The sequence below is a fragment of the Dipteris shenzhenensis genome, chromosome 2 (assembly GCF_047967505.1).
Source record: "Dipteris shenzhenensis isolate YYH24624 ecotype China chromosome 2, Dip_SZ_1.0, whole genome shotgun sequence".
Classification (NCBI taxonomy): Eukaryota; Viridiplantae; Streptophyta; class Polypodiopsida; order Gleicheniales; family Dipteridaceae; genus Dipteris; species Dipteris shenzhenensis.
The window spans coordinates 25,470,301-25,542,389 of record NC_141597.1 but is presented as its reverse complement, the minus strand read 5'-3'; the positions used below and the strand labels follow the sequence as shown (position 1 = coordinate 25,542,389).

The following is a 72,089-nucleotide window of genomic DNA, read 5'->3' as shown; positions in this document are numbered from 1 at the left end:
AACAATGCAACGTCTGTGCTCAATAGATAACACATCTCGTATGCAAGAGAGAAAAGCAGATAGTATGGAGAATCAAAAATTTGATTACTGTAAAACTGATACAATAGATGGCGCTGCCTCCCAGCCATGCGCTCCTGTGTGAGAAGCTTTGATGGTGTGCTAGAAACAGTAGAGGACGGAGGCCAGATGCTAAGGAATCAGGGTTGCTGTAGCCAGTGATGAATATGGGCTTCACGGGCTTACTCTTATATAGCCACCAGTCGTAGTCAGTTAGACCCAATTGGGAGACCGACCTAGTCGGCCCAAAATGGCCGACTGGAGGTTGGTCCCGAAATAGGCCACCGACCACACATTAGAACCGTTCGTCCCAGAGCCATCCGACCATGGTAGTTGGCTCAAGTGAGGGCCACTGCAGCAGTTGGTTGAGGCCTATTTAGCAATCATCATGGTAGTTGGGATTTGGCTAAACCATTGAATAGTTCGCCTCCATACTAACTGTAAGAAAACTTTGCTGCAAGCATCAAAGGCTAAACATGAGTCTTTTTTGTAAAAACAAATTGACGTCTTGAAATTTGATTAATTAAATGTGGCTCATGATTATTTGGATGCCACCATTAGACTTACATGCGATTAAGTGGAGGCATCATCTAATTATCAATCATGGTGGTCCATGATGCCAGGCATGTTGGCTCCTTCGTGATTATTTGGATGGGTAGCATGCGATTAATTGGTAGCTTGAATTCGATTAATTAAATTTGGCTAATGATTATTTGGATGGCACTACTGGGCATGCATGCGATTAAGTACTAGTTAATTACTAATCACTGACATGGTGGCTCCTTCATGATTATTTGGATAAGCTTGCATGAAATTTTATGTCCCCATTGAGAAGTGGTATTTTTTTTAATTTTTAGTGCAGGTATTACCAATCACCATGGTGGCATGTGATTAAATAGCAACTCATGATTCTGTAACTAGACAGGCTTGCATGCCTATCTAGATTTTACTCTAGCCTTCTAAATTTAGATTTATTTCAAAATCGTGGCCTTATTTTGAAGACCAAATTTTTTTAAGGCCTTCTGATAAAGCTTCGGATGGCAAAGAAGGCCATTAAGGCTGCAGAGTATAGCACTGCATGTGGCAGCTAAGCATGTGATTAATTGGCAGCTTGAATTTTGATTAATTGAAGATGGCTCATGATTATTTGGATGGCACCATCTGGCTTGCATACGTACAATTAATCTTCCAGTCACTGTGATGGCCCATGAGTGATTAATTGGTGGCTCAATTTTTGATTGATTGAAGGTGGCTCATTATTATTTAGACGATTAAGTAGAGTGCCACTGTTACTATTTAACCGTGGCCCCAAACATCGATAATGCTATTTGGCTACTTTTGTCCATTCTCCTCACTTCCAACTCTCATCCGCTCCCCTTCTGTACTTTTTTATATTTTGCTCTAGCTTTCATCCACTCCATTGCTCGTCCACTCCGTTGCTCATCCGGCATACTCATCTCTTTTCACCTGTTCATCATCACCATGCCTCCTACCGACCCCAATTTTAGCCCCCCTCATATCAACATGATCCCCATCTTGTCTGCTTTCTCCTAAAGGCAATCTTGTTGCACTCGATAGGAATTGAGATGGCTTTACGTATGCACAGTCTTTGGACGCTCCATCTACTCCTTGAAAATCTCCACGTCGCCACCTTGGATGGCATGCACATAGCTAGCCTCTATTTATTTGTGTTCAATGGATAGCCTAGAGACATTGATGAAGGGCTAAGGACTTTTATGAAGGGATAAGGATTTTGATGCTTGCAATTGTGCATGGTCTTCGGCCTCTCCATCGGCTCCCTAAAAATATCCATGTCGCCTCCATCAGATCCCAAAAAAATATGGATGTAGCAAGCTATTCTCTATGAATACGATAATGCATTGTTGTCTATATTAGCAAGCCTCAATGAGACTCTCACTAACGACTGAGTTGTACTATATCGTCTTTGGATGTAATATCTTTTGTTCAAATTTTGCTCAATGAGGCTCTCAGCAATGGCTGAGTGTAGTGGGTCTCGGCGGTGACTCACATGTCATGGGGATGTTGAAGATATGCCGATAGAGTCTCCCCTCCTAGCTACTCCTTTTGGGAGCAATGCATAGCACGAGTCATATGCAAGTGTCATGCAAGCGGCCTTTGGATTGTTGCAATGTGGTTCCACGTGTGAGAGAGAGGGAAGGGGAAAGGGAAGAGGGGAGTGGAGAGGGAGGAGGGAGGGAGAAGAAGAGAGGAAGAGGGGAAGGGGAGAAGGGAGTGAAGGGGGATAGAGTGGCAACTACAAGGACACTATGAAGGAAACAAGAGAACACCCAAAACACTCTCTTGGAAGAGAAGAGGGAGCTTGTATTCAACTTGTGCAAACATCAATGAAGACTAGAGTCAAACATTTGGCCTTTTATACAAGTCACTTTTTGAAGGGAGGGCCAACCCTTTTCCTTTTTAGCATTCTCCCTCTCTTTACAACCAAGGGCTCTTGGGCCCATAGGGTGCCAAGGCATATTGCTATTTTACCATCTCTCCCTACTAGCAGAAATAGCGCTTGTGTTAACCATATTAGAGCGCTTGGGACAAGCCTGGAATTAGGAGGTGGTCCAATTCCCAAATAGCGCTTGTGTTAGCCTCGCGCCTCCTAGGCTTAGGTGATTTTGGGTTTAAACTCCCTGAGCACCCTCACACCTTAAACCATTTGTGGTTCAAATCCCATGCCTTAGGCTCAAAACTTGGAGTGGTGAGGCTTAACTTTCGTGAGACACCCCATGACAAGCCTGCACATTGCCTGGAATCCTTTGGCTCGCAATATTTGGGGATCAAACTCCTTGAGTTTGAGCTGTACTCCTTTCATGGCTATTTTCATTGGCGTGGCTATTTCCATGAACGTAGACCTAAAGTGTGCACATTGCTTGCACTCTTTGGTCTTGGTGTGAGCTAGAACATACAACCTGTGCCTGGAATCCTTGAATCCTTGGTCCTAGAATTGAATCAAACCGACGTCGGGATTGAAGACAATCTGGTTGTTCAAATTGTGGATGCGGTCGTCAATGGGGCAATTGTGGGTTGGAAGATTGCGGAGGAGTAAGAGGAGGCAGTTGAAATGTATTGTGGTGACAACGGCAAGATCTGGCACTGAGCCATATGTGTCGTTGAATGACTCGAGGCAGAAGCAAAATCCCTCGAGTCATCTCTTTGGGGAAGTTATACTTGGAAAATTGTACAACACATTTGGGTCCTTCTACTGGAGGTCACGAAATGCGGCCCAAGTCCATCGTCATTCATGGGCATGTAGAGTGGGTAGACTCGATGATCCATGGGTGCACTGTGGTAGTAGCGCCAAAATTTCTCTAGCTTTAAGAAGGGTAGCTGCCATTGTGGCTGCAAACCAGCATCGGCATCAGTTGTGGGGATTGGGGCATCGAGGGCATGGCTGTATCCTCCTCTCATGCGCTTTGGTGGGTGGCGCCAGTCGTTGAAGGACTGCGTGATGAATTGTGTGAGGGGCAGCAGCTCAAGAATTTCATAGACGTGGAGGTGTGAGCCCTCAAACTAGCGCTTCTAATGGTGCATGAGAGCGCTATCTAGTATCTCCGGAAAGGACTGTAAGTCCAAGTGCCAGTGGACATCTTCACAGGGGGAAACTAGCGGGGATGGCAGAGCATCATCATCTGCAGGTGGCATGGGCTCCGACCCCTATGTGCTGAGAGGCGTTGATGCATCAGCTCCTTGCACAAAGTTGGCTGCTTTGAGCAACATGTTGAAGGCTTCGTCACAAGAGGGTCGACCAAAGTGTTGGAGGAGATGGACGAGGAGGGTCCGTGCTATGCAGTGGTGGTGTTAGAGGCATTAGACGAGTAGTCGGGCAGTAAGTCCGAGGGAGGGGGAGGTGGGTTGCTTGTTGGGTGGGTAGGGCGAGATCTAGAGGAGGCGGTAGTGGAATTTTTGCCAGGGGGTGGTGGTATTAAAGAGGGTGATTGCTTCATTTCCCTCTTCCTCAGTGACTTCCTCTAGGTAGGCTACGTGAATTGTTTCAAAATTTCTCACCAAGGACTCAAGTGAGTCTTGGAGAGCCTATAGCACCCTATTGAAGAGGATTATTATTCCGAGGCGGTGGTAGGTTGTGGACTGGTAGGCCGCAAGGTGCCCTTGAGATTGGGCGGCTAAGGCTCGGCCATAGGTCTGCATCCAATTGATGTCTGTATGTAGACTTGTGGGAGTGTAGACCCATGGCATGAGTTCCTCGGGCTTTGCGAGTTGCATTATTTCATCATCCATAGGGTAATTAAGGGACTCAATGTGATGATGCTGCATTAGGCTTGAAAATTGAGGAGGATGGGATGGGCGGATAGTGTTTGGAGATTGGAGGGTCAGAGAAGAGATAGAGAAGTGGGTTGGAGATCAAGAGAGAAGTATGGCATGGCTAAGATGGGGTAGTAGTGGTCGGGGTTATGCCGAAGGAAAGTCTAGAGGGTGTTAGGTGGAAGTGGAGTAGTGAGGTCTAGGTGGAAGATGAGATTTTGTGCATCAAAGTGCATTTGGAGGGTTTGGGAGATGGTGCATGGTTCAAGTCTGTATGTCACTAATTGTACGGAGACCTCCTTGTACATCCAAAACCGTGTTGCTCCCGGTCTTCCAATCCTAACTCCTCTGTTTGGCCGGTGGCACGCTGGCGTTCATTTTCTTCTTGGAGGGAGACCGTTAGGTTCCTCTCTTGTGCCAAGAGATCCTGTAAAGATCAGATCTGTTGTTTGTGGGATTCTTGTGATCGGGCATACCACTCTACATGTGCCTATTGTTCCAGTGTTGTGTGTAGGTTCGACTCTGCCTTGTCTGCCTAGTCCATGAGCATCTGGACCAAGGATTCACTAGTGGCGAGGTCATCCTTGAGCCTTGTAAGAGTGAGCTCGAGCTCTCCTAGTATTTTTCGGCTCTATGTATTGCAGCATGGCCTATTACTTGGGCTGCAACCATTGTCAATTGGCTTTCATGCGTAGAGAGCTAGGCTTGGATGAGACTTGCAGAGAGTTATTAGTCTTGTTCCTGCCTCCTTTGTAAAATTGTGCGGGTGACCTATGGGAGTTGTGCCATGGCTTCAAAGAGGTTTAGCTCCATCAGGTCCGTGCGTGACAACTGCTCTGCCCATCATGTGGCTATAGCCACCTGATGCCTTATACTGGGGTGCACTGCAAAATTGTAAGGCCTCCGCTAGGCTTGCCCATGCAGTGGAAGCGGTGCCAGTGGCAAAGGATGTTGTCTCTTGGGGGGTGGTGGAGACTGAGACGTAGGGCACAGTGGGGGTGGTCGGCATAGCTTCGGCTCCTATATGGAGGCCGATTTCAATTGTCACATTGCCCTGGAGGTCTTCAATGATAACCCATTTGCCTTGTTTTGAGGATCCGGCTATTAGAGGCGTAGTTGTTGGCACAGGAATTCATGCAACGGGCGGTCTCATATTGGTCAAGCAGCTGACTTGTGTCCAGTTGCAAATGAATTACCGGAGTGACACTGGGCATTGTCCTTGCTCTCTTGGGCCTCACCTCTGTTTCTTGTTGCTTGGTCTATACTAGGCCGATGGTGGATTTCTCTGCTAGTAGGCCGAAGCCGACTGGCAAATGCTGACTCTTTAAGTAATAGAGGACTAGCATGTATAACCCCATGGGTGCCAAGATCGTCTCATATTTGGCTGTAGAAGTAGTTAGCCCAGTTTGTCTCTTGGAACTCCACCATGCACAGCAATATATTTGGCACAATGGACTGATGATGGTCCATGTGCTTGACTTGAGTGAGCCATTGCAAGGCTCTTGCTGGTCACTCCACTTCGGGCTTATGGATGGCTGTGAACTAGAGGCGGCCCTTGCACTTGTGGTAGTCATAGTGACAGACTGTTTTGATGGCGTCGAGTGTTTTCTTCTTCTTGGAGTATTTCTCCCCGACCACTGGCAGGTTGAAGGCTACCTACACTGTGTCCTAATTGATTTGGTAGTGGTGGGGATTTCCTGCTGCATCTCGCAAGATGCCAATGTTGGTGTTGGTGTTGTTGTTGTATGCCTTGAGGAATTCTTCCAGTAGTGTCATGTCTAAGTGCTATGGGAGACAGGCGGCTATTTTGCCCAAGCCTGCAAAGTTGAGTGCCTCCACCACTACTGGGTCCTAGAAAGCTACGTATGCTACTGCTGTATGGTAGTGGAGGGTATAGTCATGGCCCTTGTATGCAAAGCGCGAGTGTATCATGCAAGCATTTAGTTCTTGGAGCCATGCTTCTCCAAGTGGCAAGTGTGCTTGGGAGCACACGACCTTGTACTCGCGTACTGTTGGCATCAGGGTGTGCTTTTGTGACCTCGAGGGATGCATGGCTGCCATGGTTGGATCCTCTTGAGTGGCCTACTTGGTGGATGTCTCTTCACCTTGTAAGTCTTCCAAGGCTATCTCGGCAGGGATGCGGATCATGGCAGACAGAGTGCTTTAGGAGTCGAATGGGCCAATGGCCTCTGGGATAGGGCGAGGGTGGAATCCCAGGTCTCTTTTGAACTCGAAGAAGTCATGTTCGATATCCATTGGAAACAAGGATAGGAGTTTAGTGATGAGGGAGTCAGTGGATGAGGAAGAGTAAGACATAAATAGGCTATTCAAATTGTAGTGGAAGGGTGTTGGGATAAGTGTGATCAAGGGCTTGCTTTATGGTGCATGTGTGCATCTAGGGGAGTCACATGTGTGTTTGTGTGTGTTGTAGAGGCACATCAAGTGCTATGATGTGTCTAGTGTGTGACCTAAGTGATGATGTAAGCCAAAGGCCCCCACATGGGAGGTTCCTTTGATTTAGGCTAGTCCCACTGATGTAGGGGCTGATTGCCACTAATGTAGGGAAGGTGCCACCTTCTCCCCATTTCTATAAGAGAGAGTCACCTCTCTCACAATCTATAGTGAACAACATTTTGGTTACATCTTGTGCTCTCACTCCTCTTCCAAGATGCATCTATTCTATCCCACATGATTCTACATTTGGTATCAGAGCACTATGATCCTCCTTGAGCCCATTTATGCCATGTCATCATCTTCTTCTTCTTCATCTTCACCATTTCTTCCCCAAACTTGTGAGAGCTTGTTCTCCCTTGTTGTTTCACCATTCTCCAAGTCCTTCTGGCTAGAGAGACCCTTCGTATGGGCGACCTTCCGCATGCAAGGAATTAGAAAATGATTGTCGCTGCTGGTCGCCATTCCCCGAATTCCGTCGAAGCTCTCTTTCACGTATTCTCCTTCTCTGCTCCACCTCTTTCTAATTCCTTTTAGGGAAAGCTTTTCCATACTTTGTACTCTCTTGTGTTCAAGTTTGAGTAGCAATGGTTATATATTCGAGGAGAAAAGAGCCAAAAACTAGTCGACATTGACAACGTTCTAGCCAGCAACACCATGCGACATTACGCCTGACCTCTGCACCAGAGATTTGCCCATATGTGAGCTTTCATTTGAGCTAGAAATCCCTATTTTCTTTGCTATAAAGAAGGAGATCTAAGCCCTCCAAGATCAGATTCTTATGGTGCTACCTTCAACTCCTTCAGGGTTGGGACTGTCGACTTTTGGACCCAAGCAACTTTCTTACCTTGGCCACCCAAGCGGGTGGTGTTGATCGAACTGTTCGCAGTGTGTGGTGGTGGATGAGGCAGGGGCACGAGTGAGCAATGTGGATTTCTTCTTGTAATGGATGGGTTCAGAGGAGAGGCTTTCTTGGGGCAAGAGCAGATCTATTGCTGCTGCTTTAACATTCTCTGGGAGTCAGTTCCGATCGAAGTGATGGGCACAGAGGATAGCCTCTTGTATTTGCAGCTCTCAAATTTCTTGGGTGGAGGATGGTTGTGTCGGTTGAGCTGGCATTGGTTTACCACTGTGACGAGCTTTCTTCTCCTTTCTAGCAGGGACCTTAAAGTGGGGTGCTAGTGGGGGCTGGGGCTTCTGGTCTGCCTTGCTGTGTAGCTTCATTATCTTGGATTGGCAAGGTCGGAGCTAAAGAGGGGGGGCTTGGTCCACATAGCAACTACCATCATTTGACCACCATTGGTGAGTGAAGCAGTTCGGGCATGCGAGTCAATTTGGCAGTTGATAGCATAGCACCAGGTTCTTCCTAGTATAATATGTTCTTCGGTTGCTTCTATAGGGAGAACATAAAATCGTATATCTACTGCTTGGCGAACAACCATTAGACTTAGATTTACATAACCCAAAGTTTGTAGGAGCTGACCATTTATAGCTCTTATTGAAGCAACGGTGAGGGTTAGGGGTACCTGTAGCTTTTCCCATACCTCTCAGGAGAAGAAGTTGTGGCTCGCTCCTAGGTCCACGAGTGCTTTGATGCACATGCACAGAACCTACAGTTGAACAAGCAACCAGGCTGGTTCTACCGTTATCTCCTCTGTTAGTTGCTCATGTTCAATCGTTGCTTTAAGCAGTGTCATTTTCCTACACTGTAGGAGCTTAGCATTATGAATTCTGCCTTCCTTGATGGCCTAGCATTTCATCCTGACCACCTCTGCCTTGAGTTCTTTTTCTCTATGCACAGCTTGAAGGGTGAGCTTCTTCCCGTAAACAACCCATTGCACATGCCTTTAGTCCTTGTTAGTGGAGATTAGGAGTGGATTGGAAGCAAAAACTAGTGAAAAAAGAGTGATTTTAGAGTAGGAAAGATCACTTTTCAACTTTCTATCCATAAAACCATTGTCATGCATTTGAGTTGTAGTTGTAGTATCAAATCCAACTAAAAACACTTGAAAATGAAGATTGGAGTGGAATTTTGAAGTGGTTTTGGGTGCTTGGCAGTCCAACTTGTAGAAACCATTTGTTTGTGTGCCAAAAGTTATTGTTGTTTTATGTTTTTTGTTTGTGATAGGTAGTTTAGGTCCTTAACAACCCCTACATGCACACAAACTTGGAACAAAACTTGGAAAACCATCGGGAATCATCAGAAGGGAGTCGACAAAATAGCCTATTTCTAGACAATTCCTATCGCCACGACTCGTCACCTTAGCTCGCTATCCCAATGACCTATCGCCTTAGCTCTATCACTATGATCTGGCACATGTCAATCACTTAGCCCACCACCTTATTGATGACATGGCATAGTCTGCTATCCCCCTAGTCTAACAGGCATTGACCCCTCGCCTTAAGTCCATCCCCACAGTCCGTCGCCATATGGCTAACCCTCCGACCATTGCCATCTTGGTATCCCTCCGAGGCAAACCATCTTGCCGACCATTGCTTTATTTCTAGCGCTATGACCGTTGCCATACTCACATCCCACTGCCCATTGCTTTAACGTAAGCCCTACGACCATTGCATACAATATCACCCTAACTCATCGACATGTGTCAACTGCTAACCCTCCGACCTTGATACTATCCCTATGCCTTATCATCATACAGCTAACCCTTTGACCATTGCTTTACTGCTATCCCTCTGACCGTTGCCTTAATACTATCCCAATGACCCGTCAAGTTATAGCTAACCGTCCAACCATTGGGATAGCTCTGGGGACAGATCTGGGAGGAGCCAGAACATGATCACAGACATCTTGACTATCACCCTTATGAGGATGGAAGTGGCATCATAAGTCACTACCTCTTACATGAGGATCAACATGTCCTAATGCTCCAAACAGCACCCTTGGCCATGAGGGCAAGAGAAATGAATTCCTTGGTGTGACAGCCCCCAATCCAATGCTATACATGTCAAGGTCCACACAAGGCAAGTGAATGCCTATATAAGGGCACAGAAAACCCTCTATGTCATGTCTTAAATTCCAAGGGCTGCATTTTTCAAAGGACTATCCATATAGGGATCTTACCCCAGGGGTCCCACCCATGCCCTTGTGTGCTAGATGCGAAGTGGAACATTTATTCAAGGATTTCCCCCTAAGGAAACCAACGACTCTGGCCATGCCACTCAAGAGCACTAGCATCAATTTGCTAAGTATTGAATAGGTTTGAGTAGTGGCAGTGCCCTTGAAGGTCATCACGAGGATGCAAGTAAGGACCATAGGCAAGGAAATGAGGAATTAGGCCAGAAGGATAGAACGTCCACGTGGAAAATTCCTAAGGCACCCCAGCCCCCATAGACAGGTCCAAGAAAGTCACCAAGGTGCGAGAAGGAACAAAGCAAGTGCTCATCCAAGACAGTTCAAATGAGGCGACACCCACCCTCGCCACCTCCTCTACCTTTGGGCATGCCCCTTCTCTAAACCATCCGAGTATGCTCCCATACCTAGATGTAAACAAGCCAACATGGGTCCAAGGCCTCACATCTCCACCTTCTTATAAGAGAGAATATCTAGGCCCAGCCTTAGAGAAAAAACACTTAATAGATGCTTAGAACTTGGTGCCAAAATGCCAAGAGAAGTTTGAACATTAAGTCAAGGTCAACAGGGGTCAGATACTATCCACGTTGATCACCTGACTACTCATAGGGAGGCAAAGGCACTTAGGATGCCAGAGAGAGTGGAAGAAGAGCCACTCAACTCTAATAACTTAGGGGCTCCAAACTTGCTGCAACGAATGTTTCAAGAGGAGCCAGTGCTACAAAACCTAAGAGAGGAAGAAGACCTCTATGACTTCAAGGATCCACTATCGGTGGTGAGCGAGACCCTCCAAAAACCTCATGATATTGTTGGGTTAGCTACAAGCATTGAGGCACTCATGGATCCGGCAGCAGCCATAACTTCATCTCCCACAAAGTATGGAAGCACTACAAGTATCCCTAACCCTTAATGTTGCTTCTTCAATTCGAGCTACCAATAGTCAACTCTTAAGTACATTAGGCGAATGATGTGCTTTTTCTGGCTGTGCCCTGTGCCCCGGGGCGACAAAGCTAGAAGAGCTTGTGCAAGTCCTGCTTGAGGAGGTTGGAAGTTCAAACCCTCCCTTCCTCTGGTCTTATTACTCAGGACGGATAGTCGAGTATGCGAGCCTGCTAGGATACTACCACGGGCATTTGTTAACATTGCACTTCGCAGCCGCGCAGTTAGGGTATGTAGACTTGAAACTAATTGTTGTCTGCCAGGTGATAGAGATTTGTTTTTCTGTTCTTCCCACAGAGATGATGATATTGTCAAGGACCTGGTGCTATGCCATCAACTGCCAAATCGACTAGCGAGCTAGAACCACAACTCTCGTGTATGGGGGGAGAATTGCAGTAATTTTGCTCTGTAAAGTTCACTTCACTTTCCCCCTAGTACGAGCACTCATAAGAGGCAAGAATATTTTAAACGAAAGCAATTCCAAATCTCCAGAGGCCTCCAATGCCTCCTGTTGTCCGGTCCTTAGAAGGAAATCCATACAAATGCTACTGGAAGTCCTAATCTCAATAAGGGCAAACCCTTGTTGCAAACTACTCTCTTGCCTTTGCTCCCCATGTCCAATGCCAAGGGCCCTACCCAAAAATTCTGTGAAAAATGAGTGCATGAGGCCATCCTTTGTGCACAACTCCACTTCAAAGGGGGATAATAACCTGGAAAGCTCGTAGCTGTGAAGGCTTTCAAACCCCTCCCTGCTCAGCACCAACACAAGCAATTCCTTAAAAAACATGGCCCCACATTGCCCATCGCCTAACCAGCAACAAGGACAAATTCCATCGCTCCACAAGTAGAAGTTTCACAAACAATGGATTGCAACAAGTCTCCTAGAAGCCCAAGGCTACTATCAAGGAGAGCGATATGTTTGGGTTCCAAAGCTTTCAACAGTGCTGAACACACACTCTCAACTCACTGGGACTCATAGGGTGGTGACACAAGAACCTGCATCAACTCCGAAGGCAATCCCACAAGAACCACCCTCGAGCCAGCACGACGAACAATTCAATGAGCCCAATGAATCTCATGATTCCACGTATGGTGCAACTAAATGAGAAAGCCGCCAAAGTCATCAAGGAAGCAACACAAGAACCGACCCCTAAAAGTGGGGTAGTTACACAAGACCTTCCTTTAGGCCCATGCACACACCATCAGAAGTCAACTTACTCAAGGGGGCACCTGTGATGTCACCCAGACCTACCCCATCTGTCAAATCAAAGGTTGCGGTACCACAAGAACATGTCCTCGCTTTGGTTACCGCCACACACAAGAACCCGCCTGCCTTAGGTCCATCAAAGTGAACAACACAACGGTGGTATACACCTGACAACCAAGATGATGCACAAACTCAGCACATGCTCTACCTGGTTGATGACGAGGTATGCTATTGTTTGGCATTCAACTCCATTGTATTCCACATAATCGACCCCCCCAAGGTGCGCAATCATCAAGTCTAGGCTTAGGTAAGTCTCTACAGTAGGCATATCACCCACATGCACCAGCAGCTCACAAGTCCTTGGTATTCCAATGCACCCACTCACATTCACGGACAACGCTACGTGAATACGGCCAATACATTTTTGTGCATTTTCTTCATGTTTTGCATCCTTGCATGCTGACCTCACGAGTATGCATCACCTAGTCCATCCACCCCGTTTTCCCTCTGGGCAACACTCTCAGCATCAACAGCCCCCCCTTTTTTTCTTTTTTTTCCCTCTTTCCCCTCTCAACAACTCTAACAACTGTCAACCTGACAAGTCGTCGCCTTACAGCCATCCCGTTGGATCGTTGCCTTACAGCCATCCCACCGAATTGTTGCTTTACAGCCATCCCGCCGAATCACTACCTTACAGATATCCTATCAGATTATCACCTTACAACCATCTCGCCAGATTGTTGCCTTACAGCCATCCTACCGGATCCTTGCGTTACAACCATCTCGTCAGATCGTTGCCTTACATCCATCTCGCCAGATCGTTGCCTTACTGCTATCCAAACCCCCCTGCCTCTTTCCATACTGCCTCCCATCCACCCTTTGGATGTCCTCAACCTCATCCTCCTCCACTGACTCATTTGTTACCCACTTGGTGTCATTCTTCCCCATGGATCTTGATAACAAATTCTTCAAATTCGAAAGGGACTTTAGCCTCCACCCCCCAAATCCATTGCCCACCGGCCCTTTTGAATCCCAAAGCATGCCCGCAGGGACAATCATAATTCTATCCGACATCCCAATAGCTGAACTACAAATAGAAGAGGAAATCTCAACTCAACAGATCTCTCAAACACCACCAGTAGTGGCTGCAACTCCTCCCTCCCAATTATCCAAGAAGTGCACACCCACTCCAACACAAGGGGAGTACAAGGTCGTAAGGTCACTAACACACTCCCCACTCGGGTAAGCATGGCTCCAACAACTCAATGGCTACACAAGGGGCAATATTATACACTCTACTACCATAACACGGCAGCATACCAAGCGCTCAAGGATACAGAGGTACAAGCATCCCAAGTGATGATGATAAATCTCAAGCCCATTGCGAACCAATTGCCATGTCACCTCAACATGAAGCTGCTCGAGGAGTTCATCAGTTCCTACAACTCAAACTCTAATGGCGGTGTTCTCCATGATGCAACAAGGAACCCCCACTTCCACCACCTCAATGTGGATGTGATTGTTGGAATATGGAAGCAAGAACTAGAACTAGAAACTGGAAATGAAATAACAAGACTGAAAGACTAGAAATACCTTGAGAAGAGTGTAGACAAGACACAAGCTAGACTGATAGATTACAGTGATGTGACCCATTGAATATATGGGCCAAAGTACAAGACATAAAGCAAGAGTGCTTATGGGATAGTTGTAGATGTGCCACATGGCACACACTCAAGACATAAAGACTAGACTTAGACTTAGACTTAGACTTAGACAAATGTAGACTAGGAAATAGTACACTTAGTGTGCACTTATCTCCAACGCCCTCCTTAAGTGGACACTAGGAGTAAGACAGAAAAACAAGACTAGAAGACAGACATAAAGACTGATAGACTGAGAGACAAGATAGAAAACATGACAGACAAAAGATCCTGAGACACCCCTCCTCAAGTGATATCCTCATATGGGTCCACAAGGGTAGGAACAAGATGGATCTAAAACACAATCAGATTGATAGACAAATAGACAGACAGACAAGACTAGATAGACAGAAGACTGACTGTAGACTAATAGAAAGACCAAGACACTAGAACCCCTTGACCTACATCATAGGTGGTCAAGGTGGTAGACAAGACATAGAAGTAATCAGAAAGCCCACTTCTCATCATGTGAGGAAGGAACAGCAGGATCAGCTGATGGAGATGTTGCAGCAACATGGGCTGAGGTAGATGCAGAAGCTGATGTAGAGGTTTTGGAGTAGCAGTCCCTCTCCCAGTGATTATCACGGCCACAAATGGTGCATGGATGAGCCTTGAAACAGTCCTTCTCCATATGATTAGTTTTGCCACAATGGGTGCAAGGCTTCTTTACCTTAGAACCTCCTTTCTTTGCTAAAAATGCAGTGTCAGTTACCTTTCGTTGTTGAGTTCTTTCTTCCTCTTGGAGAGCATTGATGATACCCTCAAGAGAAGGATTATTATGATACTTGAAGGTAGTGACAAGAGTAGCATAGGAGTCAGGTAAGCTTTTGAGAAGCACAGCAATAGCAATATCTTCGGAGATGGGAGACTTGACTGACGCAAGCTGAACCATAAGACTACAAAGATAATTGACATGAGAGGCTATAGTAGCTCCTTCCTGCATATGTAGATCAAAGAATGAGATCATAAGTGCAATCTTAGAGTTTTTAGATCGGGCTCCAAAAAGGGTATCCAAAGTGATCCATGCTTGAGGAGCAGACTGTATGTCGGAGATGTGATGAATGTAATCATCTCCAAGGCCGAGCAATATGATAGCATAGGCTTTGTCATTCTTGGCAGTAACAACTTGCTCAGATGGACCTTCAGGAGTAGCACGGTGAACAATGTCCCAAATACCTTCTTTCATAAGATGGCACTTGATTTTGATCTGCCAAGTATGAAAGTTGGACCCATTGAATTTGTCGATAGATATGAGAGAATGAGAGGAAGATGCCATGTGGGAAGGTCTTACCTCTTGCTAGGATGCAAGGGCAGTGTCTATTCCCTTACAATATTGCAGAAATAAATGAGAGGAAGAGATCCAAGAAGCCGGTTCTCTGACCACTTTGTCAAGGCCATAGCACATGACAGCCCATCGAAGCAGGAGGAACTAGCAAAAAAAGGAGAGACTGTTCAGCAAACCGAAAGAGGCAAAGCTCAGTACCTTAATCCCGGGCAGAGGTAGAGGTGCAAAAAGGATGCAGATCTCCGTGAAGATGGAGCTGGAGAAGTCAGCCTGTGCAGGTACGGATTCCATACAGTCGTACGGACTGTACGGACAGCTGACGATGTACGGACGGCGTACGGCGGCGTACGGATGGCGGAGTACGGATGACATACGAAATACGGGCGACGCTGTACAGATAGCAGGTACGACAGCAGGAGCGGGTGCTAGACTGCGCAGATCTGTCGATGACAGCAGGTGTTGCGCAGATCTGGCGTGACAGCAGATCTGGCGCTCAGATCTGTGGCTGAGCTACGCAGATCTGGTGCAGAGATTTGGAGCAGGAATACACGCAGCAAAGTCGCGCAGATCTGGAGCGCAATGGCGGGGCAGAAAGAGGGGAGAAATCTGAGAAGAGGGGTAGATCTGCAGCGGGGGAGAGAAGAGGCAGATCTGAGCGGGGGGGGCAGATCTGTATCTGAGAAGAGACAGACTTGAGAAGAGAGAAGAGGGAGAAGAGGGATCAACCTAGCTCTGATACCATGTTGGAATATGGAAGCAAGAACTAGAACTAGAAACTGGAAATGAAATAACAAGACTGAAAGACTAGAAATACCTTGAGAAGAGTGTAGACAAGACACAAGCTAGACTGATAGATTACAGTGATGTGACCCATTGAATATATGGGCCAAAGTACAAGACATAAAGCAAGAGTGCTTATGGGATAATTGTAGAAGTGCCACATGGCACACACTCAAGACATAAAGACTAGACTTAGACTTAGACTTAGACTTAGACAAATGTAGACTAGGAAATAGTACACTTAGTGTGCACTTATCTCCAACAGTGATGCGTTCTGCCTTTGGCCTCCCAGTCATTGGAAAAATATATACCCACAATAAGAATCTGCACGAGCCCCTGGGCAAGATCTACAACTACGATCGAAAGAAGAGCAAGGGCCGAATCCACTTCTCCTAGCTTACAGTGCCCGCACTGGATAAATCAGCAAGAGTGCTCCAGGGTTGACCCAAGTAAAACACACGAACCACCATCAGTCACGATAGTGACGAACATCCTCGCGAGGTTGGAAGAGCCGCAGGTCACCAAGTGGGCAGATTATTTATGCATGCAGATTAGGGAACACCTAAAGACACATGGTAATGTCCTTGGCAACCCGATGTTGTACGTGCCCATACTTTACCATATGTTGGGAAATAGCTGCCTATCGGATATGGGGTGGCTGACAAAGAAGCCACGAGAGACGTCCCAATAGAAGAAGAACCAATCGTGACCACCCCCAAAAGGCTCTAACTCAACCCAAGCACTACCCCCTCTAGCCATTCTACTCAACATCCCCTTGACAACCAACTGTGGGAGCAATACAAAGACCACCAACTATGGGAATTCCTAAGGAGACAATGATGCATGGAGGCCTCCACTTGACACCCTAAAGGCAAGACAACCATCGAGGACCCCATTGATGTGTAAAGGCTTCACGAGGACGATACTATAAATATTGGCCTCCACCCCGTGGCAACAAGCATTTCCTCTACCACCTCTACTCCCCACCACCACCTTAGTATAGCCCTAAGAGCCCACTTCATTTATCACCATAGGCTCTTCCTCTTCTCCATGGACCGGCAGTCTCACAGAAGCCCTACAATTTTGTAGCCCACCTCAGTACCAAACACCTGGAGGCTAGAGTGACATGTCGACAGAACATCTTTCATAGGCAAAGCACATGGAGATCCAATTGTTGGATGCAATAGCCCAGGTCCCTCAGGTAGTGCGCAAATTTTGCAGTGGAATCAAGAGTATGCCTCCCAATTGTTCTCCTCTTTACTACAAGCACAAGTCAGGATCTGTGACAGCCACACCCTCATGGTTGTCGCACAAGCTCACAGGAAAACCTCCCTTGACAGAGAAGAGGAGTACAAGGCAAAGGTCAAAGAGCTGGAGATCATTCTTACAAAGCTCAAGGATGAGCTCTCTGCCAATGAATCCCTCATTCAAACCATGATGGACCAGCTGGACAAGGTAAAATCCAACCTGTGTACCATAGAAGAACGAAGGGCCGTGGCAAGTACACTAGGCTCAAGGAGGGACCGAAGGACAAATCCAAGATCTCCTCGCACATAAGCAAGCCTCACCGTTACCATGCAAGCTGACAACGAGCAACTTCCTACCTTAGGCCACCCAAAGGAAACCACACTGGAACAGCAGGAGTTCACGATGTACTGGAGGTCTCCGCACAACTCGCCACCTACACCCTATCCCCATGCACCATCTCCCAAACAATTTAGGTGCACTTCAACGCACTCCGCACCAAAACCTCATCTTCCACATCGATCTCATCGCCCCTCTCCTGCCCAGCACACTCAAGACCATCCTACATTGCAATCCTGACCACTGTCGCCCCATTTTAACTATGTCTTATTTCTTCCTAAACCTTCAACCTACCAACCTATCCCTCATCCATCCCTCCGATCTTCAAACCTTAGCCGCCCACCCCGTGGTGCAGCTAGCCAAGCCCGACGAGTTGAGCCCATGGGTTTGTACTCCCGATAGCATACAAGTTGACATAGATTGGGTGCAGACCTATGGCTCGCGGGCTTTTGCAATTCAAATGCAAGGGAATTTCGTTACAAATTGCTCCACGGCCTACCAACGCCTCGGCATCATCATTTTGTTCAATCTGGTAGTACAAGCTCTCGAAGCCTCACTCGAGTCCTTGGTCAGCAAGATGTCACCAAAGAGAAAGGGAAAGAGGCCATCTCTATCTTTAACACTACTGCACCCCCGCAAAAATTCTGTAGCCACCCCCTACAGATCCCTTCCAACCCCCTCAACAACCTGCGAATCTCGTCCCGCCTCCTCTTCCCCGCACAAACCTACCCAAATACTCTACACAAACCTACCTGAATACTCCTCTAACACGTCGAATACTAGCATGGCACAACATGGAACCTCCTAGTCCATCTCCTCCAATGCTCTTGATTACCTCCCAGACCACGCTCTCAATACACTGGTGCAGCCAGCAAATTTTGTCCATACACCCATCGACACTTCGCCAGCAAGGAATGCAGAGGAGGACCCCATGCCCAATGTCGATGATGATGTCCCTCCAATGCCCCCCTCCTCACTGCCCGTAGATGTACAATGGGGGCCTGATCTCCAATCCTTCTAGGACTTACCCGACAGTGCTCTTACGCATCCCTGGAAGGCCAACCTTGAAGGCTCTTACCTCCATCTATACGAGATAATGGAAGTTCGCCCACTTACTCAGTTTATCACCTAGTCCTTCAATGACTAGAGATGAATCCACTTGAAGCGTACATGTGGCAGTTACCACTTAGCCCTAGATGTGCCCATTCCCCTCACAAACTCGAACACAAGCCTTCAACCCCATTGAAAAGGAGCAATTTTGGCGCTACTATCAAAGTCCACCACTCGAGTGGTAGATCCATCCTCTCTACAAGCCCATGGAAAGACAATGGTCCTGGGCTCACTTTAAGAGCTCTAACAAAAGGATCCCAATACTATATCGAACTTCCCAAAGTACAACTTCCCCAAGGAAATGACTTAGGAAGGATTCTGCTTTTGCCTTCAGTCATTCAACGATACTTATGGCTCAGTTCTCGACCCCGCGATGATTGCAGCGATACACTTCAACCACTTTATCCTCTTGCTACTCTACGATCTCCCCACCAACAATTGACACATTGAGAACAAACTACATAACCTCGACAATCAAATTGTCTTCAATCCCAACATCAACCCCTCCCGATTCTAGGACTTCCGCCTAAACCTTCGGGTCAGCAACCTCCATGGCCATTACATCCAAACATTCGAGGACATGCATGCTACCCACCTCTAAGAGTATTGGGATTATTTCACATGGCTCATCCCTGGGCAATTGGACCGCTACGCAATCCTCCAGACAATCCGCTCCACTCACCTACTCTAGCGCGGACAGTTTAGCAACACGAAGGGGGGCACGTTAACCGCCATTGAGCATGTTGGCAGATCTGGCTTGCCCAAATCCTATGGGTTTTAAGCCACAAATGGCTCAAGATCAAGGTACCGAGTTTTGAGCCTCAAATGACTCAGGATCGAGAGAGTCGTCGAGATCATCCAAATTAGCAAGGATAACACAAGAGCCATTTGGATCTCGTATATGGATAACACAAGAGCCATTTGTAGACAAAGAGGAGGTTGAGAGAATCAACATATGCCTTAGCCATATAGCCCAAGTGGTTGTAGCAAAAGAGAGAAGAGAGCGAGTGGTATAAGAAATCGGGTTGGCCCTCCCTTCAAAAGGTGACATGTATAAGAGTTGACTTTAGTCTTCATTGTTGTATGCAACCTTTGAGAAATACAAGCTCTCTTCTTGATCATGTGTTGAGATTGAGATTTGCTTACTCTCCTTGCTTGCCTTTGGTGTTTGCCACGATTCCCCTTATCCTTCTTCTCCTTCTCCATCCCCCTTCATTCTTTCCTCCCCCTCCCCTCTCTCTTCCTCTCACTCCTTCTTCTCGGTGGAAACCCCATTGCAACGATCCGGTAGGCAATGGAGTGACACGAGTGAAGGCTTTACTATGCAATTCTCCCACAAGGAGTAGTGCGGGAGTGAGGAGCTCCATTGGCACACTTCAAGCATCCCCACAACACGTGTGCCTCCACCAAAGAACACACATCCCAACCATTTTCAACATCTTCTTCGCTTCGTCTCTAGATTGGGCATGGTATTTGGAAAGTGCAACATCTTTTGGAGCAACCTATTGCAATTTGCATATCCAAGAAACCTTAAGAATGAGATACTAATAAAAACAATTAGGAATGAGAAACTTTAAAACAATTAGGATCTAGACATGGTTTGCACTAACCTCATCAAGGCTAAGACATTTGTGTCTGACCAACCATAATTTGCCTGTAAATTCAAGATCGAGATGCAAGCTCGTGGTTTTGTCATCCTCACACCATCATGCAAGCATGTTAATGCCAAATCTCACATTATGGTCTCATGCTCAGACATCTCACCCTCATCTCCTGTCGTGCCTTCAAAAATAGAATCCATCATGTCCACTAGACCCTCGTCCTCCTCTAGAGAATCATCATGATTATTATCTGCCTCAAAGTGCAGTGGTGGTGCATGTGCTCCCTCGCTACTCTACTCAATACCATTGGTTTACCGATTATGCACTAGCATGATGATCAATATCCTCTACTCGTGGTGCCTTTTCATACATTTGCAAGTGGCACATTACGCCGCTGATGATGACGAACCTCTCTCCTATAATGCATGCAGGGATAAGGCAATCTCTCACGAAGCCACACTCCCAAGAAAGTGCCCCCCATCCAATGAGTTATCACTACTCATTCTCCTGAACACATCCAAAACCATCCCACAAAGTCAAGTCAAACACTCAAAATTTCACAAAACCCCTAAAGCCCCCAGAAACAAACCCCCCCCCCCCCCCCCCCAAAAAAAAAGAAAAAACCTAAATTTCAAGTTCGACTTGAGTGTTATTGCAACATCTCTAGGCCATTCAATGAGACTTCTATCAATATTTCAAGTTTTACTTCTTAACCAATGGAAGTTAACGATTTGGTAACAAGGTAAGCCTTTGTTAGGAAGTTTCTTTTCAATATTGAATTGATTCCGAAGCATAAGGACTTAACGAATCGTTTGCTCTAAATTTAGTCTTTAAAGTTGTTCATGCAACCCTTGTAACGTTCTTTTCTTTGATAATTAGTATCATAGTGTCTTTGAAATTGAAGTTACTCACATCTATGAGAAATGTTGATAACTCTAGTCATTTCTCTTCTTTTGTAATGATTTTCTATTTAAATGGAGGATGTTGACAATTTTGCACTTCCAATACAATAATTGTTTTCATCTAATTTGCTATTGTTTTGAGTGTGATCCATAACCATTATTGCAACAAAATGAATTATAGTTATCACAATAATAAGCATAGGCAAAATCAACCTTTGAACCTCTTTGACTATTACTTTGAATGTAGTTGTTCAATGCATCAATGATATTGGTGAAAAAAGTGATTTAAACATGCTAAAAATAATCTCCCAATCAAACTAGAGTAATAGTTAGCTTGAAGAAAGGTGCACAAAATAAAATTATTTATTAAACTAAATTTCAAATATTCAAAACTAGATTCAATTTGAGTGCAAAACAACCAATATACAAAGAAAGGCACAAAATGGATGAAAAATGAAGCACCTTGGCTTAAGGACATGGCTCAATGTGGATGCACTTAAAGCCTAGAGTCAACTAAGATGTTGCAGTTATTTTACTAGTTATTATTACTATAATTATAATAGTTTGATTGGTTAAAGTAACTACACCCTTCACTTAGGTGATAACATTAACACTATCATGTTTATATTAACAGTTTGGTTAGTTTATTCCTACCAAGGACATTACCAAGGTTATTGTTGTCAAAATGATATCATAATCTATTGATGTGACTTGAGGATATGGCATGTTCACATGGTAATTAATAATGTGGTAGGTGGCCTGGCCTTCTATGTTAATGTGGCTTACATTACCAAGCATGACACCTTAGCTTATATGCCATGCATTAGATATTCAAACATGAGGTTAAAGGTAACTCTCTTATCATGACACCTTATCTTATCTATAATGAGTTGGATAATCAAACATGGGTTTGAAGGTGAACTCCCAATCTTCCACATCGTATCTTCTTCAATGAACCTATATCATAACCAACCTTGCATTTTTCGAAGCCGTCTTTTATGCCTCTCTATAGAGCTTATGCAATGCCTCTAAGACTCTACTAGAAGGGTGAGAGTTAGCATCTACTCACTGCAAGGGTGACTTCAAGAATCCAACGCTACATGGAGTTTCTTGTTCCAAAGTGGGGGCCAATATCTCTCTTCAAATAGCTCTCTTCAACTTGTGGGTTAAGAGCCAATGGTTCCACATGCTATGTGGAGCGTATCTGGCCCATATTTAATTGAGAAGATACAAAAGCAATGCAACCATGAGCTAGAGTAGGTTGATTTTTTGAGATATTTTGAGTTCGCATTCCATATAAAACACTCCCCCTTTCAAAGGCTATGAACAAAACTACTCACAATATAACTAAGGAGTAACTTTCACACCTTCTCTCGCTCTCTCTCTCTCTCTCTCCCTCTCTCTCCAAAAATACTCTCAACCTCTCAAGAAACAAAGGTTTGAGAAGTTACAACTTGTGCTCCAAAGATCAAAATTACAAACTTTCTAAAGCAAAGAGGAAAACTCACTATGAAGACAAACCCACAATTGCTAGAGCGGCTTACCAGAAAGAGGATTTGTGCCTTTATAATGCAATGGCTTCAACCAAGCTCAACATCTTAGGGGGGGGGGGGGGGGGGGGGGAGAGAGAGAGAGAGAGAGAGAGAGTGCACACATCGAGGAGATTGTACAACACATTAAAGCTGAAGAAAAAGAAAACAAAACTCTGAGGATAGGGTTACAGTTTCATCCACGTTATTTTTTGGAATACTCTCTATACTTGGAGGATAATGTTACTTACACTATTTCTCAACAAAAGTGCATTAGTTTAAATTCACTAGCCATAGCATTTTTTAATATTTCGACACTCTTAATATAGGCTCAAGTGTATTTTTTCTCATGGTTCAACTTGTTAGAGCAAATGTGTACACTTGTAGTGTCACAAAATTGTGCTATAATGAACGATTGTACATAGTGTGATTCTCCAAAAGAGTTGGTCACTTTCAAATGGTCCATGTGCAATGACCTCATACCTTAACATGTCTTTCTAATAGAATCATCCATATTCACTCTTTTTGTTCGTAATGAAATAATGAAATATTAACTTGGCAAGCACAAATCACCATATGTATTGTCTAAGTCATTCTCAAGCTATTAGGGTGGCAAATCACACTTATAAGGCTTGCAATTGCTTTCGATATGACATCTAACAAATAAATCCATAGAAAAGTCATGGTAATCAAGGCAATACCTTCTAAAATTTTTCCTTAAATAATCTGCATGACTTGCTTACTAACCTATCTAAAGATTGACCGAGATGATGATGTTCTCTTTTTTATGAATGAGGACCACATTCAAGAGTCTAATCTAAAGGAATTGTTCGAGATGACGTAACAAAGTTTTTTATACAAATGAGGGCATCACTAGTTCCATAACTAATGCAAGGTATGAAGTGAGCAAGTCTAAGGTCATATCACAAAACTTTGAGATAAGGGCTATTTATAATTGAATTTATTTTACTTTCAAGATTGTTGCAAGGTCGTATGAAGACCTAAAATGTCCATTTATAAACCATGGCCTTGAGTATGATACAACTTTTGATCTTTCAAAACCAATGCTTGGATAAAAACTCTTCAATGTCACAATTTAAGCTCTTGCTCTAGCTTTAAATAGCCTTCAAATTGATGCATCATCATCCATGTACCCATGTAACAACGCACTCTTGCCATGAAGTTGACACGCATTTCAATTTTTTATCATAACCAAAGGGAAGACAATCTAATTCCATCCCCAAAGTTTCATTCGCATTCAATTCTAGATTTAACAATTATTTGCTCTTGCCATGCCATGCAACAACCTTCAAGTTGATGCCTATAGACCTATCCATCCATGCACATCCCTCTTCCATTAAACTCAACGACAAAGATGATCTTGATACGAGTGGCCCAAGGGAGTGTATGATTCATGCAACCCCAAGAGGGAGTCTGTAGATGCACAAGCATCCACACTACCTCGACTTCATAGGAATCTATCTGCACACTCTTCATAACCGGTAATTGATTTTGTACCTCCATGCTACACTCGACCAATCCCCTCGTTAAAATGAGTGTATGTATGCGTGTTTGTACCTACCTGACCATTCATCAAACGTTTCCTACCACCCAACAAATATTCCATGCCGCCCAACCTATTAATTCATCTACAATTGTCTATCTATGTAAAAAAATCAATCAATCCATCTTTAGGATCATGTATGTCAATCTATTCAAGTGAGTAAACCTATCATCCATTCACCTTGTGAAATGACTAGCACCACCACAAAACTACCACCACTTGACAAGAAACAACCTAGCGAATGCATAATTTCACAAAACTCTATCGACTACAAATTCTGACAAGAAGTTTGATAGCAAGCCAAGAAGATTTTTACCCTAAGCAATAGCCAACATGTTAAATCCAAGGTATCGCTTTTGAAGCATGTCAATATAGACTTGAGTTGATAGAAGCATGAATGTGATTAGCATGCTGTCAATAAAACAACCTAGCTTGTATAGATTTCCACCTACACCAATACACATCTGTGTCCGGCGAATCCTCTCTATTTCTATGACTTCCAATATCAACCCATCTATTTATTTATCCAATTTCTAAAAAACTATTATCTGTCTATCCAAGTGCCAATTTTAACTATCCATGAAAATGATCAAGCTCCACTAGCCACGTCGACATTGATACTCATAATATTATGTGTCCATGATACTCATAATATTATGTGTCCATGATATGGTGGATTCCAGAAAGTTGCAGATGCTTTTAAATGAGCTCACCGATGAAATGTTCCCCAAAACATCTTGGGCGTATTGATTGACCAACGAATTTTTTTCCCATTCCCCACTAGTCCCAACATCTTGAAGCTAAGATACACAGATGCTAAGAAAAACCAAACTATCAGATTTGAGTGTCATAATCCAATTACTCGGGAAGTACATCGTTATCACAGTACAGCAGGTGGTTCATATGCCCTAGCACCCGCTTGAGACCAAGCAGGGGACACCAAAGCAGTCCTAATGATGCACACCATAAATATCCTTCAGAGCAAAACATTTAGGATAAGAGACTTTGGCTATCTCAGCCTAGCCTCTGCATCAAGGACATCTGAGTGCAGATATATTCAGAGAGCTTTTTAATCGTGTACTTAGCTTGAACCCTACGAAAGCAGGATTGGTTTGTTGAGGAAATCAGTTTTAGATAGAATACATTGAAACCTTCAATTACAAGCATGTCTTTTCCAAGATTTCATGAAAGGTAGGGAAAATCACCTTTGAAAGGCTCATAGATGTCTCAGAACACCCTATCGCAAAATTATCAATAGACATCTGTGGACAACATCCACCAAAACTGTCATTGAGAATCGTCAGACCCATGATAAAAACACCCCGTGCAGGACAACTGGCTGTCTAGAAGCACTAAGATGAGCAGATAATGGCATTGATACTGCAAATTGAAAAGTGCCACATACATGATATTGCAATACCACAAACTCGTGCAGGACAACTGGCAGGGTGGCAACACTAAATGAGGAGATTTTGAGTCATACACATTTGGATGACTTGGCATCCTTTGGTCTGTGTCTCCTGCAGCAAGAGAGGTAGATATTAACTTCCAAGGGATGATATGAATAGCTGAGCAGGATGTTCTATTACTGGTGGAAGACACAGCTTCCATTTTCCAGGAAAGGGACAATGCACCTGGCTTATAATCCATGTTTCTTTTCACACGTAGGACAAAGTTCTGACGTAAACTGAAAGACTAAACTAAACATGCCTCAACCTACAAGACCTGTTTTATACACCCTCTTATGTAGGCACGATTGGCAGTTTGGGTGGGTGCTATAGAAATTCATAATAGTCCCAGTTACTTAATATTGTTTGACCTGTGACTTCTGCAGTCTAAAGAAGCTGGAATCATTGAAACCTGAGAAAACAGCGGATTACCTGGTTCTTCATCCCTGGCTTCGCTCGCCAAAAACTGCTCTCTGATGATAAACCAACCAAACACTTTTCCCATAGTATGAGGATATCTTGTTTGACTATCTAGGATCGTTTGTCGATTACTCTCTTTGTAAAATAGTAAGCTAAGTGTCTTGACACTTCAAATGCTGTCTAAATATAGACAAAATGCTTTACATCCAAAAATCACAAACTCAACTAGAATAGTTTCATCTGATCACTCACTCTTATAACACCTTTTATGAAGAGACCATACTTGTCATCTTGAGCAAATGGAGGCACGGTAGGAAATTTCACCATGTACCACTACATCTCAAAATTCAGTGCCTCACATTATTCGGCTGACCAAATAGTGAAGGATGGCAACAAGCCATTACTTGCACTGTGTCCAAAATATGCATCTCGTAAATCAGGTATTGCAGAAGATAAGGTACCTATATTTGTGCCAGAAACAAGGGCACAAAACCCCTAACTGCATTCGCCCAAACCCCATACCATGGTCAGCATTAAAGAAACGGAGACTTCCAAGACATTTTAACCACCTTTTGTGATACTCGTTGATACATCAGCACAATATACTACCTAAAATGCCCCGAAAATGCACTCCGTGGACTTACACATAGATTTCTATAAGATTATCTGCTCACAAGAAGTGGATACTAGCACACCTGAAAATCAAAGGCTGTTTTACTTGAGCTCAGCTGACAACCCGCCTTAATACCACCTTTCATGTAGACACAAATCACATTACCTTCTACAAACATGAGGCACCGTAAGGAAACTTACCATGAACCATTGCATGACAGTGCTTCACGTTGTTTGTCAGACCAAACAGTAATCAATGGTAACACTGCCATTCCTTCCAGCATGACTAGAACATGCATCTTGTATACCAGGTGTTGAACAGAAGCCCGGACTACTTGTGCCAGAAACATGGGCACAAAACACTAATTGCATTGGCCCAAACCACACCATGGTCTGCAAGAAAGAAACCATACCACCCAGATATTGCAGTGGTAGTTCAAGCCACATTTACCACTCTTTTCCATCCTGACATCATTCTCCTCAATGGGCCAGCAAAATACATTACCTTTAGTCGCCAAAAATGCATTCTGGAGCTTATTCAAACATTCGTGTATGAAGACTATCTGCTCATAATGAGCAGATCCCACAAAATCAAAAAGAACTGCTTCAACATCATTTCAACTTCAAAAACATTTTGTCGAAGCATAAGACGCCTTACCTGGCTCCAAAGTTTCACCAAATACTATGACATGATATATACCTTGCAAATTCATTTCTTCGAACTCTGGCATATTAGCCTCTAATATCTCCTTCCTCCCTCCTGCTCCATGGATGAAGAACAAAAAGGCTTTCTTTGCAAGCAAAAAAAGGCACCTCGACTTAAAACCCATCTTTAGGCATGCCCCAAAATCATCAAACTCTAAGGACCTCGGTAAAGCCTAAATCCAAGAACATCTATTACCTGGTTCTGGAATCCCATTCATCTGCAAACTCTGTTCCTTTAAGTCCTACAGACTTCCTCTCTATAGTTCCATTTTAGTAACAAGTAGTGAAGGCTTGGTAATACTATGCCCATGTACAGAAAACAGTTTATTAACACGTAGCACAAAGGCACCAAGAGTCCCCACAGAAACTAAAGCTCTTCTTGGGGGGTTTCTATCCAATGACATGCAAAGAGGAACTAGCAGGAAAGCCAAAGCATAAAAAAGAGAAGCAATCCCTTTTCACCTGCAGGTTCTCTAAAACAGAAACCTCAACTGCAATGGCTAAGAAGAAAGCTTTCACCTTAATAGAAGATTCAATTATAGATTAGAACATTGGAATGTAGAGGCTAATAGACTCTGCGATAAACTGCACTGTTGATCCAACTCTTCCTGGAAAACCATTGGGGCATATTTTACCAAGATCTGATCTGAGATACAAGCTACTAGACTCTGTAATGAATGAATTTTGGCATGCAATGACTTATGTCCCTTTGAACTGGTGAAATTACACATAACAATCATGCATTGTATGTTAACACTTGAGTTAGCTTCTACCTGCAGAGACATTATAGGATGTATGATTGTCTCTGTCAAAGCTGTTCTCCCTGCGTGCATGCATGTGTGCGCACACATGCATACAGGAGGGGGAGAAATGAGATGAAATACTTGTACTGAAGTCGGCAAGAGACCTGTTAGGATCCATGAGAGAGAGAGAGAGAGAGAGAGGATAAAAAGAAGAAACCTACCTTTCACTTTATTTTGTTTCCCTCCAAAAGGTCAAAGGAAGAGCGACTACTCACATCCATAAAGTAAGTGACTGACCAGTAGTGCAACTAAAGACATGATGAAAAGCCTTGCATCTTCCAGCTTACCATAACATCCATAAAGAGAGAAAATTAACCTGTTCAGTTGAAGAGCTCAAGCCCATAAACACTTTCAAGTATGCAGATACCATTTTACCAGTGGCTGTCTAGCACAACCACCTTGAATAAAACCCTAGTTACCATACATAAAAACGCAATCCTTCGCCAAACCTGATTTGTGGCCTCCATACATGTGAAAAACAATTTCAAAACATCCTGAGATTCTAGAGATGTTATCAGATCGCAAATGAGAAGGGGTTTAGTCAGCTCCTGTAACCAGCAGGCGCCCCTGTAGGTGAGGGGCCATATGAACTGGATGTCGATAAACTGGGCCTGGGCGGACCTTGGAGATTTTGATCAAAGGAAAAATTACCTTGAGCCGTGGTCCCAGGTGGTGCAGCTCTAGAAGGCTGCTGTGAATTGAATACAGAATTAGGATTTGAAGCTGCAGTCGATGATACATTAGGCATTGGTTGAGAGTACCCACCTGAAGCCCCCATTACAGGAGCTGTGTAATTGTAGCTTCCAAAAGAATTACCAGGGGCTGTAGATTGCTGTTGGTAGAAACCAGAAGGCCCAGACATAGGTGGATTGGTCAGAGAACCATTAGCAATTGTTGAGGATGGAGTAGTTACCGGCCTTACCCCTGGAGGACCGGGAGGAGTCAGAGGGAGAGGTCTCGGTAAACCATTTGCTTGTGGTACTGCTCCTAAAGGTGGTCTAAACGTTGGAGGTTGAACATAGCCTGCACTTATCATACAGATGAGGATTCAGAACATGTAAAATAAATTTAAGAGTAAGGACCAAAGAAATTATAGATGGCTACAAGAAAACCAAACCAAAAAAGTGTATCTAACAAACAAGACAGTTCACAGCAAACAAGGTTTTCAATGCTGAATTAGATATTCAATCATCACATGAGGCGATTTCAATTAATTTCAAGGGATCATGCAGGTAAGAAAGCATTCTAGTATTGTACGATCCAGAAAAAGAATTTTTGAGTTAGAGACATACATAACAAAACCATTAAAGAAGCATGTCACATATCAACCTGATCTAAGGTAACAAACAAATGTGAGTTAATGCCAAATCAAATATTCAATCACTGCATGAAATTTCAGGGATCGCAAGGATCAGAAATGATAAGAGTCAAGGCTCATCATTCAAGCTCTCAACTTTCAAGGGCTGACCTCCTGATGCATCAATGTCTGAAAAGCCCTATGGTTTTTCCCCAAAAAAAAAAACAGATTGCCTTTGATTTTCATTACAATAATCCCATGTATCACCACAACTGAATTTCAAATTCTCAGATGTGATCTGTATGTGCTTTGTAGCCCCCTACAGATTAAAAGATGTCGTGAAACCAAAGTCCAAAATACTAAATACGACACTCCTTTGTTCTCTTGTCCTAACAGTCAAACAATCTGCTTCAGATAGTTGCCAACCAATGTCAGCGCATTGCAAAAGAAACTTAGGTCCCAAGTTATCACATAAAGTCATTCAAAACACATGTAACATAGCAGAAAAAGGGTGTAGGTTTTAAAAAAGGAACTATAGACACCACATGGGACACAAATAAGACCACATCCCCACGAGGACTGCATACCTGATTAATTTCCTCTATTAATCCGTGAACAAGATACAAAGTGGTGTCCAAACGTTGGAACAGAACAATCTGCAGACCTTAACTCTCAAAGCACATTCAAACTGGCATATACAATAGATCCTAGAATTTCTGGCTAGGAATACAAAAAAAGTCGAAAAATCTCATGAATCAGGTCATTGGAACACTATGAGAACAAAGCAAAATACCAAGAATCTCCAAACAAGGTTCTCTTCTCCAACAGATTCTTCAACCACAAACTTTCTGCAAGAAACTTCTCTCGAACCAAAATCTCAATGACAACTCAGGAAAACGTAACAGATCCAACCTCCTCCTCCAATATCTTCATAATGAAAAAAAGCCGTTTGTGGGTATAATAAAACAAATTGCAATTTCAGATATGAAGGGCGAGAAAGAAGGAGAAGAGGTCAGATGACTTGCACGCAAGGATCAATAGCAAGACATCCAGAGCAAAACATCAGATCAGATCAGATGTATGGTGTAGGGATTTGTAGGCTAGAATGAAGTAATAGAAAGACATCTACAGCAAATGCTAGATCAGATGAACACAGGAGTTGGTTGAAACTGAATCACAATTTTCCACAAGATAAATGTTGCTTCCATGCTGAGGATTTTCAGTAAGAGGGCCGAAAACTGCAACGATTTGTCTAACAAGCAATAGAACAGGATGCAAGCGACTGACATGAGCAGATGATATACCTAGATGAATCCAGGAACATTCCCAAACTCATCCTCTACTAAAAACACAACATAGTGCAGTTTCAATCTCACGATAGTCGCTCATAAGATTGAAAACCATAAACTCCATCATGTAGCAGGGACTAGCTACTATGACATCCCTACTGACGCCATCAGCGCCCAACAGTGGGTGTAGGCCATAGTATAAAAATATGCTCTCACACATACAAATCCACACACCCACACATACTTGAGCATCCATTTATACAAAGTCTTCATACTGAGTTTCTGTCCGCACTTGGAGGTGAAGGGCAGACTCAGCCATGACGAAGGCTAGCACTAAAGGAGAAGGCCAATCAAAAAGTAGTCCAAATTCTCTTCATTCAAGCTACAACTGCTTGTGAAGTCTAAACAATTTCATTTTAGTCTCTCCCAAATGAGCATCTAAATCTAGCTGATAACTCTAAAATCAGAGGTCCAGGACACGAAATGAGTAGTTTGTTCTTGAGATCTTAGTTTGTTCTTGAGATCTGCAAAAACAAAGAAGCAGTTTGTGACTCATAAAGGTACGGATAAAATTACATAGAATGGTGGATTCCTTAGATTTGGACCCTTTCTTATTCGACAGCAACATTATTTTCCTTTGCGCCATGATACCTCTCCCCATGCATAAAAATTACACCACGGATTCTAGGACTACTTTGACAACTTCTAATACTCATATCTCAAACTAGAAACATCATGTTAATCCCAACCTTATCCTAGTGTTCCCTGACTTTCTAGCCATCATTACCAGGCTCCCCAAGCCATTGAAGAATGGTGGCATGAAAAACCCATGGGTAGGCACTTTCAGCCTAACGTGAATGTTGATATAACAGACTCAGGCAAAGGTGAGTCTACGTACGACTCTAAGAGATTCTATATGGCTCTCGAAAAACCATCTCACATAAAAGCCTCGTATTACTAAAGCAAACATCATTATACGCGCTCATTTCCCACTAACTACCAGGAGCTCGCAAATTTGTGACCATGCTCTAGGCAGCATCTTGACACCAAGAAACCTGCATGAAATTTGAAATAAGTGCACAAAAATAAAGAACAAAAATAGCATATCAAAATGCTAAAGTGAAGATTCTTATGTCATATAATGCAATACGATGTGAAAATCCATTAATATAGACTTACCGTGAGGGGCACAATTTTTTAACTTAATAAGATACTTTCAAAAATTGCACTTCTGCTTATGCCATACAAAGTTCAGGATAAATAATTTCTACATCATCCTGCAATTCTAGTGGCTTTTCTGTAACTGGAGTATCTAGCACAAGAACTTCATAATACCCTAATTACTGACATAAAAAGCATTGTATAGCTAAATTGGATCGAGAGTAGCATGATTTATCTTCTCTAAATTCTGGAAAGGGCCATCATACCATAAAGAAGCCTTTTTACATACACACACACAGTACAGATACCCATACAAGTTTTCAAATTTTAGAGGTATTCATCAGCCTTCCTTGACCTCCATCGCCAACTTGATTGATAGCTAGCATTCCTATGATTGGTGTTGTCTCGAGTTTTTATATGCAGCTCAAGATTCTCTATGACAGATCTGCAGCAAATTTTTCATCTCTCATACGAACCAAATGAAAAATCATAAATTCACTGAATACAATCTCAACTGAAGCTCTTCCTGTCAAAGAATGCCTGGTGCTATTGTATGTAAACTCGAGTGTTGTTAGATGCTTCCCCATAACATCTAATGGCAATGTACATAACTTTGAAGAAGCGAACATAACATCTTCTTTACTGCCTTGCACCTGTCTGAATGAAGAAACTCCAATTTTGTACCTAGATTATCAAACAAATTCTTCCAAAAGTTGAACCTGAACATGTTGCCCCTATCTAATACAATAGACTTTGGAACAGCTAATAAGATAGACCTAGGAACACAATCTATGTGTGCTGGGTTTTGAGTTAAAGGTGTAAACTCATCACCTTGTTCTTGGATGGTCTCATTTCTTCTTTCATTCCGAAAGGAGAACTCCTTATCAAGAGGTTCTCAAAGGAGAGACTGCTGTAAATCTATTTGTGGGTTATCATACTCAAGATGTGTGTAACTCTCACCTAATCCATTCTCTTCAAAAGGGGGTAAAGGTGTTCTTTCTCTCTCTCTCCTTCGGGTAATGGAGGAAAAGGAATAAGTTCATTGTTATATCTACAAATGCAACAAACACACACTCAGAAATAACAGCAAGTATAGATGGAGAGAGAGAGAGTATATTCATCCACTGGATGATGGGCAGAAAATGGCTCCAAGGGAGCAATACAAGTCACAGCAGGGTGCTGGAGAAAACTGATGAACTCTCTCTCACAAAACTGTCCCAGATCTGAGTTGGAGAAGGGCTTTCTGTAATGCACTGGATGCTGGGCTGAATGCAAAAGTGGGCCTTTTATAGGCTCTGCCTAGGCCCCTTCAAATGACCGACCAGCAGGGTCGGTTACCTTGTCTGGTGGCCGACCATACGGGCCCTATAAACCGACCAAGGTTGGCCCTGGTCGGTGGCCCTGGTTGGGCCGACTTGGCCAGCCACATGCCCCTATATAAGGGTGCCCTGACGGCCAGTCTGTGCTGCTACTGGCGCCTCCATGTGAGGCCTAGAGCCCCCTCATACCTGCTGTTGCAGGCTGCGACCAGCCCTCTGATGCCTGCCTAGGTCTCTCCCCGGCCCTACCACCTCTCACTGCCCCTTGTCCCCTCAAATCGAGGGCTCACAGGTGGGCACAGTGAGATTCTAACACCCCCCCTCAATGTCACAACTGTGGGCCAATCCCCATACGTCTGATGAGGTGCTCCATCTGTTCTCGAAGAAGTGCCTTCGTGAAGAGGTTGGACAAGTCGTCGGCGATCGAGCAGTACATGAGCTCGATCACGTCGTCGATGATGAGCTCTCGAACAAAGTGGTAATGAACTTCGATGTGCTTGGTCCGCGCATGGAACACTGGATTCTTGGCAATGGCTATGCAACTCTGATTGTCGCACATCAGTACTATTGCGTCGTCCTGGCTCACGTCCATGTCCTCCAAAATCCACCTCGACCACAGTGTCTCACAAGCTACTGTACATGCGGCTCTGTACTCTGCCTTGGTAGATGAAAGGGCCACTGTGGGTTGCTTCTAGCTCAGCCAAGAGATGGCACCAGATGCAAGTAAGAAGCAATACCCTGTTGTTGATCTTCTAGTGTCAGCATCACCCGCCCAATCACTATCACAAAACCCGCCTAGTTCGATGCCTTTGGTGTAGGTGATCCCGTAGGTGCAAGTACCCTTTAGATACCTCAACACCCGTAAACCTGCATCCCAATGACTCTTCCTGGGAGAAGCAGAGAACTGGCATAATAGCCCAACTGCATAACAAATATCAGCTCGAGTATTGGTAAGGTAAAGCAAGCTTCCTACCAATCGTCGGTACAAAGGAGTATCGACCGGCTGAGATGTGTCGTGAACACTTAGCTTGAGTCCGTCCTCCATGGGAGTTACTGCTGTCCTAAAATCCTCCATCTGGAATCTCTTCAGAAGTTCTCTGCAATATTTCTCCTATGAAATGAAGATCCTATCTTTGGCCTGCTTCACTTCTATCCCAAGGAAGTAGTGTAATAACCCAAGGTCAGTCATCTCAAACTCAGTCATGAGTAGCTCCTTGACCTGGGAAATCTTCTTGACCTAGTCACCTGTCAAGATAAGATCATCAACATAGAGGATGAATACCAATCGCAACCCCTTCTCAATGAACAAGTAGAGGTTTGCCTCAGAAGGGCTCCGACTTAGCCCTATCTTCTGAAAGAATACATCTATCCTTTGGTACCAAGCTCTGGGGGCCTGTTTCAGCCCGTATAACGCCTTCTTCAACCTGCAAACCTTTAATGGGGGCCCTGGATCTTGAAAGCCCTGTGGCTGCTCTACGTACACCTCCTCCTCCAGGGTTCCATTAAGGAATGCGGACTTCACGTCCATTTGAAAAAAAAGGCCAATGGAATTGGGCAGCAAGGGCAATCACTGTCCGGATAGTAACCATGTGAGCTGTGGGAGTAAAAGTTTCATCAAAATCCATGCCTTCAGTCTAAGCAAAACCTTTGACCACTAATCTTGCTTTGTACTTATCCAGGCTGCCGTCTGATTTGAATTTAGGTTTGTATACCCACTTAGTGCCGATGACTTTCCAAATTCCATCGCGGAGGCCTGGTCACTAAGTCCCAAATATTGTTCTTCAGGATAGCATCCATCTCTGCCTGCATGGCAACCTGCCATTCTGGATTGTCCTTTGCCTCCTCGAAGGACCTTGGCTCTTCAAGCTGAGCCACCAACGCAAAGTTCATGGATGGGGTCTTCTTAAGACGTTGGGACCGACGTAATCCGAAACTGCTACTCTCGGGTATATCGGTGACCCGAGAGTCTTCCAATGTTCTTAGGTACCATTGCGGCACAGCGGGAGGAGGAACTGGAACTGCTTCTAGAACATCCTGCTCTTCCTCAGTACCTTGTGGAACATCAACTTCCGATTTCGCCACCTCTTGGATGGTCAACCTGAGGCGGGGTGGGTTCGGGGATTGAACAATCTCCTCCTCCTCAACCTGAGGCTCCTCCTGGGGTTCAGATTCCTTTTCCTCAAAGATGACATCCCAACTGATAAGGATCTGCTTCTTTACTGGGTCGAAGAGTCGATAGGCCTTGGATTCTTCGCTATACCCAACAAAGATACATTTTCTACTCCGAGAATCAAGCTTGGTCCTCTCATAAAATGCCTCATATGGAGTCTCGTCCTTGACGGCCTTTGTCTTGGTCCTGTTGAGGATGTGTGCTGCTATATTGACAGCTTCACTCCAATAGGCTTTAGAAAGGTTCCTTTCTCGTATCATAGCAAGCCCCGTCTCCGTGGTGGTTCTGTGCTTCCTCTCGACTACCCCGTTCTGCTGAGATGTACGTGCTGTGGTGAGTTGTCGCTTAATCCCATGCTTGCGACAAAATGTGTTGAACTCATTGGAGGTAAATTCTCCCCCCCTGTCTGTACGGAACATCTTGACATTCTCCCTTGTCTCATTTTCAACTCTGGCCTTCCAGTCCTTGAATTTCTTGAAAGCCTGTGACTTTTTAGCCAAGCAATACACCCAGGTCATTCTACTGAAATCATCCACAAAGAGAAGTGAGTACCTAGATCTTGCCCACGATGCTGTGGACATTGGGCCACAAATGTCAGCATGAACCAACTCAAGTGGTTTGCTGGCCCGAAACGAGGTCTCTTGTGGGAACTTGTCCCTGTGCTGCTTGCCTTCTAGACACCATCATTGCCTGTAATGGGTGGAAGTCCATCCACCATCTTCGACTTTGACATTTCAGCCAAGGTTCCATCATTGACGTGACCGAAGTGCTCATGCCAAAGTTTGAACTTTACGTTGTCTCCATGAACCAACATTGCACTGAGGCGGTACAGTCCGTTTTCTTCGATTCCTTGGGCCACCATCTGTCCATTTGCTTTGGATGTCACGGTGACCTTGCTGTCCTCAAAGAGAACTGACATGTTGTTCTTGTCCATCTGACTTACAGACAGTAAGTTCTTGCAAAGGTTGGGTACATAAAGTACTCCAGAGATATCCTTCTCCTCTCCCGCGGTCGTAATGAAAGGAATGCTACCAATGCCCTTCACAAAACATGTCCGGCTATCCCCGAATCACAAACTCATAAAAAGCAGTTGAAATGGCAGAAATCATATGCTTTATGCACCTGATGCTGACATTCAAATAAAAGTTTCCATAATTTTCTGTGTAAACATAGAAGCCACTGTCACCAACTCAGAGGAGATCTAGAAATTTACCAGAAGGGGCTGTTGAAAGACAAAGGGGCTGGCCGCTGTATAAGAGGAAGTCTTACATTTAGACCATACAATAGATATAGCAGGATCAAGATTAGGGTACATTGGACTACTATGCATTAGGCCAATCAGTGAATATTCACACCTTCTCATCCATGAGATGCCCAAACGGCTCCCCATCCATAAGATGCCTACCCATCTCATCCATACGATGCCTACCCATAAGATGTATAAGAGGAAGTCTTACATTTAGACCATACGACAGATATAGCGGGATCAAGATTAGGGTACATTGGACTACTATGCATTAGGCCAATCTGTGAATCTTCACACCTTCTCATTCATGAGATGCCCACCCGGCTCCCCATCCATAAGATGCCTACACAGAATGGCGATGAAGCAGCGTGTGGATCACCTCATTGAGGGGAAGGTGTGAAGATTGAGCAGTGGCCCAATGTACCCCCGTCTTGATCTCAATGTAAGAATCTCAAGGTGTATATCTAAGGCTTCCTCGTGTAAATCCCTGTCCTTTGTCGCTTCCTCTTCACCCATTTCATTTGGCCACTTCATCCATTTGATTTGTAAACCTCTCCACCCATTCAATCTGTAGGTCATGCCCAGGATGTAAAAGTTTCCTCAGCATATTGAATTGCCTGTAGAAGAGACCATGTTTTGCATGATCCATGGTCATGAGCAGTTAATTAGACTTCATGACTCCTAATTTTTTAAGCCTATTCTCATTAAATCCTTTACAAAGAATGGTTGCCAACGAATGTTTCTACACTGATCCGAGAGTTGAGTTTGTAAGCTTTTTTTCATCTAATGCTAACATGATGATTTTGTTTTCCATAGGCTAACATAGGCTCAATCAAATTCTACTTTGCGACTATTCACAATCTACCATGTCAGAGTATCCATGAAGATTTCCTTAAGAATTCCTGTTAAGATGTGTGTAAGTTCTAGCAGTTGAAGATAAGAACAAAATCCAAGAGGGTTTTCAGGCAATCTTGCTGAATGGTTTTGATTGGTTCTGTCCTTTTTTTACCTCACCATCTCATTAGCCCCAGGTCTCCTACCTCAAAGCTCTTGAGCTTTGCTGTCTTTTACTTGCCCTAATTGCTCATGCCATTTTTCCACCCTGTAAGAATTTTCAAACCTCCTACTACTACTGCCATTGACATCCAAGACCTTGCTGCTCATGCTCTTACCACTTTATGGTTATTTCATATTTCATTTATTGTTGCATTGCACGACTGAGATCAGACGACCCATTATCTTTTGTATGTAGCACTCTTAGTGTCCAGTGATTGTGAAAAGTGGGGCTCGGCTGTAGCAGAGAGTTTACAATAAATAAAATTGGCGGGTGTACTTGTGGTATTAAATTTCAAAAATGTTGTTTTTAGCTATTTTCACAATCAGGTAAACTGAAGTCTCAAATTAGAGTATTGGAATTGTGAATATTTGGAATCAATTTAATTAAGAGGCTAGAGCATGATCTGAATCCAGATTTTAGGTTTTCAATTGTTATTCACTGTGAGCTTGAAACTAAGTATTATAACCTCTTGAAGATGAAATCTCAGGTTCCTCTTGGTCATGAGTGCAGAGCTGACCCAACTTGAGGTTTCAGAGGGGAGCGCCAGAGGCTCCATAAGGTGCACTGAAATTTACCTAAAGGCTAAGCTTCCTGAATGTCATGGTAATATTAGTGAAAAACTGGTCTGCGGTCCAAGTAATGCATCTGTGTTTTATTAGTGAGAATCTGTCCTTTGGCTCTGGAGAAATAATAGTGATATGAGGGATCAATGATAGACCCTTGATCAATGCAAAGATCTTTTGATCTCATCTTTTGATCTTTGCATTAATAGATCCAAGGGAGGAGATCAAAGGAGGAACCGCTTTAATCTTGTCCATGGATTTGCAAGAGAATCTAAGAAAGGATATCAACAGAGAAGGCACTTCAATCTCAGCCATCGATTATGTGCCAAGATCTCAGCACTTCACTAGGCGCCAAGATTCCCATTATGTGCAAAGCTCTCAGCTCTCCATTAGGCGCCTTGATCTCCACCCTCCATCATGTGCTTAAGCTTAATCTCAGCCCTTCACTTGAGGGTGTAAGATAAAATGCAGCTCCGCAATCCTATGCATGTCAAGTTTTGTAAAAGGAATGTTTTAAAGCAAATATGCCTTCTGCAATATGGTAAATGCATTAACGCAAAAAGAATATCCCTTCTGCTCTAGTCTCTATGTAGGGTAGAATCATTCGAATGGATCCTCCCTCCTATGCGTGATGGAGTTTATGGTTTTCAACCTACATCATGACCCAATGGACATGACAGATTTGTCCACTTCCTCTCACATCAGGGTTGCATGAATACGTTGGGCACATAAAACATCCAAACCATGAATGCTTGTAAACAGTTATCAACCATCCCTTAACACACACTGCTAGCCACTGCTATCTTTGTTAAGTTCTGTAGTCCCACAGGCCACAAACAGCCTCTAGAGGAGTCTCTCTCTCTCTCTCTCCAATCAAACACACATACCTACACTTGGAAGTACCCTTGAGTCCAACTCCACCAACCCATTGAACGCATGGACCACCAGGGTCAATTGATAATGATATTCATATTGAGTATTGAATTAACGCAAGCATATGTTCTCCCCAGGAAAGTGCATGTTACATGTACTAAAGCACTTGTTCCTGCCAATCTACAATTGCCCTGTAGGGCAAAACGGTGTAACCATTTTCAATATGAGAGAAGCAAAAAACAACTCAAGGTGTGCTCATGGAAAGGTATTCAAACCATCCAATCACTTCATAACCCTCAGACACAACTTGGAATTCCTTTGATTTCCACTCCAGCACATTAGATCAGCATGCCAATCAAATGAATTGACCACCATTGGTGAGTATTGAAAACTTGCCCTCAAAAATTTACCGTTTCAGCATAATGAGGACAGCACATCAGCATGTCTTGCAAATTGAACTTTTAATATCATAAAGCCACTGATGATTCCAGTTATAACGCCCAAGTATTTCACCAACAACGAACCTAGAATTAAGTTGAACATGAAGATTTACGTCTTGTATACCGACACCTCATTGATGTTTGAATCTGGCTATCAGGTGTAGCTTCTGTTGAGCATACCTGCAGTGGCTTCTAATCACCATACCTGAACTTGTACCTGTTGGACGAGGTAAAACAGGGGGACGTAAGAGTGGACCACTTGCCGCTGGACTAGACCCTGGTACAGGCAGTGAGGGAGGAGGTAGGACAGGCGCTGCAAGAGGAGGCCTGTATGGGCCCGATTGCAATGCATATGCTGCACCGAGTTGCTGTTGAAAGGCTGCTGTTTGTCCAAGGTGCTCCTTGACTTTCTGATCTATAAGACTCTGTGTCTGCTGCTCTTCGAATTGTTGATAGTAGCTGCGGACATTGGCCTGATTGTACACGCAATCTTTAGCAAGAGATTCATAGAAACAAGAAAATCTGAGAGGGAGCACATGTATTCCAACACACCTTGTGCTTATATCCCTGGTTGTGCTGTTTCCTCACAGATGGCTGCAAGAACGTTGGACAAGGCAAAAGAAGGTCGTGAGAAACTTCATATACACACGATTCAAAAAGGCATTCAGCTGTATTGTAGGTTACTCGGCTCCGTTCCAACGAGTGTTTTGTTAGATGATGACAGGCACGGTCTCAAGCAGCGTAATGTGAATATTCACATGCTTTCAGCGATCAAAATCCACCTCAATAAAATACGAGTCCACTTACGGAATCGTGAGTGAGGTAGGTATCGCAGTAGTCGCAGTAATACCTGTTGTGGAAAGACAAATGACCAAATCTGAGGGGAAAACTAAAATGGAAAAACACAAGAAAAGCTTGAGCCAGTATTCTAACTTGATCTCAGATAAAGACACGAACCACACGAAGGAATCATCTTGATATACAAGGACAGTGCAATTTACTTGCCACTCTCTCTCTCTCTCTCTCTCTCTCTCTCTCTCTCTCTCGTATAAAGAAAGCATTTCCTGCTATCCAATAACTACAGACAGGATTCTTTGCTTATAGTAAAAGTATGCGATCGCAAAACAACACCACATTTCTATAAGATTAAAGAAACGTACTGAAAAGATCTGTAAAATCTAATGAAAGCAGGAGGCTGTGCTCACCTAGGCATGGTGCACCACCCTAATTCTCCTGCTAGAAACGCGCGCTGGTGAGAGTGACAAAGCCAAGGATTGCCTCAGACTGTGTATGTCTCGGTCAACCTTGGTCGTTGACCTTCGATTAACCTGGTCCGCAATAAGATTTTTGGCCTGCCTAGGTCATAGTAATGAAACCGTTTTCAAAGTTTCGAATTTTGGCCATCCGTCTTGGGCAAGCGCCAATAGTGTCCAGCATAGTTGGTGTTCTAATTTGGATAGTTGCCGGTCGCAGAGGACGTACATGCAGTTGAGCGCCTCTATAAAGGAGTTCATAGCATCGGCGCTATCCCAAGACGTTGCTGAGCATCAAAGAAGAGCTTTCTAGTCTAGCGTTTGAAGGCATTACAAGCAGTGTTTATCGATATTTGTCGAGTAAGCGCTACGCGTAGGCAAAAAGGCATAAGGTATCTTGAGTATTTTATCATTTTATAACTGTTATATACCTCGCAGGCTTGGAGGGAGTAGTAGAGTCAATGGACATAGGGAGTGGGACCTTTGGAAAACGTACCACCCAGTTAATCGCTCCACAATCGAATTTCTCCTGTATTTTGCATTTCGTATTCTCTTTCTAGATTCATTAATTTTCTTAGTCCTAATTCTTGTGAATTCCTTTGGGTGTGCTATCAGTGACGTCGTGGGACGGTGTGTTCTTTGGCAAAATTGAAGAAATTCGAATCAAACAAAGGGTCGTCCTGTGCTGACGATGCCAATTCCTTGGACGCGGAGCACGCGTGCGAGTCGACCCAACCGGACGCAGGTCTGCGATAAATTTTTGGTCTAGCAAATAATATGACCAACAGGTGCAACTCTTTGTTTTTTCATCAGTACATGGAATCACAAGCACATATAAATAGCTTGCATCCCTAACTTCTATATCAATATGTATCCAGGTAAGTGCAGTTCTACGTTTTTCCAACTGGAACAGCCCCCTCGTTGAGTTTCAATGTGGTAAATGTTCAAGCTCTCATGTAAGCCGTGACCCGGCTCGACCATTCTACTATACATGCAGCAGCCTGCAAGACATGTCCTCAATTCCCTCTTTGAAAGGCCGCATTGTACTGCGCAATGGTTCAGAGGTTGATGTCAAGCTTCATGGTGCTCACACGAAGGTCATTGGATTATGCCCCTCATTCATGGAGTACCACAGTCACAGCGTAGCCACTACATGCAATTTGTTGATGGGCTGTCACCCCTGAGAGCAATTCACAATAAATAGCGTTAGATTCATCACCACATTTCAATGACATGCGTAGGCATACCAATTGCTTCAGCTCATCTTATAGGATATAAACCAATGTTCAACTCCGATATGGAATCTCTATTGAACTAGCGCAAGAATATACATACATTAGGGTGGGAATACAACCTCTTGTGTTGCACGGTGATGCTGATTTACTCTTCATATTGTTGTCTAATTATGGACTTTCAACATTACACAGATTTCTTGCTGTTGATGGTCTTCGATTCCAAGTGCGCAATGATTTGTATCTTGTCTTGCGATGCATCGAGTTTTTCGACACAGTAGCAATGCTTACTCATCTGAAAAAGGGCTAGCCCAAGTGCTTGCGAACACACTTTTCGAAGAAACGCTCCAATAGATGTGCGCAAACACACAAACAAAGAAACGTCTCAATGAACTATTGCCCCACACACCCACACTGCAACTGCATCTCTAGCTAACAATGTGATGTGGGATGACGAGTCATCTCCACATACATACATACAGCTCGTGGGCTAGACATCCTATATAAGCACATCTCCACATCAACTTTTGAAAGAGCAATGCCTTGGCACAAGCTCAAAATACCATCATGCAAGCATGTAGAAAGTGACATCCTAACCAAGGATATTCGATTCAAAGCTAAAGAAGGTGCCTTCCATGTGTACATCCATTCTAGAACAACAAGACATCGCCCTCGCAAAATTGCATCCATTACACATTGCATTTGCTCCCTTTGCCTACAACAGTTAAGGAAACTTTAAATCCCAAAATTCTATTTGAGGAACATGGTGATGCCAGCTAAAACAAGCCAGCTAAATAGGGTGGAAGAAAGGCTTGTAGCAATAAGACTACCCAAGAAGGCGAGGGCATTTCCAGTATAGCTAATGAGAACTTCAACTTGGGCTTTGGAAATGAATTTGCACAGGATCAAGAGGGCAAGACATGGCCATCAACACCTCTGACACTCTATGCTGGCAAACAGTGAATACTATAAGCTAGGTTGAAAGCTGAATTGTGAGTAGCAATCCTAGAAGACATCATGTTGGAAAAAATTATTGACCCTCCAACGCAGTTGCATCTTCTCCTTTCCAAGGAGGCGGGGACTAGGAAATCTTTCATGCTTTTACTACTAGTCTAAGCACTGCTTTGCTTGCCTGGACTATAAGCATCGACTTGCCCAGTGCTCGCTTTTACATTGGAAGAGCCGCCCACGCTTTCCAGACACCGTAAACATTGACTTTCCAATGCTTTGCTTTCCAAACACCATAAACATTGACTTGCCTAGTGCTCGCTTACACTAGAAGAGCTACCCACGCTATCGGCAGTATGACTTTGCACTCGATGCTCCACCTCCCATTGCTTTCATTGACTTACACCACACGCTGTGTAGAGAAATTGTAGACTCTATCTGAGTCATACAAGTTGGTGCAATTGCTGGTCACATATGAAATCTCGCTCATAGGGCTGAACACCTTATTTGCGACAGACTCGCACATGTGAGAAATCAAACACAACCACGACCAGCCATTTGGTGGAGTAGACGTATTGCTCCATGGGGACTTGTGCCAAGCAAGCCCCACCAAGGACTCGTTTATATTCCTTGAGAGACAGGTTGCTTCTGCTATGTTGGGATTGTTTTGGAGGTCAAAGTTGTTTACTACAAGCTACATAAACCGATGCGCCATGACAATGCATCTTTCCTTACCCTCCTCAACAAGATCAGAGTTGTGGATCACAATCTGATGCCAACCTTGAGCTCTTCAACACTAGACACCTCAAAGAACCGCCACATAAACACACTATCTCGCACCTCTTCTACACAAACTCTTCGAAGGACAGCCACAACGAATACATTTTCAACATGTCACGAACAACTCCACATGTACTAAAAGCAAAATATGTAAGGCACAAATCATGTAGCAAATCTGTTAGAACTCCAATAGATCCCAAGAAGATAGCCATACTTCACCTTGAGCTACGCCTAAGACCAGGTATGATCGTAGAAATATGCTCAACTAACTTGAACATAGAGGATGGAATTGTGAATGGTCACTGAAGCGCATCCAAATGACATACGGCTACCATACTGGAATGCAAACACGTTCAAAAAATAAACATCTGTATAAAGCAAAGACACCTAGAAATGGGACGCCTATACTTCAAGTCATCTACGAGTTTGAAGTTGGAAAAAACCATTTAAACACCATCTCACGGAAACAGTTCCCCGTGCAATCGGTAGCTACCAAGACAATGCATCGCTCATAAGGGATTGCAATGGAGTTAGTTGTTGCTTTGATCCTTCAAACATAAGAGCACATTGCCTAGTTTATACTACTCTATCGTGTGTGCACAACCCGTCCAACCTTTTTCTGTTATCAAAGTTGAACCAAAATGTATCAAAGTTGACCCAATGGTGCAAGAAGAAATATCAAGATTGAGAGAGACTATTGGTGACCATTCGAACAAACAAACCTCATGAAAGCAAACCCTTGCACTAAAAGCTTGCAAACTCTCAATCCACAATCACTATTTCATCATGCACACGATGTTAGGAGTTGTGAGAGCATGCTTGGTGCCGCAATCCCATGCTTGCAAGAAACACGCACCAACCAAGTGACATCGACTTCTCTCCCACCACCAGTATTGCACATTCACATCCATGACGGCATTGGGCTTGCCACATCATATAGAAGAGACATAGAACTTCTCTACCACCAACATGTTCAAAGTGATAGGTGCCAGATCTTACTGACACTGTTTGAATAGGCAAATCAAATTAAAATTGTAGTGTTTAGCATGTACAAATCACCAAAGATGAGAACAAACAAATTGCTTCAAGCCATTGAAAATTTGCTGCAGCTCGTCGCTCTATCTTCAACTACAACATTCTTGCTTGGGGACTTCAACATTGATTTCAATAGTTTTTCCCCGAGCGTGGCTCAAGTAGAAGACTTCATGCTCCACCACAAGATGTGCAAATCAACAACAGGTCAACAATGATCTATGGATCCACAATCGACCATATTTGGACCAACACGAAGACACGAATGCATAGACAGGGAGAAATTTCATCTATTGGTTGGACCACTTGCTCCTTCATACATGACACTCTAGGGTAGGCCCACTGAATGGAATTCACCTTGTTTGGCCGAAAAGTGTTGTTGGCGGGTAGTTGAGATCCTGGCAAATTCCACTGGCAAGTCTCTAGTGAACATTCAAGTTTCATTGGTGGAGATGAACTAGAATGGCACAAGGCGTGGTTTGAATTTTTAGGTAGCATCCATCAATTTCATTCAAAAGACATATTCTTGCTTTGGATAACACTCTAGGGTAGGCCCATTGAATGGAATTCACATTGTTTGGCCGAAAAATGTTATTGGCAACTGAGATCCTGGCAAATTCCAGTGGCAAGTCTTTAGTGAACATTCAAGTTTCATTGGTGGAGATGAACTCGAATGGTGCAAGGCGTGGTTTGAATTTTTATGTAGCATCCATCTAAAGCAGTACTTGGCATCCTATTTTGTTTTTAGGAGGATAGAAGTTTGTGGCTATGGACAGGGGGTAAGCGGAGGATTATGGGAGGAAATGATGTTTGACGTTCAGAGATAACCATAGTTGAGTACCTCTTCTATACCGAGATGTGTCTTTGAGAGAGATGCGATCCATGCAATAGTCCTACAATGGTTCGCTCTAGCAAAAAATACCACGAGCCATTACAATCTCCATATTAAACCAGGAAAAATAAAGTTATCAAAATGGCATAGAGCTAAGATTGTATATTTGAGTGTAACACACAACATGTGTGCGATGTTGTAAGACGCTAAGACCAAAGTGAAGCATCCAAAGGACGTCGTTTGACTTGTTACGATAGTCGAATCTTGAGCTAAGCTATTGAGTCCATAAATGAATTAATTAGAATTGGTATTATGGAGAAATCAAAATGTAAGCAAAGGAGATGGTGGAAGCTCTAGAATCTATTACTTCTTAGAGACAGAACCTTGCAAGAGAACACAGAACCAACCTTTCGATCTTTCACAGTAGGCATTGTTGCTATAAGCTCATGGTCAGCAGAATGCTTCCTACATTATGAAAGTTTGCAATATCTAGTCTGAGGGCAATTGAGTCAAGATTCTTAGACTAGCCTCGCTCCAAAAACCAGTGCAATAAATTAAGCATTCAGTCACACGGAAGCACCAAGTCTGAAGTTAGTCTTCTATCCCAAGTTAGCATCACGTTTGCAGTCCGAACTCACCCTATTTTCCCAAAACAACTTGAGCTTTGTTCCTTCCCTTGTAAATCTCACTTCTGATGGAGAGATAAAGGGAGGCATCACTAAGTTGTTTCATTCCTTCTCACTTCTGATGGAGAGATAGGGGGAGGCTTATCCTTGTATTGCAAGGATTAAAGGCCATGCTAGAAACATGTCCTCACTTGCTCTGGCCACCGTTGCTCATTTGTATAAGCAGTTCCAAGTCACCTCTATGCTACATTCTTGGCCAATTCATTGAGCAGGCTGGTCACCTCTTGTTTGACAATTGCTCCTTGAGCTCAACGTCTCCTTATTCATGGAGTCTCAATATTTAGGTCCCCAATTAGGAATGTTGGATAATTTGGTCTAATGTCTCTTGTATATATTGTAAGAGTGTACTTAAATTGCATGCTTCAAAATTATATATATCTATTGTATATATTGTAAGAGTGTACTCAAATTGCACGCTACAAAAGGATAAATTGCTATAATGAAGACTACATGTCTTGAGTTTGGTCAAAAATGCGTTGTGATTAATTAATGTAGATGGTAGGGTCTCTAGTTCTTGTTTCATTAAAGTATATTGCTTGAAGATTGTAGTCATTATCTAGTTCAAGATAGCAAGATGGTAATGATCGTGTGTTTCTACCTTTGTCTTGGTTAGAATGATATCACTTGCCTCTATCCCATAAGGCATAAAAGTTTGTTGCTCAATCAATAAATGATGTTGCCTTCTTCAAACTTAATCATCGAGATTATGTCAGAGGTAAATTTCACTAATTTGTCTCAATGTAAAGACTACAAATCATCACAACAATCCAAGGTAGGGACTTGAACCTATGGCCCATTCTTTAGAGTTTTAGATCACTTGACACAAACCACTCTTACCAAAGAGTTTCCAAATGTTCATGTGGCATATTGGGAGCTTCTATCAAGCTTCCGAAACTTTTGTAATGTACAATACCCTTGTATTTTAATATTTGGGCCATAATTTAGTTTCTTATGTATATAATATGCAAGTAATAGAATCAATAAAAACCCATTTGTTGAACTCACATAATAGGGTTACATATGATGTACTATCATTAGTAAAACAAATATTACTTTTGGTAATAAGATTTGTACTGGTGGTACTACTATACTAGTACTACCACTACTATTGCTAGTGCAACATACTATTGGGTGAGATTTTGAATTTGGGGAGAACTTGCAGTCTTGCTAGAATTTTTATTGGCATAACATTGGCATAATAATAAGATGTAATTTGTCAAAAGTTGATGTTCTAAACACCACAGAGCTTAACACACATCACTACAAAGTAGTTTTGCCTCCTTTACACTGTCTCTATGTTGCATCTTTACATGTTACACTTTGTCCTGACTACACAGTCTAGTGGTTGACTCAAGATGGCTCTTTGCCACCTGTCATCTATCTACAACTTGCCACTTGTCATCTATCAAAAAGGCTTTTGCCACAACTTGCCACCTTTCATCTATCCACAACTTTTCCACACTGGTACAAGAAAAGTGTACTTTGCATGCAGATCTAAACTCATGAAAATCCATGTAGATCTAGATTCTTGACAATAGCGCTAATAAGGTGGTGACATTGGCTTGGAATGACTACCACGTTGGTTCTTGGAGTTATTTTAGTGTTGGTTGTAGTTACTGCTAAATGAAGCGAAATGTATTTCATTATGCAACCACCTAGACCTTAATTGGCTGTGGGCCACGTGAGACCCGCATTAGAGTCCCACAATGATGGAGTTTTTTTGTTCATATATTTTGCATCATTTGCCCTTGATGGGTCCCCTTTCATGCCGATATGGCCATGAAGGGCCATATCAATATGGGCCTTGCCTATAAAAGGGCACCCCTCAAGGGCCATATCAATAATTGCATTTTTAAATAGTTTAATTTATGTTCTTAGTATGCCATCGGGCAATTTTAGAACTAGTTTGGTGGTTGGAATAGCATCTTGTTATAGTGTAATGAGAGTGCATTAATAGTTTAAAACAATTGGTCAATAGTTAATCCTAAACCAAGGAAAATGTAAACCATCATACTGGTTCTTGGAGCTACTTTAGTGCTTCTTATAGTTAATACTAAACCAAGGAAAATGTATTTTCTTAACCGACCATCGTGCTGGTTCTTGGAGCTATTTTAGTGCTACTTGCAGCAGCTAATTCTAAACCAAGGAAAATGTATTTCCTTGTGCAATGACTGCAACTAGTAATGATCACACTAGTTGCAATAAATTCTAATTTAAAACGAGGGAAAATGTATGCCATTTGTGCTTCTTTAGAACTATTTTCTCTTGGCAGGTATAGTTTTTGCAATAATAGTATTATATTAAAGTTGAAAAAAAAGAGATTACATCTGGAAAGGATAACAACTAAGCCATTATTGAGAGCCTCATTGAGCAGAAGTTGAATAAAAGAGATTACATCCAAAGATAGTTCTTGCAATAAGAGTATTGTATTAAAGTTGAAATAAAAGAGATTACATTCGATGAGGATAATAACTTAGCAATTGCTGAGAGCCTAATTAAGCAAAACTTGAATAAAAGAGATTACATCTAGAGACAATTTCCTACCATAATAGTATTATATTAAAGTTGGAACAAAAGAGATTACATCTTGCGAGGATAATAACTCAGTGTTGACATCCATAGAGTATAGCTGTCGAATGTAGGATAATCAGTGATTAAAGGTGACTAGGCTACATGATCTACTTCAACAGACAAGCTCTGGGAGTTTGACCCCCAAATATCCCAAGGCTAGTGATTAGAAGCAATGTGCACACGGAAGGAATATAGCTCAAACTCAAGGAGTTTGATCCCCAAATAACCAAAGTCCACCTCCAAAGTCCAAGGATTTAAGGATTCCAGGCATAGGTTGTATGTTCTAGCTAACACCAAGACCAAAGAGTGCAAGCAACGTGCACACTTTAGGTCTACATCCATGGAAATAGCCATGCCAACAAAAATAGCCATGAAAGGAGTACAATTCAAACTCAGGGAGTTTGATCCCCAAATATTTTGAGGCAAAGGATTCCAGGCAATGTGTAGGGTTGTTGTGGGGTGTCTCGTGGAAGTTAAGCGTCTCATGGAAGTTAAGCCTTGCCACTCCAAGTTTTGAGCCTCAAGCATGGATTTGAACCACAAATGGTTTAAGGCGTGAGGGCGCTCAGGGAGTTTGAGCCCCAAATCACCTAAGCCTAGGAGGCATGAGACTAACACAAGCACTATTTGGGAACTGGTTAGGACCACCTCCTAATTCCAGAGGCTTGTCCCAAGTGCTCTAATATGGTTAACACAAGCGCTATTTCTGCTAGTAGGGAGAGATGGTAAGAATAGCAATAAGCCTTGGCACCCTACAGGCCCAAGAGCCCTTGGTTGTAAAGAGAGGGGGAGTGCTAAAAAGGAAAAGGGTTGGCCCTCCCTTCAAAAGGTGACTTGTATAAAAGGCCAAATGGTTGACTTTGGTCTTCATTGTTGTTTGCACAAGTTGAATACAAGCTCCCTCTTCTCTTCCAAGAGAGTGTTTGGGTGTCTCTTGTTTCCTTCATAGTGTCCTTGTGGTTGCCACTCTATCCCCCTTCACTCCCTTCCCCTCTTCCTCTCTCCTTCTCCCTCCCTCCTCCCTCTCCACTCCCCTCTTCCCCTTCCCTCTCTCTCACATGGAACCACATTGCAACAATCCGGAGGCCGCTTGTGTGACACTTGCGGATGACTCGTGCTATGCATTGCTCCCAAAAGGAGTAGCTAGGAGTGGAGACTCCGTGGGCATATCTTCAACATCCCCATGACATGTGAGTCACCATCGAGACCCATTGTCGGGGAGAAAAGGTATGCTTTTGCATTTGCACTTGTCTTCCTTCAATATATTCCCATTGCACAAGTCTTCAAGCTTAACTTGGAGCTTGTTAGTGGAGTTGTAGGAGAGGAGAGGGAGAAAGTGAGAGTGAGGACGAAAAACTATTTTTTCTTGTAGGAAAGCCATTTGAGAGCATTGGAAGCTTGTCTTTGATGCTTTTTGGTATTTCAAGTTGATAGAAACTTGGTGGGTTTGATTGCTAAGGTGTGTGTGAGGTCCAATCACCTCAAAAAACAACAAAAATAAGGATTCTTGTCAAATCTTGAAGTAGTTTTGTGTCTTAGAACTCACCCTTTTTGAAATTTTGCATTTTGGCTTTCAAAAAGTGTTTTGTTTTCATTGAGTAGGTAGATTAGGTAGTTTAGCATCCCCCCATCACAAAAAATCATGAGTAGAAACTGCTAAATCTTCAGAAATCATCAAAAATCAGTCGGCAACATTGTGGTTTCCTATCCCACCGAGTCAGCGCCATAGCCCTATCTCGTCGACCAAATATCCCATCGATCGGTGTGTTAGCCATAACCCATTGGTCAAACCATGTTGACCTGGCGCCATAGAGCTAACCCATCGACCTAACTTCTGACCATGGCCTACCCTGTCGCACCAATTTAATGCATGTCAGAGTTACTATCCTGCCGATCTGACAGCCGTTGACCTGTTGCTATAGGGCTATCACGTTGACCGTTGCTATCCTACTACCCTGCCACCAATGCGGCTAACACTCCCCCATGCCTGTGGTCATATTGGTGTCCCTCCACTCATCGTGTTACCCCCATCATGTCGCCCGTTATTGTTTTCATTCGGTCGATTGTTGTGATTTTGATCCCATCGCCTGGAGTTATATGCTTACTCCGCCAATCATCGCCATTTAGATCCCCATGCCTGTCACGATAACTATACCATCGATCGGTGCATTGGTAAGATCCCACCACCCGCTGTCTTAACCGTATACCTATGCCTGCAGGGATAGCACTTGCAGTTGTTCCCGTCAACCACGTGGCAAGATCTATCATGTCGATCATCTCGCAATACATCTATCCCACCACTTGTGGGTATTCTTACTCCGCTGTCGCTGCTATACACTTACGCCGCCGCTCGCCACTAAACCTATATCCCACCACCCGATGCGAAATAGGATCCCACCAACCATCGCTATAGAGCTATCCCGCCAATCGATGTGATACCTCTGGGGTAGCCAAATAATTAAAAGAAAATTCTAGAACCTCAGTTCTCAGCCTGAGTGTGCCCAGCCAGAGGCATCCCACATGCACTTGAGGTTCGGAAGGATTTTACGAAAGGATCCCATGCCAGAAGAAAGTGCTTCGAGCTACGCTTAGCCCACCATCCGTCCTAGGTGGGAATCCAGAAGATCGATCCCAAGCCTCCACTTGTTAGTAGGTCCTCGACCATAAACTCTATCTAGTTCTGACAAAACAAAGAGTCTGGAAGAAGTGATGCAAGACCCCTCGGGTCCAAGGGCATTGGAAGCTCCGTTCATAAGTGTAGCCTCACCCAACTCTCCTGCACCTTTAGCTGCATCTAGGCTTAGAGGTACATTCTCCAACATGTTCGGCCGCTTAGGCCGAATAGAGTCGGCAGACATGGAGAACCCCTTTGCCGGTATGTCAACAGGGAGGAAAGGCCAGCAGCAGCCAGCTCTTGAACCACAGACCGGGACGAAAACCACTTTCGTCGATCTAGGACCCTTTGCTTATGCCAAACCTCCCCAGTGGGAGAACATGGATGATGAAGATCCATGGATGAGGGAATTTCAAAGGCAAGACCCAAGCCGAGGGGATACTAGGAACTTCCAAGATGGAGTGCCTTATGAACCTCTAACAGCCCCGGTGCCACCAACCTTCGTCAACTATGGAGCAACACAGTTTCCACCCTACCGCCCGCTACATGGAACTAACATTCCCATGCCCCAGTTACCACCTCCTCCAAGGGTTCGTCCCTTCTCATCTATATTGATTTCACCAATGAATGCGGGCCTTGGTACCTCCATTCCACCAATGTTGGTACCAGCAACAACTATGTGGGGACCACCACCTAGGCCAGGCTTAAGGCTAGCCTTGTGCCCCATCAGGCCCATAGCAACACCACCTCTACTAGTTGCTCAAATGGTGTTGACTGATGAGGCAATGCATATCTTGGTGAATGCCCTAGGAAGGGGGGCAATACCACCTCCACCCGCCCCAGTAACTTGTGGGGCTAAGAGATTCTTGTACAATGACTAAGGTCTTTTATTTCGTACCACTCATTTTCAAAACTTTTGGGATGATTAAAGAGGAAATTCATGTATTGAATATCAATTTGACAACTTAAGTGATTTTTTAAGTTGTCTCATATTGGAGGGGTTAAAACATGAGTGGCACTCATATAAGGAGATGAGTATATAATTGTATAAATACAAAGCATATTGATTGACAAGCTTTGTGATGTCATAACATTAGGAAGATGCTTATAGCCACCAAGTAGCGTCATGCAATGCAATCTTAGGCATAAATAAATGGTAGTAGAAGATATCATAGTGATAAATTCTTTATAAACATAGTCAAATATTGGATTGATGCAAAAATTATCATATGTGATTTTATTCATCAAAGAATTATAAAAAATGCTACATGTTGTGGCATCATGAAACTTCTACCAAACATGTATTTTATGAAGTGTTTTCTCAACCAACCAAAGTTCAAACTGCTTCTTCTAGAATTGCATGGTTGCCATGCCTTCATAGATCTTGCATCAAGCTAGATATGAGATCTCGATTACTACTCTAGATTCTTTATGTGTATTTTATTTATGGTGATGTTATCTCTAAATTGGGAGAAAAGTTTTCATGTGTTCTTGGATACATATGATAGGGCCATTAGTAGTGTTCTCTTGCAAGAAGAAGAGGTAGAGGGCTAGTATCATCCATTCTATTATTCTAGTCAAAGATTGTGCACAGTGGAGAAGTATTATTCAGTAACCAAATAGCTTTGGGTATGCTATATTATGTGAAGAGTTCTAGTACTATCTTTTAAGCTAGATGTACATGTTACATGTGGACCATTCTACATTGATGTACTTGGTATGACAACAGAAATTAATGGGCCATTTAGCATGTTGGATGCTATTTTTTCAAGAGTTCAAAGTGGTGAATTGGCCTAGTTTGTAGGATACAATGGTTACTTATCCTAATGAGAACACCCAAATGGCATCAAATATGTTTTTTTGGATGCAAAGCTATATGTGGTGTCCATGGAAGCCATGGTGGAAGAAGTTAAGGAACTACAACTCGAGATTCCTTGGTCATGGTATGATGAAATGCATTCTTTTATGACTATAGGTATTATGCCAAAGCACCTAATCTATGACTACCATAAGAGATTGACAATTTAGAGCCACAATTTTGAAGTGGTGGTGGGGAGTTAGCTATAGAGGAAAATTCTTGTAGATGTTTTGTTGCGCTATGTCCTTCTACATTAATAAGAAGTAGTCTTGATAGGGGTGCATTGTAGAGTTACGGGTGGGAACTTTGTGCGAGCAAAGGAAAGTGCTGCAAGCAAGGTTGTGGTGGGCGACCATGCAAAAGAAGGTGCTACAAAAGGGGTTGTGGGGACTCCGCAATTTGATTCAGCACATGAAACTAATGGCATGTGCACAATTCCTTATGTGAATGGCCAACCAGTGGTCTACCAATCATGAGTCCCACCAAGAGATTGTAAAACTGTAGTTTGAAGTCCACACATTGCTAGATGAGAATAGATCCATGCATCCAAATGGAGTGGATGTAGAAAATGGAGAATATAGTCAGTCTTCTTGTCAAAAGCATGAGTGCGTACTTTTGAGAACATCAATGTAGAGTTGTTGTGTTGGTGAATAAAAAAAACATTAGAATAGTACTTGGCCTCAGTTCTTGGAGACTATGCTAATCAATCTGGAGCATTGGAAGGGCCTCATGGTTGATCAATTTGGAGCACTTGGATGAATGTGTTAATAAATATAGAGCACTTGGAGTACCTCATGGACACATTGCAAGAGGATTGGAGCATATAAATTGCACATTGTGTTGAGAGTTCATGCTCAACATCATGTGATCACATGTGTGCATAGCACCATCATGTGATCATATGTGCATAGCACTAACTCAATAGAGTGCTATAAAGAAAAGGGTTAGATGCCCTAACCCTAACCCTAACCCTAAATGGGTTTGTATATATTCTACATTTTCAACTAAATCTAGTGTACAGTTAGTCATTTGTGGTGTGCTCTCTAGCTGTGCCCTCTCTCCTCATGTCCACTCTTCTCGTCTCCCCTCTTCATATTTTGTCATGGTATCAGAGCTTCCTTGCCTTCCATTGAGGCACTGCGATCTGTATGCGAGAGTGTGATTGATTGAGAGATCGAGAGATTGAGTGTTCCATGGATGATTTTTTCCTATTAGTTTTGTTAAGAAGCAAAACTTTTATATTGGTGTCGAAAGTTTGTATGCCTTGATAAAATAAAGGTTTGAAAAATTCGCCAAGATTTGAAACTTTTATGCAAAAAAAATTAAAGTTTTGCCAAAATTTACAACTTTTTCTTTAAAATTCAAAAGAAAATATATAAAATTGCAATATGTTCTACAAATATTGTGAAACTAAAAAAACTAGCTCAATAAACTTTTGCCAAAATTTTATATTAATATATAAGTAGGTAAAACCATCTTTGGAGTGTTCTCTTCCGTTGAGAGAACTTCTTCTTTAATAGAGAAATTCCATCCATTTGAGAGGAATTTCCGTCTATTCATCTCCGTCGAGAGTTCTTTGAGAGATCTACCTTGTGAGAGAGATCATTGAGAGCCTAGACTTCTTTGAGAGAGAAAGTGTTCATTTTTTGAGAAAGAAAGGCTGCAGTAGCCTATCTAAGCGCCTTCAACATTGGCTTATTCTTCACACTAAGATTCTACTTATAGCAAAGTATTCATCGATGGCTTGCTCTTCCTTTGGTTCTAGTCTCCATCAATGAGTAGACTGCCAGCAACAAGCAACTTCAAGCAACTCTTACAACAAATGCATCTTCAAAGCTACAACTAGCGCCATAGCTCCTCCACAAACTACGACTCACGCTTCAAGCTCCAAGCACTCCAAGCGACTGCTGGTTGCTCCAACATGGCCAGCGCCTCTTGCATTTTATCTGTAGCTCCATAGCGCATCTCGTAGAGAGCTCTAGAAGCTCTTGGGCTTCTTCAATAGCTCTACCTGTGACCTGCATCAAGCTAAAGCACCTGCGCTAAACACTCTAGCATCATGGTTTAGTAGGCGAGCTCAATAGCTAGCTTCCAATAGCTCGACTCTTAGCAACGTAGCTTCAACGTGCTTGTTGGTATGCTCACCTATGCAGCCACCTCCATCTACATGACATAGTCAATAGCTGGGGCAACATATGGCTCTAATGCTCCTTCTACATCAACAATCTCCAACTCTACGAGAGCCTTGCAATGCCTGCTCTTGGCAACCCAGCAGCTGCCTCTCCATCAAATACTCCAGCGCCATAGCCTACCTTCTAAGTGCAAGCGACGCTCTAGATAGCACAGAGCTCATGGGCTCCCAGACTCATCAGGCAGCAAGGGCTGCTCTCCAGTGCCCAGCGCCCACAGTAGTAGGTAGCAACACCCATAGGCTGCATCTCCAACCGGACTTCAGACTGAATTGCACCTCCAAGCTCTACAGCAACCAAGACCTCACGGGCCTTCTCCACGGTGCACTCACAACACTCAACTCCACGACCTTCTGCATCCAACTGATGGCCCGTGCTCAGGGATCTCCAAGCAAGCTCTAGTGCTCTAGCAACTCATCCACTGTGCTCCAACGCCTCCATGAATGCGATGCCAACAAAGACAGAGACATAATCTTTAGATTCCTAACAGAATCTTCTAAGATTTGGATGGCTATTGGCAAGACACGTGGCCCATGTGCCACATCATCTTATCTACCACATGGTAGATAAGGCTCCCAAAGTTTGACACATGGCATGATTGCCACATTAGCTTATACATAGGCCACATCACCATCGATAACTGCCACATCAGTAGTCCAGTCACAGGTGCCACATCAATGATTTGCCATGTCATCAGGTCCACATCAGTAGGCCATGTCAGCATGCCACATCATCTCCCATGGTGGTAGCCACATCATCATTGACCAGTTTGACCAGTCAACACTACCACATCAACATCCCAATCAGTTGCCACATCATTAGTGCCACATGGCACATTGACCCCTACAAGCACAGTCCCCTACCAGGCACATTGTGCACACATTGCATGTGACACACAGTTGCCACCTTAACACTTTGCTCCATAGGCACACCTCTTACTAGGCACAGTGCCACATCATCACTACATGTGACCCATAGTGACACATCATCATTGAGCACATTTGCACTCCTTTTACCCCTCCACCTAGATCAAGTCGTATCTCTTGATCCAGGAAGAATTTGAGGGTGCTCCAAAAAGGAAAGTCACTCAATTTTTCATGCTCTACGCGTTCATCACATCACGTACACATTTTGGTGCAAGTATTACTCACTTTTGAGCCTCGCCATCAAATCCACTTCCTACAAGCACATCTGCCTCTACATCGACGCATCTGACCCAGCACTTAAAAAGAACAAAAGAAAAGAAATTATTTGCTATTCTTTCATCGATTAATGGTTGGTATAGATCTAGATCAGAGTAGACTAGATCGCCATAGAGGGGATGCTTTGAGTCTCCCCAAGTTGCCAATCTAAGCCATGCCCAAAATTCCCGACTAGTACCTACTCGAAGTCAGTCCATACGCTCACATACGGTTTCACATCATCACATTACCTAAAACTTGATGTTGATCAGTTCAGTGAGCAGACTTCCGAGTGTTCAGAGGCATTGCCGATTGTTCAATGGGCAGATAGCATATTATTTGATTTCACACATACATGCCATCATTGTAAAGCCTATTCGGCTATTTCATGGCATTATGCACATCATTTCAGCCTTGTAAAGCCTTTTGGCTATTCTCGGCATCATTTTCCACAAGCTTTGTAATACAGATTGGATTTTATCTATTGCATTCTATCTTCACTGATAGTTCAGATTTCACTTGGCACAATCAGTGTTTTGAAGTTGATTCATACAATGATTTTCACATCACTTTGAGTAAATTTCTTGCACCATGTCTTCGACTACCAACCTCAATCTGGAGGCATCTCCTAAGTTAGACAACTCCAATTACAGCACATGGAAATATTGAATGGAGACCATTCTTGTACTTCAGGACAAATGGGAGTATGTTCATGGATCTACACCTAGACCATTGGACGATCCAGCCACTAGTAGCTCTACTCCACCTATTGTCATAGCACCAACAGTGGGATCTATAGCTACACAAACAGTTTTTGCACCTGTAGCAAATCCTACCATTGCCCGAGCTCAAGCAGAATGGGATAAGAAAGACAAGTACACATATTATCTGATCAAGCAGAATGTGCAAGATGTCATGCTAGGATAGCTCAACACAGTTAAGATATCGAAAGAAGCATGGGATATGTTCGCAGCTCTCTATGAGTCCAAGAACACATCCAAGACTCTCACACTAAGAAACCATATCAACCAGTGTTTCCACAACAGCAGTGAAACTGGTCATGCTTATGCACTCTGGATAAAAGACTACAACAATCAACTCGCAGCAGGAGGAGAGACTATGAACCCCACAGAAATGGTTCAAGTCATCTTGAATGGACTAGGTGAGGGATACGAGAATCTAGTCCAGAGTATGGCCATCCAATAGCAAATTTCAACACTGGAAGAGATCCAGTCAGTCCTACTTGGCGAAGAACTTAGGACGTAGACCATTCAAGCAAGTAAAGGCCATTCTAACGATCAAGTATCACAACTTCAAACAGAAGCAGAGGTAGAGGCAGAGGTAGATTGTTCTAGAGCAGTGGACATCATCAGCAAAGTCAGCATCAACATCATCCTCAGCAACATTAGCATCAGTAAAAGAGGACATCATTCCAATCGTGGAAGAATCCAAGGACGAGGGAATGCATCCACCTACGTGTCAAACATTTACTGCAACTACTATCATAAGTTTGGACACTATGAAAGAGATTGCTGCAAGAAGTAATACGACCAAGGTTGTCAATCCAGAGGGAATTTCCATGGAAGAGGAAATCATCATGGTGGAAATTCTAGTCATAGTCATTTTGCAAATGAGCATGGGAATATGTTTCTTGCAAGCGAGGAATTGCAACAAACTGATACAGTGTACCTAGACACTGATTTCAATCCAAAAGAGGATTTCAACTCTACTATCAAGTCAACCAAGCAGAACATGATCCTTGGTATATCGATAGCGGTGCATCATCTCACATGACAAGTCATCAAGAATGGTTAACGAAGATGAAACCATTAGAAGGTCATAAAAATGTCATCTACACAACAGACAATACAACAAATCCAGTTCAATGGACAGGTGTTATCCCTATGAACAATTCCACTGGTATGAAAGGATTGGTGAAAGATGTGCTCTATGGCAAGAACCTTTTCAACTGAGGGAACACGTCATGTTCGACGGAGATGAACACACTATCAGAGAAAAATACAAAAGATGTCAGCTAGTAGCAAAAGGTGTCAAGGAAGGATGCTTGTATAGAATGCTAGCTACAATACTAGAAAAGCATGCCATGTTAGTTCAATCGCAACAGATGCCACTATCTGCAAAATGGCACCAGAGATATGGTCATGTCAATTTTAAGTACTTGTTAAATCTCAGGAATCAAAATATGGCAATCGGGATTCTGAAGCTATAGTTTCTTGGAAAAGTTTGCAAAGCATACTGCTTCGGCAAACAAAAGCAAACCAATTTTGGCAGAAGTACCTCTCGTGCATGAGGTATTCTTGAGTTGATACATACAAATGTATGGGGTTATGCCTAGACCCGCGTAGCATAAATGGTTCACCTTACTACTTGACTTTCATCGATGACCACAACAGATATTGTTGGGTCTACTTTCTAAAAGAGAAATCTGAAGTCTTTTCTAGATTTCAAGAATTCAAAGCCATGGTAGAAAACCAGATAGGCAGAAAGATCAAAGTCATGAGATCAGACAGAGGAGGTGAATACATGTCTTCAACATTTATGAACTTTTGCAAAAATCACGACATTCGAAGACAATTCACATGTACAAATATTCCTCAGCAGAATGCAAGAGATGAAAGGAAGAATGGGACTTTAGCAGATAGTGCTAGAGCAATGCTTAGTGAGAAGCATCTTCTGAATCAATATTGGGTAGAAGCAATAGCCATTGCGAAATAGTTGCTTAATTGGTTTCCTACCGAACCGATTGTTGGGAATCAAGCTCTCGCTTATTGTTTGTGTTGTGTGAGTAGGTGAATAAGGTGAGTCACACTGACTCAATCATAGCTAGTTCTTATCAACTATGTATGGGTGTTGACCTTAGTGGTGTTCAATTGTATTGTGTGGGGTGAATATGAGCGGATTGAGGAGACTATTGCTCCTTCCTGGTTGCTTCCTATATCTCTCTTCTTATTTTTCTTAATATGGTATTAGAGCTACCATTCCTTGCCTTTTGGTTGCCCACTGCTTGTGAAAGCTTGCGGGAGTGCTTCTCCTACTCTAAAGCTTCGAAGTGATGATAAGAGATCTCGTTTTTTGGATTGAAGTAGCAATTTCCAGCTTCTATTTGGCTTGGGAGCTGTCCAATTGATGTCTTCTTGCTAAGGGGAGATCACTATTACCCATAGGTTGCTCATGGGAGATGTATTTTGACAAAACACAACTCGTTTTTATTGTTTGGGTGTGATAGAATGGAGTTGATCTCTCTTTCTGGACAACTACTGCTTGGTTTGAGCCAAGCAAGAGGTATATGCAGTAGTAAGAAGCAAAAACGTCTCTCCAAACCTCATCGCCCAGCTCTCTGGAGGTTGTTTGTGAAATGTCTCTCCAAACCTCATTGCCCTACTCTCTGGAGGTTGTTTGTGGCTGAAAAAAACTCTCCCACATCTCCTATTCAGTGAGGAGAACTTTCAGCTTGTAGATCTCGTTTTTTTTTGCTCCTGGACAGCTTTTGGAGACTTCAAAAGTGATATACGACTTGCTTTCTTCCTTTTCCAGTACCCTAAAGGTTTGCTACATCCTCATATATCATTTTTATGGAGTCTTAGTCTCTCTGTGAGCTACTAGGACTCCCATGTTCCTCCAAACACACAAAGTGCTGCTGCTGTTTTTTTGTTCAAAAGTGATCAAATTGTCATTTTTCGGACTGTTTATTTCTCAAACTGTGTGGATTTGGATGCTGGTCTGAACTAACAAGTTGGAGGCAAGTATACAAGCTTCTACTTTGCCTTTGGAAGCAAGTTCATTTGGATTTACTGTCAAAAGTTATGAGCTTGGGAAAATCAGCAAAAGTCACAGTTTACAACTTACTGTCAAATTGTCAGATGCAGTTGCAGGCATGATATTGCAATGTTCATGGATATATGTGATGGTATTTGGATGCCCAGTGGTTGGATGTTAATGTCAAGTAGCTTGACAAATGCTATGCCTTGCCAGTGATAGTAGCAAAGTGGCATTTTGAGTCCGGTTAATCCATTGAACTAGTGATTGGAAGTTTCTAGACTGCTATCAAAAGTGTGTAGGTGCCTGCATTTAGCAGCAAATAACAGTGAAACCTTACGGAATTTGGACCTGCATTATACTGGAAAGTTGTAGACCTATATATTGGCTACAATTTATTCGTTGATAGTTTTTGCATCTAACGTAACATGCGGAAGTTATTGACTGTGCAAAACAGCAAAGAGTTGCAGAAATCTGTTGTTGGAAACCATGGCTAATGCTAGTGGCAGTGACAACATTACACAGATTGTTGGAGAGAAGTTGGATCAAAATAATTCTGCCATTTGGAAGTTTCGGATGGAAGATTTCCTGATTGGAAAAGGGTATTGGGATCTCATTACTGGCGATGAGGCAAAGCCTGACATGCCTGTCAAGAATCCTACTCAGGATCAAATCAAGAGCCACAAGGCTTGGCTAGAGAGAGCATGGAAGGTGCTACATTGGCCTTCTCTTTGTATTTTGGATGCCATGGTCATGTAGATTATGAGTTGCACATACCCCAAGAATGCCTGGATATCTTGACGAGGTATTATGGCACCACAACAAGTGCCAGAAAGATACAGTTGAAACATAAATTTTACAATATGTCAAGAAGGGGGAGAACGATACAGGAATGTGACTGATATCAAAACTAAAACTGATCAATTGGCCTCTATTGATGTTCCTATGGATGATGATGACATGGTTGTAGTCACTTTGAATGGACTTGGTCCCGAATATAAGTCATTTGACACTTCTATTTCTATGAGGCAGAATATGCCGAATTTCAATGAGCTGGTTGCTCTTCTGATCCATGAGGAAGTGAAGCTTGGGCTGAATACCAATGGCAGTAGCTCAAGGAATAGTGATGTAGTGTTCTACTTTGATCAGAGAGGCCATGGTGGATGATACGGAGGTTTATTTCGTGGTAGAGGTGATGGTAGGCATGTCCCTAAAACCCCTAGTCAGTCACCTCAGAGAGGAGGTGGAGCCTTTAGAGGTAGGGGGAGAGGTGCTTCTCATGGTAGAGGTAGTTGATAGCAACTGCAACAAACAGTGCAGAATCCTAATAGTGATAAGACATGTCATTACTGTGGCAGGGTTGGCCATATTGCCAGAGACTGTTTCAAGAAGCAAGCAAATCGAAAAGGAAGGTCAAATCAGCATGGTCATTTTGCCTCTTCTAGTCATGCACATGAGACATCCTCAGATTAGCTATTTGCTATGATGCATGTGCAGGATCATAAGCCTACTGATGGTGGCTTGGATGATATGTGGTATATTGATTCAGGAGCATCTAATCACATGACACCACATGGAGAGTGGTTTGATGAGATGACTCCTGGTGTGCATGGTTATGTTTGTATAGGAGATGATACATAGCATGTCATTACACACAAGGGTGTTGTGCCTCTGGTGATCCATGATGGTTAGACCAAGAAGCTACGTGAAGTGTTGCATGTGCCTTCGATCACCAAGAACTTGTTGTCTGTTAGACAAATGTCTAAGCAGAACTTGCAAGTCCGGTTTAAGAAGGATGGATGCTTCATTGAGGAGTTTAGTAATGGCTTGTGAAAGGGAAGAGGCAAGGAAGAATGTTCACTTTAGATGTAGGCATGCTGGAACTAAAGGCTGCCATGTTTACCCATGGTACGGGTGTTGTCTCTGATTTGGAAATTTGGCACAAACGCATTGGTCATATTAATATTCAGAAGCTGAAAAAAATATGCAGCATAAAGGCATTGTTGTTGGCCTACCAAAGTTCAAGTATACTAATTTAGAGCATGTTTGTCTTGCATGCCAGTTTGGAAAACAATCAAGGTTGCCATTCACTAAGCATCTGTAGGAGAGTAGTAGACCTTTGCAGTTGATTCACTCTGATGTCTGGGGTCCCACACACACTACCTCAATGGGAGGCTCTGACAAAGTGAGGATCGTACTCTCCTAGTCACTGAGACAACATCCTAATACAACACTAATCTAAGGAGGATGCAACCTAAGTGCAAACATGATGAATAGAGTGCTCATGACATGTACCTCAAGTCAATTAGGTTCCAAGATAGATTAGCTTGGACTCATAAAGAGAATCTTGAGATAGTGCAAAGTGCTTGATTGATATTACTTCAAATGAACCTCCCCTTTATAGGTGAGGGTACTTACATGCATATGCTTGCTCACATGTGGGATATCTCCTCCATGCCATGTGGCAGCTTGCCCTTTACTCATACCTTTGCTCTACATGTGCTCATGGCACCATATCTCAACACCTCCCCTTGGTGCCATGATCCTTTGGCTACTGCAAGGTGGTCAGATGTGAGTTACATTCCATCACCTCCCCTTAGTACATGCATTGCTACAAGGTGGTCAAGTGTGGTTTTTACATGTCAATACCTCCCCTGGGTGCTTTCATAGCTACTCTCAGGTGGTCAGGCTTGTTTTACAAAATATAGGCAAGGTTGGCAAGGTTTTTGTTTCTCAATACATGTTGTCGATGTCATTCTCTTCTTCGCTTGATGTAGCTTAATGCATGATGCTTTGTTCTTCCATGTGCCTTGATGCTTTATGTGTGGATGCCATGCTTCATGCTATGGTCATCTCATACACTTGTGCTTTTGGCATGCTTATGACAATGATGTGTGCATTCATGCTTTGCTTTATCATTTGTTGCAAAGGTCTTACCAATTGATTTCTTTCAATATTGGTAGTGTCTAATTGCTAACAATGATTCTTATCTGACAAGCGCGTAGAGCTCAAAAAGACGATCACTTTTCCTTTTTGGAGCATGGCCAAATTCTTCTTGGATTGCAAGTTATGGCTTGTCGAAGTTTCTGTGAAGAAGAGGGCCTTTGATGATGTGGCATAGGGATTCACATGCTGAATTCCATACTGTGCTTAGCAAGGGTTGATGTGCTTAGGTGGCACTGTGGTGACCTTTTAACCTAGATTAGTTAACCTAGGGTTACACAAACTATACCCTGGTTAAATTAACCCAAGCAGCTGAACTCAACTATAGTTAATTTTTTACTACCTTATCTACCACGTAGCATTTCCACGTGGCCTAAGGTAAGCCTTGGAGAAGGAAGAAAGAAGAGCTTTGAGCCTTCTTGACGACAGCGACGGAGGAGCTCAGGAGCTGTGGCTCTGTCGAAAGCCTCTGCATCCACTATCCGGAGAGAGACCACTCCAAATGAACAGCAGTGATGGGATGTACAACGTGGGCGTGGGTCGTGGGACGTTGAGGAAGAGATAATACCCACTTGTAGGTTCATGGAGTGGCCTTCGGTTGGGTCGCTGCTACTGAGAGGTGGTTATATGCAGTCGTGGTGGAGGCACTATGGAGTTGAAGACTTCCTAGCCGGCCTCCTTCTTTAGCTACGACGCTCAACGAGCAAACACAAGTAGCCCGTCAATCTGGTTCCGCAAGAAATGAAAGCTCAGCTCGGCAAGCAATTTTTGAATGCTGGCTTTGATGTGTCTTCAAGCTTGCTTTGCTTTGGAGCAGTAGAGCTGCCTGTTGGTGGAGTAGCACAACTGGAAGAGTCACCTCAGAAGCTCTTAGAAGAGGCTAGGAGAGCTATGCTGACAGGGTAGCAAAGGTTACATGAGCAGCTGGTTGCCCGCCTCATGAAGATGCCGCGAGAGTAAAAGCAGCTGTGGGAAGTCGCCAAAGGAGCTGGCATTGATTGGGGTCCCTGCTCAGAGGTCGCGATGATGGGCTCATTGAGGAGACCATCGAGTCAGAGTTTGTTATAGTAGGGCCTTTGCTGCTGTGTAGTCACTCTTTGATGTGCTGTGTAGCTGCTCTTTGATGGTGCTTATGTTGCTATCTTGTGCTTGTTTGTTGCTTGCTCTGCAGTCAGCTGCCTTAGTGTCAGGCTTGTAGTTACTTGCTTGAGGCCGAGTCGACTACTGTAGAGGCACCGAGAACAACGGTTGCTGCTATTTAGTCAGGTGCAATATGCTGTGCAAAAGGATGCAGTGCAAGTAGGAATCATCAAGGAGTTGCATGATTGCATAGATAGAGCTAAGATGAAGGCCAGGAATCTACTGAGGCACCTTCAAAATGCTTGGGCCAATAAAGCATACTCTCTCGCAACTCTATTCTCTCTTACTGACACAAAATAAAGAAGAGTAGATGGAAATGAGACTAACGGAAATTTCTAATGCATGATAGAAATTTCTTGAGGTAGAAGAGAACTCTTAATCAAAAATCTACATCTAATCTAGGAGAGCTATGACCTAAGCTCTGATACCATGACAAAGTGAGGATCGTACTCTGCCAGTCATTGAGACAACATCCTAATACAACACTAATCTAAGGAGGATGCAACCTAAGTGCAAACATGATGAAGAGAGTGCTCATGACATGTACCTCAAGTCAATTAGGTTCCAAGATAGATTAGCTTGGACTCATAAAGAGAATCTTGAGATAGTGCAAAGTGCTTGATTGATATTACTTCAAATGAACCTCCCCTTTATAGGTGAGGGTACTTACATGCATATGCTTGCTCACATGTGGGATAAATCCTCCATGCCATGTGGCAGCTTGCCCTTTACTCATACCTTTGCTCTACATGTGCTCATGGCACCATTCCTCAACAGGCTCATCATATTATGTTACATTTATTGATGATTTCAGCCGGTATACATGGCTGTATTTTTTGAAACATAAGGATGAGGTCCTGCTTGCCTTCAAGCATTTCAAGCAACATGTTGAAAAGGAGTTTGGGTCATATATCACATGCTTGAGATTAGATAATGGAGGTGAATATCTATCAAATGAATTTGATGATTTCTTGGCCTATCATGGGATTAGATGTGAGCTTACATGCCCATATACACCACAGCAGAATGGACTGGCTACACGTAAGAATGGGGTGATTGGTTCGTTAGGTAGAGCCATGTTGAATGAAAAGAACTTACTTGATTATTATTGGGTAGAAGCACTTGCAACTGCAGTGTATGTGCTGAATCACACTCCTACTGCTGGCATTCATATGCTCACACCATATGAGAAACTGTATCGACAGAAGCCTGATGTCAGCCATTTAAAAGTGTTTGGTAGCTTGGCATATGTGCATATACCAGATGAAAAGAGACGGAATTTGGATCCCAAAGATGGATCTACAGGTCATGCATATGATAAAAATCAACAAATTAGTACATCCATATCTGGGCCTACATCTATTGGTTCTACTACAGTGAATCCTTGGTCTGGTAGGTTACGCAATTCCACTAACACTGCTATGTCAGTGAGGGGGAGAGATAAAGGGAAAGCCAAGTTTGCTGAGGTGCTTTTGCAAGCTGAAAATGATGTCCCTGGGCATCAAATTGTGGCTATGATTTGTCATGTAGTGACAGTTTGGACAGTGAGCTGGGTATACCATCTGTGTCTACACTTGGAGTCAAGGGAAGCAAGTACATACCTCCTCATGAATGAGGAGAGTTAGGCACTCCAGTGAGAAGGTCACAGAGAGTCAGGTATCCTATTGACAGGTTAACTTATAGTGGTTATGCTACTCGACATTATGCATGTGTGACAAAAGTTATGGGACATACTGAGCCAACTATCTTTGATGAGGCTGTGCAACATGGTCATTGGTGGAATGCCATGGATGAGGAGATGGATGCCCTTGCCACTAATCAGACTTGGGATTGAAGGCAAGAATCCTATTGGTTGCAAATGGGTCTACAAAGTAAAATGCAAGTTTAATGGATCAGTGGAAAGGTATAAAGCAAGGCTGGTTGCCAAAGGGTATGCACAGCAGTATGGGCTAGATTATGAGGAAACTTTCAGCCCTATTGCCAAGATGGCAAAATTGAGTTCTAGAGAGATTCAGATAGCACATTCATGAGTTAGCTCAAGTATGTTGATAGTCTCCTAAATAAGTTTCATATGGCAGATTGCAAGATTGCAGACACTCCCATGGAACAGAGTTTGAAACTTACGAAAGATTCAAAAAAGCCTACAGTCAATGACACATACTACAGGCAGCTCATCTGATCTCTTATATATCTGACTATCACATGGCCATATATTTGCTATGCAGTAAGCTCACTAGCATAGTTTATTGCAAATCCAAAATAGTATCACTAGAATGTAGCCAAAAGAGTCTTGAGATACATCAGAGGTACAAGACAATTTGGGATAGAATACAGAGGAAGTCATCCACGGTTGCATGGATACTGTGACAGTGACTATGCCGGAGATCATGAGACCAGGAGATTGACACAGGGATATGCATTTTTCCTTAGTCAAGGTGCTATATCATGGTTGTCAAACAAACAACCAATTGTTTCTTTATCTTTGACTGAAGAAGAATATAGGGCACTCACTACAGGTGCATGTGAGGCTATATGGCTTAGAAGACTATTGTCAGAAATAGATTACTTTGATGAGTCAAAGCCAAGAGTCAAAGCCAACAACAATATCCTGTGATAATCAATCGGCTCAACCATTGGTCAAGAATCGAGTATATCACTCCAGAACAAAGCACATTGATGTCAGAGAGCACTTCATTAGAGAAAGAGTGTTACTTAGTGACATCACACTATAGCATTGTGATAGCAAAGAGAATGTTGCAGACATCTTTACCAAACCACTCGGTAAAGAGCTTTTCAAGAAACACCGACTAGCTCTTGGTTTGATGCAAAGGAAGGACATTCCCATTAAAGGGGTGTGATGGAATGTAATGTTCAGTCCTTCTTCGATTCCCCAGAATCATCATCTTAAGGGAAGGCCTATTTCATGATGTTGATCTTGAGGGAAGGTGTTGAGAGTTCACACTCAATATCATGTGATCATATGTGCATAGCACCATCATGTGATCATATGTGCATAGCAATAACCCAATAGAGTGCTATAAAGGAAGGGGTTAGATGCCCCAACCCTAACTCTAAATGGTTTGTATATATTCTACATTTTCAACTAAATCTAGTGTATAGTTATTCATTTGTGGTGTGCTCTCTAGCTGTGCCCTCTCTCCTCATCTCCACTCTTCTCCTCTCCCCTCTTCATATTTTGTCACATTGGCATCATGATATTGTTTAAGAGACATGCCAAAGTTTAGTTACAAGCCATCAAGAGCCAAATGCAGGAGCGAGTGGAAGTTTTGGTGTAGGTAGGGGTATGCAAGTGGACATAGGCTCAGTGATTGCTACTACCTAGATCATTTAGAGACTCCCAATTCAACCTTCTTTCTTGTACTCCTATAGGAGCATAAACTGAAGCTACATAAATGTTGGTATATGTGCAATGCCCACTTTCATATGTAACCACCAATGTTCCATAGTGCTCTTTTGTAAAGCCCCCATTATGAGGAGAAGCCATGGTGTGAGCACTGGACATTGGTAGGATCCTAGTTTTCATACTAGATGAGGTCTCATGGTGACCGTTTGATGGTTAGGAGATGGTAGAAGGATCAATGTACTCCTCGGGGTTTGGGGGCAGCGCCCCTGATCCTGGGGGTCTGGGGGCAATCCCTCGAGGGTAGCACCCCCGATGAGGGTGTGGGGCAAACGCCCCCAACGGTGGGGTCTACAATGGTATACCCTCCATTGCATGCATGCAATCATTCATGTGTGAATATGCCCTCGCACGCATGATCGATGGTCGATGGTCAATGGTCTTTGGTCGGTGGCGAAAGTCAAGCAATATGTGCCACCGTCCTTGCACTTAGTTGCACATTGTGCTAAGTCAATATGCATGTGCCACCGCTAGCCCACCATTGTGGTGGAATTGGTCTACTACAAAGGGCTATATAAGGAGGCCACTTCTCAAGCCTCAACATCGAATGCCAATACCGCTACCTCTAGTCCTTCTCCATCCAGATTCTGTCTAGATCGCCATCAAAGCTCTACTTGAGAGTGCACAGGTGGACAACACCATCAGTTGTATTTGATACAAAATTTTTATTCACCTCTATTGTGTCTATCCTCTTGTTATTGTACTATCGTTGTTGTCAAATGATCTCTCCTTTGCATCGTATTTCTACAATAAAAAGATACATTTATTATCTTGCATTGTATAGAAGCCTCTATGATATCTAACCTATTGGAAGTTTGAGAGTACCTTCTTGATAGTGTGAGACTACACCAAGAGCATTACGTCCCGTACCTTCCTCAACAAGAGGTGAAGAGCCATAGTCTCATCAAATGTATTGAGCCTACTCTCCCAGTAATTGTGACTTCTTGTAAAGCAAGAAACATTAGGGAGAGAGCATTCTCCTTTAGCAAGCTATCTAGTTCCTAAATTCTACAAGGGTGAGTAATAAGTACACACACATTCAGTGTGAAAAAATTTACGGGGCTTAGACTTACCATTTTTACTTTTTCCCTTTTTACCTTGGGGACTGTGCGCTATTAGGAGATTTCAACATGGTTGAAAATGTGAACAGAGTGGGAGAGAGGTAAGAAGTCTCACTTGCAGCTTTCTCACATACACAATGGGGGAATACACACAAAGATGGAGGCTGAAAACAGCTTTCCTCTTCTTAGTTGTGAAAGCCAAAAAACTCTCTCTCTTACAAAAAGGAATAGATGAACCCTATATGTGGGTCTCAAACCAAACTCAACTAACCTAGGTGGCATACTAACTGAGCCACTAACTAGAGTACATAAGGATAGCTATCATCGAGCTATTATTCATGGGCGGTGTACCAATCGCATCTGCAGCTAACAAGTCAGTGACATAAATGCACAACGGTCACCTTGGCATATCACGAGTGGAGCTCGATATCTCAACACTCCCCCTTGAGCTCAATCCCAATTCCTGCACACCAAGCAGGTCTCTGAACTTGCGCAGATTCTCTATGCCCAATGCCTTCGTGAATATGTCAGCTACCTGATCCTCTGTGCTGACATAAACTAGATCAATAAAACCTACTAGAACCTTCTCCCGCACATAGTGGTAATGCACCTCAATGTGCTTTGTTCTAGCATGATAGACTGGGTTATTTGCGAAGTGTATACTACTCATGTTGTCACAATAAATGACAACTGGCCCATCTATAGACTGATGCATATCATAAAGTAGCTTATGCAACCAAGCTGCCTCACATGCGGCCATTGTTGCACCCCTGTATTCAGCCTCTGTGCTTGACAAGGCAACTGTAGGCTGTTTCTTACTGCTCCAAGTGACTGCAGCCCTCCCAAAAGAAAACATATACTGGTAGATCGTCTATCAAAAATACTACCAGCCCAATCAGCATCAGTGTATCCATGCAACTGTATCTGAACCCCAGCCTCATAAAATAGTCCATACTGCAATGTGGACTTCACATACCTCAGTATGTGTCTAGCTGCATCCAAATGCGGTTTCCTTCGAACCTGCATAAAATGACTTACCAACCCAACAGCATAGCTCAAATCTGGCCTGGTAATAGCCTCATATAAATCAAACTTCCTACTATGCATCTGTACATAGTAGGATCTTCCAGAAGCTCACCTGCATCTGCACTCAGCTTCACATTCTGCTCCAAAGGAACTGAAATAGGCTTACAGCCTGTCATCCCATATTTGGACAGCATGTCCAATCCATACTGCCTCTGCAAGAGCCATATCCCACTTGTGGATCTAATCACCTCAATGCCCAAGAAGTAACGCAGCTCTCCCAAATCCTTCATCTCAAACTTCTACTTCAATAGCATTTTCACATGAAGGATATCTTCATCACTATCACCTGTGATGATTAAATCATCAACATAAATGACAAGCAACATAATACCTTTCTCTGTTTTTCTCACATAAAGTGAGAAATCTACCGTGGAAATCTGAAAGCCAATAGTGACAAGATACTGTCCTATCTTGTCAGACCATGCTCTGGGTGCTTGCCTCAAGCCATACAAGGCTTTCTTCAACCTGCAAACAAACTCAGGATGAACAGCATGCACATAACTTGGTGGCTGCTCCATATAGACCTCTTCTTGCAAATCACCATGCAAGAAAGCATTGTTTACATCCATCTGATGTAAAGACCATCCCTTCGATGCAGCCATAGCAATGACTGCTCTCACAGTTGCCATCATTGCAATCGGACTGAATGTTTCTTCATAATCAATGCCATATGTCTGTGCATACCCCTTGACAACTAATCTTGCCTTGTATTTGTTCATAGAACCATCTGCATTGTGCTTCACCTTATAGACCCACTTGCAGCCAATTGCATTCTTGTCTTTAGGCAAAGGCACCAATTCCCATGTAGCATTTGCTTCCAAGGCATCCATTTATTCATCCATGGCTTTCTCCCATTTTTCTTTTCCCATGGCTTGCTCAAAAGAAGTGGGTTTTGGTTCTTGTATCACTTTGACCATATAGGCATAGTGAATGGCTGTAAATCCATCATATTTCAGCCTATCCATAGGATACTTGACTCTGGTAGACCTATGCAAAATAGGCTCACTACCAGGTGCTCTAAAAACATCCCTGGTCTTCCTTACTCGAGGTGTAACAACAGAAGGAATACCCAACTCATCATCAATGCTATCTTCTGAGCCACTGGATTCACCATCCACATAAGAGACCTGCATTCACATCAACCATGGGCTGATCTACTTTCTCTTTTCCTTTTTGTGATACCTGCATACCACTATTTGCATTGCTTTGAGGAGATTCTCCTGATCTCAATTTGCCTGTCCATGGCAAAGTATGTAAACCATTGCTAGAGGACACTACATGTCCACTAATATTTTGTGATTGCTGCTGTGAATTCTGTGCAACATTACCATTTTGTGCATTTACATCATCAACCACATTTACTAGTTTATGCCAGCTGCTCATGTCATCAAAAACAACATCTCTGCTCACTATAAACTTATGAGTAGAAGGATTATAGCATCTATACCCTTTCTGTTGCAGAGAATAACAAATAAAGATGCACTTCTCAGCTTTTGGATCCAACTTGGATCTGAACTCATTTGGCACATGAACATAGGCAATGCAACCAAAAACTTTCAAATGAGAAATATCTGGTTTCCTACCAGTATACCTCTCCTCTAGCGTCATGCCATGTATTGCTGCAGTGGGAGTCCTATTCATTATGTAGACTGCTGTAGCAACTGCTTCAGCCTAATAAAAATCTGGCAGGTCTTTTTCGTTGAGCATGGCACGAGATACCTCTCCAATATGCTTGCTTTTCCTTTCTGCAAGTCCATTTTGCTGTGAAGTATGACTGCATGAATATTGCTTCTTTATGCCATGCTCCTGTAGGAACCTTGCAAACTCATTTGAGAGGTACTCTCCCCCTCCATCTGACTTAGGCATTTTATTTGCAAGCCTATTTCTTTTTCAACCATAGCTTTAAAAGCTTTGAAATGCCCAAGCACTTCACTTTTCTTTTTCATAAAATACACCCAAACTTTTCTGTTGTAGTCATCAATAAAAGTGACA

At 43.1% G+C, this 72,089-nt stretch overlaps 1 protein-coding gene across 1 annotated transcript; it reads right to left on the bottom strand.

Annotated features, from left to right (window-relative positions):
• Positions 1-26,210: 26,210 nt before the first annotated feature.
• LOC147904537 (uncharacterized) lies at positions 26,211-40,859 on the bottom strand. Its single transcript, XM_087387118.1, has 5 exons — positions 40,699-40,859; positions 40,301-40,343; positions 40,046-40,087; positions 39,699-39,966; positions 26,211-29,101 (listed from the first exon to the last, which is right to left on the bottom strand). Exons 1-5 carry the CDS (start codon positions 40,704-40,706, stop codon positions 28,620-28,622), a joined length of 843 nt encoding a protein of 280 aa, XP_087243244.1. The 5' UTR covers positions 40,707-40,859; the 3' UTR covers positions 26,211-28,619.
• Positions 40,860-72,089: the final 31,230 nt, after the last annotated feature.

Bases quoted from the DNA above. Each gene is read 5' to 3' on its own strand.
- LOC147904537 (XM_087387118.1), bottom strand. The intron at 39,967-40,045 runs GTGTGTTGGAAT...GTGTACAATCAG, and splicing joins ACCAGGGATATAAGCACAAG to GCCAATGTCCGCAGCTACTA. The intron at 29,102-39,698 runs GTATGGTGATTA...TGATAAGTGCAG, and splicing joins TCCAACAGGTACAAGTTCAG to GCTATGTTCAACCTCCAACG.